We start from the raw sequence: 72089 nt of genomic DNA, 5'->3' as shown, positions 1-72089 counted from the left end.
ACTTTGGGATGAGGAATCCAGAAGGCAACAACAGATGTACCCGTAAGTTTTGCTTCGTGACGTCTCTAGACTCTCGACTGTGGGACGGTGCAGGGTGTGAGGGGTACATCAACAGGATGTGTAAGCGGGCACGTTAGATTTGTATAGAGAATACACATCTGGAATCTTCAAAACAGACGCAGACCGGAGCTAACTGGTTGGCAAGAGCTCTCTCTCACGCCATAAAAACCTACACGGCTGATGTCAAATCAAAACTGCAAGAGTGTAAATGATCTGTTTATCTTTGGCTCATCATCTCCTGTTTATGTGCAATACGAGGAAGAGGGATAGGGGGATACCCTGTTAGTTTTTGTCTTGTGTATTTCCACTTTGTGTTGTTATACTTTGTGTTGAACAAAGATCTGAAATATTAGTGCAGAACGGCTCCTACCTTACGAAGAACTCAGTGTTCATACCCTGCTGTCTTGTCTTTCTTTGAAGCAATCTGTGCTACTATTTTTCAAGTTTGTGAGTGAATAAGTGCACTACTATTACTGAATGCTCACTAACAAGAGGCAACTGGCCACTAATAAGTAAATGAGTGACCGCTTGATGAAACCCGTCTGTTGTTCTGCCGTTCTGTCCCAGTGGAAAAGAAAACACAAATAGCCAGCAAATTCAGCAAAATAACTGCTGAAACAGAAGAAAAGAGTCCGAAAGGATTTTAAAGCGACCTGGTCTTCTTTATGGTTATGGGGCAAGTTTGGCTCATTGTTAAGTTGGGTGAAAGGGTGGCTACACTCATGGCACTTACGAAACTCACTTAGCTGGGTCCTGCACTTTCAGCCGAGCAGTGCCAGCACCTCAGTCTGTTGTCTGTTTCCTCTTATGTGTGGGCAGCAAACAGGATTGCAACAAAATCCCAACAAAAACATTTCTAATGCATTGTTGTTTGTCTGTTTTTTAGAGGATGTCTGTGTTTTTTATTTGGCCCTCATGTGCAGGGTTCATGCCAGGCCACAATCCATGTTTGTTATGCTTTCGCTTTTACACATTTTATTCTGCATCATACACTCTCTGTGTATTTGAATGTGTGTGGTTATAGAATCATGTCTCATCAGATTTTGCACAGAAGAATACTGACTTAATTACTTTGTGGTTAATGATATACTGTTACATTCACTGCTTTAAGATAGCCACACAGTAGATGTAGATGGCAGCTACGGTGCTCACCAGCCTGTAGTGATTTTCTGCTACAGGAAGAAAAATGCAGCCTATATTTATCTGTCAAGTTATTTTGCACGACTCCAGATTCCTACATCTCTTAAAGTCTGTCAGATGTGATAAATTGTGTTTTTCTGTGAAATTTAAACAACCACGAAGCATATACAACTCAGGAGCCGTCATTTTGTGCCTCTATCTGCCACATTATAATGACGGCGCTGTGCTTTCTTGTCTTGCGCTGCCTGTGTTTTACAGCACTTGTGCTCAGATGTCGACAAGAGAATCTGCATTTTATTCTTAAACTGACAGCATGTTTTATTTCCCCTGTAAAGTTTGTTGCATCAGTGCAAATGACACAATTAGAATTATTTATGAGATTTTTGCAATTCTATCAAAATACTGGATCATTTGCAATAAATCAACCACATGTGTTTTTGTTATTTTAATGCTGCATTATTTCACTGTCCTGACTTTTGCAGAGAGGGCTAAATTTCCTCAGAAAATTCCTTTCAGAGGCCCTCAGTGGCTAACCTGGGTTATTATCCAATCATCTGACTTTATACATGTCATCCCAGAATGTCTTGTTAGCAACATTTGTCTTACATTATAGGGCTACAAACGTCAGTACTGTCAAATTTAGCTGTCAGGGGCTTAAAAATAGTAATTGGGAGCAGGAGGCAAGGACTTTAAGATCCCAATGAGGGATTCGGTGTTAGATCATTTCTGACCTTGGCATCAGACCAGCTGCAGAGTAGACATTCTTGACTTCAGCGCTCATGAACATAACGCATCTAGATCTGAATAAGTTTCCCATACAAAAACACTGGCACATGGAAATTTACAGATATCCATCTTTCTCTGCTGTTTTCATCTGAGCAAGGTTAATTCACATGGAATGAATGACGGGGATCAGGAAGTGCCTTTCATGATGAGACCAAAGCTGTTTTGGAGTCTTTTAATGTGTCTGTTTTTTATCCTTCGGTGTCTGTAATTATCCAAATTTCAAGAAGTTCTTTGTTTGACTTGAGAGTCAGAGAGTTTAATGAGTCTGAGGTGTGGAGAAGCCCACTCTTGAGAAAGCCAGTGAAGCATTGCACTCCTGGCTGTACTCATTCACACCCTCCTTCCAAAAAAACAAGGCCTGTGGTGCATGTGTTTTTAAGAGAAGAGTGTTACTCCCCTTAAATAGACCCCGTGTTGTTTAACCACCAATTAATCTCTCAGAGGGAATAAAATTCAAGTTATTCTTGTACTCTCTCTGGAGAACGATTTCCTTTTTTTTGAGCCAAGATGCAATGAATTCCTCATTTAAAGAAAAGAGATTTCTGCGTATCCACAACATTTCCTCAACAAGACAGAGAAATTTGAAAACAATCACAGTTCACCTAACTCTTTTTTTTTGTGTGTTTTTCTGTCTCCCTTGTGTCTTTCAGAATGTAAAATAGACAACTGTGAAGCATGTTTCAATCGCAACTTTTGCACAAAATGTAAGGAGGGCCTGTATTCACACAGCGGGCGATGTTATGTAAGCTGCCCTCCAGGCCAACGCACCTCCAACGAGACCATGGAGTGTGTCGGTGAGTGACCTTCGACCTTCAAAACAAAAACATGGCAAATCTGAAAAGATAGCTGCCATACACTACACTTTATCTAAGAAATTATCGATATTCAGTTGTTTTGGCCAGCAAATTGGAAGTGAACACTTAAGAATAACAGAATCTCCTGGGCTTTTCCTTTCTGTGGTTTTATTTTTGTTGAAAATTATACTGTCAAGTCAGAAACAGCACCATTAACAGTGAAATTCAGAGCTCTCCAGGCATCTTGGCTTGGTGCTGCAAAGACTTGGAGCTCTGGACTGACTTTTGGCATCATGTGCTGTCAAATTGACCTTGCTTGTCCACAGAGAATATAAACGTGACCTTAGAAACACGCTATTGTGTAAAAGTACGGTATATTTAATGGCCGCATGCCTTCATACGTTTTCAGGTTTGTAACAACTTTCTCAATCTGTCCAAAGAATCTGTCAAAAAAAAAAAAAAAAAAAAATTGCTTTCAGAACTGGAAATTACCTAAAGTCATTATCCTGTGCTAAAACTACTGAGCTGTAAAAAGCAGACAGGAAAGCTGCAAAACAAATGTGAACTGTTCACTACCTTAGTCTTTGTGCCATGTTTTTTCCCCCAGGTCAGCGTGCTTCAGAGTGTGAGTGGAGCCAATGGGGTTCCTGTATGAAGAAGAACAAAACATGTGGATTCAAGAAAGGCTCGCAGTCTCGGGTCCGTTCACCGCTGCCGCAGGTCCACAGTCCAGACACCTCCCCGGCCTCTGTGCCCTCACAGGCCTGTGTGCCACAGACTGAGAGAAGGAAGTGTGTTGTGAACAAGACACCCTGTACAAGAGGTAAACATCAGCAGTAAATGAAGTAGAAAGCCAATGCACAGTGGGGAAAAGATGTCAGATAATGGGGACTACTAATTCAAATAGCCATAATCACAAGCAGCAACTCCATGTGCTTCATGAAATGCCTCCACCATTTAATACGATGAATGATGGAACCATTACTCAATAGCTAAAAGCCTGCCTTCCCGCCAGCTTGTTTGTGACCCACAGCGTGTTGATTGGGTTTTGTTTGGCTGAGCTCACAGAAGGATACAGAATCTCTTGACTTCTCAGCATGTAAACAATAAACTCCAATCTACGAGCCAAGCAGATGAAGGGCGGGCATTATGCACTGCGAAGCTGGACGAGGATCAGAGCAGGAAAGAGCTATTTGTTCTGAGGACCGTTGAAGCGTGAGGTTTACATGGCCATGACATGTTTGCTTGGGTTCTTATCACCCACACAGCAGCTTGCTCTCCAGCAGGTTAACAGTTGTTCTCGCCAGTCAATGGCCATTATCGGCTTTCATAACAGCTTATTAGTCGCTCTTGGCCTCATTTGCAGATAGCGCCAATAAATGACGGCTCTGGCCAGGTGCTCCAGACGTTTATTGGATGAAAAGTGCTACAAAAAGCAGCAATGATCCCAGTTATTTGCTTTTAACCATTTTGTCCTTAGTAGTGAGGCAAAGAAATGATGAATTTACTAGCAGGGCTGCTGGGATGGAAACCTTACAAAAACAGAGAAACACAAGTGGAGCTGTTGTTCATTGAAATTATGGGATTCCTTCTCTTGAACTAAAAGGGATTATTGTTAATTAAGAGTGATTAGCAAATCTCTTTTTTCTAAATGTCACCAAATACCAATCTGTTTTGCATAGTGAACCAATTTTAACCAATGTTGTAAACTTACACATATTTGCAAAAACTAAGGGAGCTGCCAACGAGCAGTATTTAAGGCCTTTATTGGACGGTGGCACGCATAGGGGATTTCGGGCACAGCAACAACATTGCGTAACTATATTTGCACAGTCTTGGCAACTCTACAGATGTTGCAACATGTAACAGATGATATGCCTGGATATTTGTGAGTAAACATGGAGGGGGCTTGCATATCCAGCACCAACCTCTCCTTCTTGGAGAATTCCTTCAGGGCTCTAAGACTCATGAAACAGAACATGATCTGACATCGTCCCATATAGATCTGTGGTCATGTCTAGAGGGAGGGAGGCTGGCTTAGCTTGTAAATGCTCAGTGAGGAGTGGCGACTCCTCATTAGACAGGACTATGACAGCATGATTTGAGAAATAAGAAGCAATTTTACTCTGCATGACACCTACTACATCCTGGAAAGACCATCAACTTTTGGTTAGGAAGAACAATTAACAGTGAAATATTATATAAAAAACCGCTGTAGCTACTGACTGCCAAATGTTAAGAGCAAAGGTAGGTCACAGTATGACATGTGAGGTGTCACCTGACGAGCAATGAGTCACAGAAGTTTTGTGGATTGTGAAATGGTCGACTTGGTTGACGTTTAGGAGGTTTTTAGCTCTGTTTTTCCCTCGTTGGGCTGCTAAACACATTTGTATGAAAATAAAATGCATCTTACTGCCAAAATGCATGAGAATGACTTTTCCTCTGTGAGGTAATTCATGGGTGATGGTACCGTGACCTCGGTGAACCAGTTAATGTGGGTAAACACTATGCACACACACACAAAAAAGAGTGCAACTGTGGATTCATCTGTGGGAGTTGGCTGGCAGATTGGCTATATAAAACACAGGGGGCAGACCTTGTATAACATTAGTGATTTAGTGGTCTGCAGATCTCACGCTTTGTGTTGATTTGGCTGCAAATTTTTTCCCTCCTTTCCTGAAGCTCCACAAAAGGGTCTCACGCGAAAACAGAATTTTCTGGATGTGTTATTGCATTTGTCAGGCACAATTGTTTAGCTTGGATGGAGAGGAGGTGCAATCAGAGCTGTCATAAACTGATGGAGTCCCCCCTCTCTTGGCTCCATTAGTAATTTGTTAGAGGAGTAATTAAGTCCTTGCACAGTAAGCACATCAGCTCAGATGCTGCAGAGTGTGTGTGAGGACCCTTCACTTCACTCAGGCTCCACTCTCGCTCATTGTCCCTCATTGATTTAAATTGAAACTATTAAAACCCAGTATTAAGTGCTTGTTTAAATAGCGGTCATAAAAGCTCAGAAATATATTTATTGATTCAAAACAACACATAAATGATGAGGGTGTTGGACATAAAATCTTCTGATTTCAGCCAACTCACCAAATGTCATTTGCATGATTTTACTTTGAAAAGTTTTCCACAGAGGATGAGTTATTCTTGTTTGTTCACTACTGTGCAAGACTGAGCCTTTTCATTTTCAGCTGAAAATAATGCAACTGTGAGTCTGCATGGGCCTGCGGTGAATAAATGTTTTTGTGTTGGGTCTGTCCAAATTCAACGACCTTGAATCCACTTCATCACCAGATAATGATTTTCACTGGCTGCGCAGAAATATTGTTTTGGGTGAAATCTGAGAAACAATGTACCTTTGGGCTTTTACATTTGCATTTAAACCAAAGAATCATAACTGTTTGTTCGACAAGTTTAAAAAATGCTGCAGGGAAATAAACACAGACCTTAAGTTATTACTAGACAAACATGGTGGCGCCATAAGCCCTGCTGTTGTCAACTGCATGGTGAACACTGTCCAGCCCTTGGCTCGTGTTCACTCAGTTTCTAGGATGTGCAGAGATTCTCAACGCGCAAGTTCATAATAAACATCCTCCAGCATAACTACACTCCCACAGATATACAAAACCAAATACTTTTGAGTGCTGCTTAAACAATAGCCATCTGACTCTAGACACAATGTCCATTTCCACTTTATGACAGCTCCTCATGTCCTTGTGGGCCATTACTGGGCCCTTGACAATGTTTAACTCATTATGCCAGAAGTGACTTCAAGGTGATTTATGTGACAGAAATAAATGTCACTTGACTGTCGGAAGTGCTCTCACTGTCTATACATGTGCTGCATTTTTAAATCCTCAGCAGAACAGCAGCTCTTATCTCTCCTGGATGGGTTATGTGCAGCCATTAACCACACCATGATGGATGTCTGTATTTAGAGAGAAATTATACTCTCAAAATGTGTGACAGGTGTGAATCCTAATGCGAGGCAATGGGGGAACGTTCATGATTGTTTAGTGGGACAAGGTAGTGAGTAAGAATCTCAGTTCGGCCTGATAGCACGCTAAGTTAAAGCAGAAGTAAGTGATCCGCAGTGTTGGGTAGTAACGCGTTATTAGTAACGCCGTTACGTAACGCCGTTACTTTTTTCAGTAACTAATAACGTAACGCGTTGTTTTTTTTAAATCAGTAACTCCGTTCCCGTTACCAAACGCTGCGTTACTCCGTTCCTTTCCGTTCCTTTTGGTGAGGTTTTACAGCGGCACACAAAATTCCTATAACATTTCAGCCATCAATAAAGTTTCATTGAATTGAAAGAAAGACAGAGCACAGACACTAAGCACTAGTTGGTGGCCACCCTCTAGCGTCCCACACGTAATCAAACACGCTACATGAAGAGGAGGACTGGTCAGAGCAGGACCAGAGCGATTCTCTGGGCACGGCATGACGGCGAGCTAAGGTAACTTTGCTAACGCAGCATCCGAGACCGAAGTTGTGTGTCGGTTCAGGCTGCAGCCCCTGAACTGGGACACAGCTCCAGAGTCACAGCGAGACAACAAGCACCCACTCCACCCGAGCAGCAGCGGTTGGAGTCCGACAGACGGACTCCAATTATGACACCTGAAAACACAGCTGATCGCTCTGGGTAAACACAGCTGATCGATAAAAAAAATACCGCTGGAGTGAATTTACTTCCGTCACTGAAAACAGTCTTAAACGTAACTCGAGATTTTTTTTTGCACTTAGGTCAAGCTGCTGCTGACATCATGCAGCATGATGATGATGGTAAAAATTTTACAGATAAAAACCATAGACTGTAAAAAGAAAAACACGTGTTTCTTCATACAGAACTGAAATGATGGCTAGAGGGGAATTCAATCAACCTTTATTTAATGGGAGCATTGGAAAAAAAACAACCTTTTAAAGTAACGAAAAAGTTACTTTCTCAGTAACGCATTACTTTTTGGTTTAAGTAACTGAGTTACTAACTGAGTTACTTTTTTATGAAGTAACTAGTAACTGTAACTAGTTACTATTTTTCAGTAACTAGCACAACACTGGTGATCCGGTTGTTTTGGCTAATGCTGCGTTCCAGGCAGGCTTTTGAAACCGTAAGTTACGGCTTCAAGTCACAACTTACGACTTTGTAGCGTTCCAGGCAACCCGTAACTCGTGTTTTTCCCGACCTGTTGCCTGTGAAAGTGCACTATAACGGCCACTCTTGTTTTTCCGACCCGTGAACTGGTACCAGATCGAACTGGTACGACTTCACAGGTCGGAAAAACACGAGTTACAGGTTGCCTTGAACGCATCATAACTTCTTGTCAGCCGATGGAGTTAGCAGACCCCGCCCTCGTCATGGATCTATTGGTCCTCGTCCCTACGTCACCACATTCACGCGCATCCCTTGGCTGCACACACAGCCCTTCATGCCGTTCTCTCTCCTCATTGGATAAAACTTGTAGGATACGAGAAAAGTTTTCTCCTCGGCTCAGTGCAGAGCAGAGTGACTGAGAGACCCGTGTTTCGGTCCAAACACTCTATGTAAGTGATTCCCGTCGGAAGATATAACTATTTAAGACTTATATTAACACAAAAATATCGCTTACTTCTGCTTTAACTTTCTTCCAAGTCCAGCTGAGGCTGATGGGAATTTAAAGTCTGATCTGTTGGTGAGAGCAATTACAATTAATCCTAAGGCGGATGTGAATGTCTGCACAACATTTATTTGGGTATTTGATCCAACAGTTGTTTAGATATTTTAGTCTGGACTAGAGTGGTAGACCAAATGACTGACCCCGTAACGTGGCCAAAAACGATTAGCCTTCAAATGTTTGGATGTGTTATTTTGTCCCATTAACTTTGATTATTATTTGTGGGCCACTTGTGGTACATGCTGACTGTACATATTCTGTCAGCACGCCTAAACATAGCATGATGTGAGCATTTATGAATGATTTGGACTGGATATACATGGTTTACTCATTGCCTGCATTAAAAACCACACAACCACACCCGCAAGTTCTGATCCAGCACACATCCTGTCCATCTTCTATTCTCATCTCTCAGGAATCCATGCTTTAACAAAAAAAAAAAAGTTTAGTCAAGCCGAGGCACTTCCACGTACGGCATCCGATGACGACAGATGCCTGACAATAGTTTATTTGAGAAACGGTATGACCTATTAAACCATGTTTTCTGTGCATTCATATTTCAGAGAGGAAGAATAAGGGAGACCAACAAGATGATACAAACAGCAGAGAGAGGGAGAACACACGTGGGCGAGGACGAGATGGCAAAGATGGCAGTAGAGGAGGAGGTGGTGGTGGTGGTGGAGGAGGAGGGGGAGGAGGAGCAGGAGCAGGAGGTGGCGGAGGTGGTGGAGGTGGAGGAGTAGGAGGAGGAGGAGGAGGAGGAGGAGGGGGCAGCGGAGGTGGTGGGAAGAGGAGAAAAGGCCAGGGCAGGACAACCACTGCTCCCAGCATCACAACCAGCTCCGTCAGCTAAACTTCAGTGCCTGCTGGGTGGGGCCCAGAGGAAAAGCAGAGACAGTGCCTCACCCAGCGGTGCCAGCCATAGACCAAGTGATGAAGGAACGGATTAATGCTGCTATGTGTTGTAAAAGATGCAAAAAGAACTGGAGGATTGCTGCAACACAAAAGGCTTTCCAGAGCTTTTTGAATAGATGAACCTATCTGCATGAGACTGGTGTCTTAGCGGTACTCTGAAAGACTTGTTGATTTTCCTGCCAGCGTGAGGGATCACTGTTGGAGAAGCAAAGCCACAGCGAAGACTGTAGTTCGGAAACCTATGTCACTTCTTGAACTCAGAACAGACCTTGTGTTTAAATGCAGCATTAAAGCTGGAAGACTGATAATGAATGAAGGGCCTCTCCAGTCCCCTCCGGTTTATGATGTATTTTGTTGGAGTCCGATTTTAATCACAATCTGTTCTTCATTTGTTTTCATGTTTGTGAGAGGTGGCAGATGGATTTTCTCAACAGCCGCTGTACGTGATGTAAAGACGGTGAATAGTATTAAGTCTTTGTACGTTTATTTCCTATTGTGAGATGAAACAAAAAGAAAAGGCACTGGAAATCATTTGTGGTTGTTGAGGACAGAAGGTCTTCTATATATTATTTTGATGAAGGAGTATTTTACAAAACAGGCTTGAGAGAGGATGAAGGGGGGGAACAGTGGGAGCTCAGCTCACATCCTCCTCTGGTGTCTTGACACAGACTTTTGCCATTTCATAGCGTAGTTGTTTGTTTCCGAATTAAATGTTGATGTTTGCATCAGAAAATAACTCTGCACAGAAAATGATGAATTAAAAACACGAATATTTGCATGGTACAAGGTTGCATGTGCGTGCCATTGTGCATGCAGGCGTGTGTGTGTGTGTGTGCGTGTGCTTGTCTCTACCTAAAGTCTGGATGTTTGTGTACTTAGTATGCATTTCTGCACGGAATCAAGTTTTGTCGACAGAACTTAGTCGTTCGTACATGTGTGTTTACATTTGCACATATGTGTTAATATTGGTCTCATAGATTGAAGAAATAGGGTCTGGTTATCAAGAGGAAACAAAATGTAAATGCACAGTGATATATCGAATATGCAGTAACTACAAGCCACTGATTATTATATAAGCCATCAAATCATCAGCTGCTCAGTAATCATGTATGTTTGCAACAGGGTCTGAAGATTTTGCACAACTTTAATGTTTCCTACTGCTCAAGTCTCAGAACAATCATAGCATTTTACACATTTATACTCCAAATGCTGGCTTCATAACATTGCAGATACAGAGGGGTTTTTTCTACTCCTAGAATGTTTTCCATGGGTCTGTTTGCTTTCCACAAGATATTAGTTTCAGGAGAAGTTACACGCTACGTTATTCATTCATACTATGGATTGTGATACTGAATATGTCAAACTGTGTTTATCATCAAACATAAGAAGTATTAATATCATCATGTATAGCTTATTCTGTGAAAGCCTAAATAAAGTTCAGATGAAGCTGATCAACATCGGTCATACACTGATTTTGCTATTGGTCTCTTTGATTTCAGTTTGAATGACTTTTATGATTTTCCCTGCAATTGATCCACTTCTTCAATTCTCTTATGATGCTACAGATACCACACACACAAGGATACATTTTATAAAAACTTGGCCTCACTGCAAGTTTAAAATATATTTTATTTTAGTTTTTTTCTTTTCAATTTTCACAGTTTTGGCCATTATTTGTGTTTGTTTTGTTCTAACTGTACTAACTCCGTTACTTGCAGAGTAAGTCCCATGGGGCCAAAAACTGAAGTTGTTTTTTTACAGGTTTTAAATTTATCTGCATGTTACAAATTTACTTAAAGAAAAACAATGGTAATTCTAAAATTAGAGTTTCAATTATACATTTTAAATCTCCATGACAATTTACGGACTGACTGTGGTTCAATTTCGAACATGTGTACTTATTATATTTATGCTCACACACAGTCTCCTGCAAGGGGAGAAATTATCACCCACATTTTGGGTTATTTTAAAAAGGCGGTGGATAGTCTGGCTAAACTGCAGGCATGTTAACAACTGGTCGTTTTGTCTTAGTGTTTGTGCTTGTGTTGCCTTGTTTTCAGATCTCGGCAATTACTTCAGTGAGTACAGTTACATAACATAATGATGGCCAAAACAAGACGAATATGACTGTTATTATTATAACAATAACACTAATCATTTACTCATTTTACAGATGAAGCAAATACATGACAAAGAAGGTCCATCTCTAGAATTTCATCGGGGGAATTTGTACAATACTTTTTCTCCGAATCAAAACTGCAAAGAGAAAACAAAAGAGTGTACGATGCTGTCTAGCTCCAGGTAACTTCAGTGGTAATGGTATGGTCTTCTCCTAGGCAATAGGAGACCATCTTGGGAGGTGGACGAGCTTAGATGGTGTGATGGTCCCGATCACTGGCCAAATGCTGGCGCCTGGGCAGGGGTCGTAAAAGCAGAGACAGAAATAAAAACTAATGGTGTGTCATAGCCAGAAGGGAGGGGGTATACCATGCCTTGGCCCTACAACAAAACAGCTGTTTCTCATTACTAAAGGGGAGGGCAGGGGGAATGGTAGAGTATGCACCGTAAATTACACATTCATCGCTCTTCCTGACCATAAATTCTTACCCTGGCTCCAATGGACGGAGCTCTCCCTCACCTCCCACTCCCTCTTTTTTTCCACTCTCTTGTTCCCCACTCCCGTGTTTTCCTAGAGAAATGAATGGTAAATCCTTAGAGTATATGGGTGCCCATGATTTGCCAAGATGCTTAACACTGAATGATTTCATTACTTTAGTTTGGCCTTTAGGCCAGGCCCCAGGGAGTGCATCACGTCAATAGGAAACACCCATGACCATGCTCAACTTAAACACACAATCTCTGATCCAAATGTAAACAAAAGGGTACCACCACTACACCAAACTCTAACTGTGAACTTGATATCACTCTCAAACTGACGGACAGGTCTCCGAATGCAAAGCTTGTCCCTGGGGTGCAACCTAAACAAGCTTTTTTCATCTGCATCCCACGGTCTCCGGTGAAGAGCTGGATCAGGTGTTTTCATCTGACCCAAGCAAGTTAAGAGTTAAAATGTGTAATGCAATGATGTTGATTGTATTTTACACATTTAAACTAAGAAAACTGGCATCATGGAACAGAAAGATATATTTGGAAGTTCTAAAAAAACAAACATAAATTGACTCATGATTGCAAATCATCAATAATGCTTTAAATGTGTGCTAAACTTTGTTCAGGTCCAGGAATAAAATAATTGCCGCATAGAAAAGAGATGTGCCACAAATCGCAAGTGCACAACTCCCTGGGTCAAGAGTGAACTTCTATGCTCTTGTATCCAGTGAGTTGGTAAAAATGCTGGTTTTTACAGGAAACCCAGGAGAACAATAATAAGTAGCTGTAACATTGTGTCCCAGAGATAATGTAGCTCTTCCTCAGGATAACTCACAAATATCAGTTTCCAAAAGGAACAATTTCTAACGTAGAAAATACCAGAACCCGCTCACAGCAAAGTCTGTGAATTTTCTTAAGAAAGAGAGGCACAGCTCTGGAAAGACATGCTGCTGTTGAGAAGTGCAATTGTTTAGCGTTGTGAGGATCATACAATGTTAGAATACTAGTGAATAAAGTTGTGAATGTGAAATTAGAACAATGTCTCATCTGAAACTGTGTGAAAGGACCGTTAGCCTGCAACAGTATCTCCTTTGCCGTGTTCCTCAGTTCCATTATAATGCACAGCCTCAGTGACATAACTCTTGCAGAAACCTCCCTGTCATCATCTGGGTGAATAGGAGGTCAGGGGTACATGAGGCTACAGGAGTCTCCAACTGAGTCACCAGTGACTGCCAACAGTATCCACTGGACTCTCTCCTCTCACTTTAGTGGCTTCCAGCTCTTTAAAGATCAGCAATCCCACTGATCCATGATAATTTCCATCTCTACAACTCCACAACCGTCCTCTCTTTATGGCTCAAGATCTGAGAGGCTGAATCTGGAAATCTACAAAGAGAAAATGTCCTCTTCGATTTTAAAATATTCCAAAGCATTGTACATCAACACTGACAGCCTGACATGTCTGATCAGCAACAGATATCTATAAAAGCAGGGCTGCTAAATCAAAATAACAAAACTATTTTATGTTATGGGGAAGCCAACACTCTTTGTGAAAAGAGCAAATCAACATCTGATGACAGTGAAAAAAGACAAAATGCTTGAAATGGAAATCAGAACTGAGACGTGATGAGCAGGGGACCTTTGCAGTAAACTGGAGATTTCTCCTGGAGAATCAATGATGTATCAAACTAATGTTTGACAATAAGCAAATGGAAACCCGAGGGAAGTATGGGACAAGCTTAAAGGGATTTTGTTTCTATCAAGGAAGCTCAATTTTGCCCAAATGTGACTTAACTTGACAACAGGGTCAGAAACTCCTGATGCAGGAAAGGAGAAGTTATACAGACAGATGTGATATGATGTGACTTGATATATACTGCCCCCTTTTGGAGATAATCAGTAATACATGGGAGGAGAGCAACATCTACAGCACATTTGATGGTGAGCATTTTTCTATAGAGAGATTGGCATGTTTTACTTTCTTCTATTAAACATACCAAATTTACCATAAGACAATTTTTTTATACATGATTATTTTAAATCACGGCTACCATACAGCAGTCATGGGTGAACCCAGATAAAATGTCAAACTTGTCTCATGAAAAAATGTTGACTTGAATTTTGCATTCAGCTTGGCCTCTAGGGCACTTGATAGCAAATCACGACCAAATGTCCATTTACACTAAGAAAAAGTATGACATTTCAGAATGCACTATAACCTTCACAGGTGAACTTAATTTGACCTTCTCTGAACTTTTAAATGCACATGTCCAACTGTTCAGCACTTCAGTACTTATAACATAACATGCATTTCTCTAACAAGGTGAATAAAATCACAGCAGGTGTCTGATCCATGAATCGAAATGATCTGGTTCAATGACAGTTTGTATTTGACCAGTGCTCCTTATCATGCTGTTCACATTTTGACATCATGAGACCAAGACAGCACCTAACAAGTCATCAACAGTACGTGGCCATGTCGGGGCTTCAGGCGGGATGTTGTCAGAGGGAAGTGTCCACTGAGTCTAGAGTGTCATCAGCAGGTTGAGCAGAGACACAGGGAGACTGGAAGAGTCACAGAGAGACAGAGAAGTGGACATCCTTTGGCCACATGACAACTTATGAAACTTATTTTTTGTTGTGGTATACCCACCACTGTCATTATTAATTTTGTTTCAATAAAATTTGTTTGAGATGAAGAAGTTACCACTCTATACTTCTCCTTAAAAGCCCTACCTTCATGATATATCACTGTAGCATGAACTTTTTGCATTATCCATAAATTTAACCAGAAAGTCGAATATCCCTAACTTTTTGTGAGTAATGTATATTCTATACAAATTTATTCTATACTTATAATGCTTATAGCATTATAAGCATATATAAGCACTGCATATTCAGAAATATAATCAAATAAAAGAGTAGTAACACAGTTGACGTCACTGTCTTGCATGGTCACTGGATCTAACCCAGTGATCGTGACTTTAAATCAGCAGTGTTATGACAGTTCAGTCTGGTGTGTGGACTGAGGAAGGATGTGGCTACACTGCAGACAATGGTGTGGCGAGGGTGAAAACAGAGGTTTGGTAACTTCATTTTTATTGCACAAGATCACATCACAGTCTTGTGGTGCATTTTATGTCAGACAATTGCAATGAAAAAAATAACCACAAGAGGGGGCCATTAACACATAAAACACTGAATGGCAATCCCTTTCCAATATGTGAAAAGAGAGATTATCTTCTGAAATTGTGGCATGATTTGCTGTATTATTCATGAGATCATAGCAAAGATTAAGTGCAATTTGGCAATGCAAATAAGTAATGAATGGATTTGTTGTATTTCCAGAGGCTTGTCAAAAAAGCTTGGAAAGTTTTTGGTCAGGGAAGTGAAGAGAAAAGAGAAAAACAAAAAGAGAAGTGGGGAGTGACGAATTCAAATCTAAACAGTCTTTGTTGTTGCACTCCATCATTATGTTGATGAAGTCTCACAAGTCATTTTCATGATTTGACCCATATGTCACGATTAATCTCTGTTTATATTTTTAAAATAATCTTTTTTTTCCCCATACACCAAAAAAAGTCACAAATCGGTCACGATAAGCTCTACAGTATGTAGTACTACACGGTTTTTTATTTTGTTTTTCCCATCTGTGTAGCCTACTTATACCATTGACTTCTAATTATGTCCTTGCTGATGATAGATGACTTTCATTTTTGTATTTCCATATACAGTACATCCTGCATAGGATTCTTGCAGTTTCTTGATGTGGTTTATTGCACTTAATTTTTGTGAGAAATATAATTTATATATTCATTTCATCAATCAGATGACCTCAGCATCTCATCTCAATCATTTGTTTGTCTCAATAACTGAAAAACAAGCCGTGTTACCATACCTTTATTCTTTTATGATCCAGCAATATGTTCTTTTTTTTACCTGAACTGAAATAGAATCTGATAACTCCTATAGAAAGAGCTCGACACTGCCATTGTTTTATTTTGTTTTTTAAATACTAAATCTTTTAGACATCTTGAATTACAGTCAATCATGGTCAGTCCACTCCTCCAACTATGCATTCCAAACATCTCATCTCCCAACAACTGTTCCAGCAGAGCTGCCCAGCTGCCAACAGTATGACTACATCGTAGGACATGCTGATTACTGGACTGAAAGAAAAGCAAGTTTGTGAATATAATTATCTGACACCTTTGAAATAAAAGAAAATAAAAGTTCAGCAAATTTATATTTTATCCTCATTTCACCTCTGTCTCGTGGAGCCATACAGAGTCAAACACATCCTACAGTAGAAATATTTTCACTGCAAACCGTATGTCTCACTGGAGCAGAAATGCAATCAAAAGGTCTTTCATTTCCTGTCAACAGCTCTCCCTCATTTGATCTGTCTCTCGGCGCTCACTGTTGAGCCTGATTGTGACAGTTGTATTCATTTCTAACAATCACTGGACAATCAGTGAACTGTGATTCATGCTTCAGCACTGGATTCCTGTTACTGGTTGATGCAGTTGTTATTCCCATCATCCTTACTTCATTTCAAAACCGCCCCCCCATGAACTTCTTTTCACCCACTGACAAACTGACTCTTCAGGCACCTGTAGCGCTCAACCTCAAAGTTGCCTTCAGAAAAACATTAAAAGCAGTAGGAAGATATAGCTATAGATTTTTAACAGTGCTTACACCATATGTTCTCCTCTTCAGATGCAAAGAATAGGGTTTTACTTCATTCTGTACAGCATTATAGTTTTTTTATTAGCTTCACCAAACCAAATACCAACAGGGCAAAGCTCAAAACCGCAGTCCCAATACTTGCAGAAAACAGTTGGGAGAAATATTCTTGTGTCCCGAGGATGCTCTTGTCTCTATTGCTCTATAAGAATTTATCACATTCCTATTCTCCCACATTAATAGACGGTTTTCTTTCCAAAACCACATCAAACCCTTAAAAAGTGTAAAAATGTATGGTGAGGCAGTAAATGGCAGCAGAACAAACAAAAAAAGGGTCTTCAAAAACATTTTGCATTGCAGAATGTGAGAAATAGCAGTGTGGGCGTGAAGAACAAGTACTGTTCATACAAACTGACTAAATTCAGAACACTGACTGCTCATTATCAGCATGGGGTGGTTCTGCCCACCAGCTTTATTCTACAAGTTGCATTTACATCGGTGGCGTGTTATCAACACCTCAGCTTCTTGTTTAAACAGCTAACCTGCAGTAATCCTGCCCAGAGTTGGAGTGTCATTCTTTCGAACAGAGGGGTTTTAGCAGAGGTCAGATCAGAGTGGTGGGCGCATCCAGCCCTGAACTCTGGAAAAACAAGGCCTTGTTTTCCTGCTGAGAGCGCTCATTACAAGACAGTATACGCACTTCCCACAAGCAAGCCCAACTCCTTGACCTCAGATTGGAGTGAATGGAGAGGATGAAATCCTGGGCCAAGCCACAGAGGCAGACTCCAAACCTCGCCAACAAGCACCAGCCCCGGGAACGTCAGCTTGGGACACGGATGTATGTTTCTGTTTTTTATTTTTTTATTCTCCATCCACAGCACATACTCCTTCAGAACACTGTCCGTGGCTTTAGCTGCTCCGCTATGGAGTCCTATTTTCTGTTGTGGTTCAGACAAAACAGCAGAACAAATTTAGACAAAACATTAAAACCAGCAGATAAATGAAAAGTCCTCTTTTTTATCCATTACTTCCCCGGGAATTAAGAAATGGGAAAAGGCACAACTTCACTACTGGTTCTACAGCAGGTTCATCTGTCTATCAACAACTATTCGATGGACTGCCATGAAAATTCAGTTAAAAGCACAAATGTAGTTCTAGATTAAGTCAGAGGATAACCAAATTCAAAGGGACTCATCTTCTGGGGACCACACATTTCAGTATTTAAGTGAACAGAATTAGCCTGCTGGAGGGGGTGGCAACTAATCAATTCAGGTACTGTATATGGACATATATTAATGAATTTCAACTGGATCTTGCAAATCACAGTTAGGGAATACATTGAATGTGAAGAAACTCCTTTTAACTCATGTTTCCAACTTATTTTTTGCCGTATCTTATCTTTTCAACTTCAGAACTTCATTTGAAGTGCAAACTGAGGGTTTTTGGGCCTTAATTTTACTCCAACCCTCCATCACTACGTTCACCAGCCTCTGCAGTAGCAAACATGCAGTTCAGACATTTCACTACACATTATATGATTGTGTACGTGACAAATAACATTTGAAATTGAATTGAATTTGAAATAGTCACTGAGCTAAGCTGAATTACCAATGAGAGTATAAGCTCTCATTTTCTCATTTGGGGTTAACCCATGTCTGCTGAGGTTACATACTACAGACTGACTGCGGTGGACCAGTGTACTTTGTCAAGTGGACACCTAACGCTAAACTCAGTAATGACACAGGCCAGGGGAGAGCAGGAAGAAACCATGATGGCTGAAATGTATGGCTGAGGAGTTTCACTCTTTGCGGCAGCTTCCATGTTCCATTGTGGAAAATATCTGAAAAGTAATTTTCTCTGTCAAAACTTGTTGCGTCTCTTGTGTCTCTACGCACAATAAACACAAAGCACAAAGCAGTTGCTTCATCAGATGTTTCTGATGAACTAACTGATGCTGAAAACACTTGGCCTTGTCACTTTGGCTTTCAGGGAGGCTGAGCTGCTCCACTGCTTGTTAGTTAAATGATTATTCTATTCAGTCAAATCCTTGTGAGAATATTTGTTTTATTGTGGTCATGAAGGTAATCCTTTAACAACACCCAGCACACAAGAAGCACTATTTTTTTTGATTCCTACATAAAATAAACTTGTCTACTCTCTACAGTGTTCATGGATTTTTTTTATTACACTCACTAGCCTGGTGACTCACACACAAAACAGAATCCAAGTGTTGTTGAGTCTGGTCTGAAGAAAAGAAAAAAACAACACACCTTGCCCCTCCTCACTGACTGTTTCTGCTCTTGCTGTGTCACTCCTGATAACAAGGTTAAAACACGCTTTCAGTTTCACTCTTTGTGGCTGGATTGATTAAGAGGTTGCGTGAAGATGGGGCTCTCAGTGGACACCTAATTCAGCAGAGTTAGAGAGATAAGCAATCCTGTACTTGGAGTCATGGTCAGTGATTAAACAGTTGTAGGAATGCTTACTCAGCACTTTGTAGGCCTTGCTCACCCTTCTGTAGAAACCCAGGATTTATCAGCATCTATCTAACATAATTTAACTTAAGTTTGGAAAGTCAAACACACAATAAAAAAACTAAAATCAAGGGAAAAAATATGGTTTGTTAAGAAAATAGTGTCTAGACACACTAGTTCTTCTGAAATTGCTTTAAAAGGCTGGATCAGCAAATGACACACCATACTGTACACACACTATATCACTCACCACAGGCGTGTTTCCCAATTAGTAATCAACGAGTGAGACACTCGTGACACAGTCATTGTTTCTACCAGGTGTGTCAGTTGCCACGGATGCAGTCAATGGGACTTAAAGCAGTAGCCAACTGTAAATAAATGACTCTGACTTTCAAAGATTAGCCTACGTGTTTAACATTGCTTTACGTAAGAAATGTGAAAGATCAGAGCAAATAATTATCTATCCCTTAAAACTGACAAATGAAATTGATTGAGTACAGCCTAGAGATTAACAGTGGCAATGTACAAATGACTCATGCTGTGCCGTGCTTGTCTAGACAACACACAGGACTCTGTCTCAAAAAGAGGATGTAATGAAACTTCACTTAGCTGAATAAGAGATGAGAGAAATTTAGATTTTAGTTTTAAAAAGTCTGTTTAGCCCAGCTGTAACAGTTGTGAGTCATCCTCTTGGGCTGAAGTCCACACACCAAAGGAAGTGACAGACAGAATGAGGCTTTTCTGCAAGAGTCAGTTGATACTGTGCACATAACAGACTCATAAGTTAACAGACATCTGTTATGAGAAGGTGAACAGACCCCACCTGGAGGTCTTATCATTAATCATTCCCTGATGATTATCAGTTCTGTTTTACGACAAAATCTGAAATATATTCTCTCCCCTAGTTGCATACAATACATACAATTGTGGAGATACTCTGAGCTTTATCATAAAGAAAGACTTAATCCATCACAAATAAAGCAAAAGGGTAAATTATTAATTTGAATAACTCACCTCTTATCATTTAGGCCCCTGTGCTCTTGGGTGTGGTTGGATCATAAACTTCCTCCAAAGATACCTTCAGCACTAGGCCATCCACTGTCATGATGAGAGCCACCTTTTCAGCATCTGGTTTTGTTTTCTCCTGAGGCTCAGGTTTCTTTCTTTTAAAACATGCTAAAATGAAAGTAAAATCGACACACATCCATTGAGCACAAATGTAGATGTAGCCTAGTCTATCGGTAAATAGGTGTTACGGTAAAAAAAAGAAAAAAGAAAAAAAAAAAGAAAAAAATACTCAAGCCTACTGGCCATTACGGTCACAATCAAATAATTAAATGGGTAGCGATACACGCATATACAAACGCACACATTCCCAAATAAATGCTGAACAAGTAAAAGTCGCGATAAAGCCTATTTTACTATGTTAGTCCGCTATTTCATTTTTGCTCCACTCACTTTTTTTGGCGCCTCCTACTGCCGTATCATCATAGAAACTCCATTCAAACGGGATGGGTCTGGCACTAGTTGGTGGACTGGTTGTGGATTGCCAATCTCCGAAACACAGGTAAGCAGGAAAGAGGACGGTTACTGCAACGAAGAACCAGAACTAACCACAGCTCCTTCAATTTACAGTCTGCCCTCGTGTGGTGAGGAGTTAGGACCTCAAAGTTGGAAACTTCAACCAAGCTGTGATTGCTGATAGAAATCACCTGCCAGGTACAGTTGAGCAACAATTACAATTGAGGTTTTGAATACCAAAGACGGTTAAGAAATCTCTTTCAGAGATCCTATTACCATGGTAAGATGACTCACTGTGGTGATGGTGAGATGACACTTTATGAAGCACTGAACCATGGCAGCAGCAAAGGGATCTATCTATCTATCTATCTATCTATCTATCTATCTATCTATCTATCTATCTATCTATCTATCTATCTATCTATCTATTTCTGTTTTGCTGTTCTTTTGATTCACAGAATTATCTTCTATAAATAGTGGTTATTGCTGAGTAGGCTAGCTGGTGAGCTGCTTCCCTCTGTTTCCTTTCATGACTGAATGGAAATTCACAGTGAAGGCTACATAAAGCAATGCATGAGGCTTTTCTTACAGTAAACTTACTCAGATTTGAACTTTTTCACTATACAGTACAGTAGTTGGCATTCTTCATGCCTCTTCCTTCTCCCATATCCGAATAAAAACTTCATCTGCTCTTCATACAAATACCTTTAGTTTTTAATTATTATTAAGCTCAACAACTTACTTTCTTTCTTTCTACTACTTCATTGCTGTTTTCTTACTGTAAATATAGGCTACTTACTGTATATTCTTCATGTGCATTCATTACTGTAACAATGAACTCTAACAATCTTAGACGGTTTCTCCACCTTTGTGGAAGAGCCTTCAAGAAAACACACCAGCAGCCATCTCCCTTGATGCAGAGAAGGCATTTGATAGGGTTGAGTGGGTTTTTTTTAATACATGTCTTGGAAGCTTTTGGTTTCTGGTCAGGATTTGTCAACTGGGTTAAACTGATCTATACAACAGAGCATCAGTCCTCACCAATGGACAAATGTCCCCCTTCTTTCAGCTCTCAAGGGGAATGAAGCAAGGACATCCGCCTTCATTGTTCATTTTATTCCTTGATCCTTGGCAATCGCAATAAGAGCAGAGGTAGGAATTACAGGAGTGAAGGCAGGAGGTAGGGAACATAAATTGTTGCTGTGTGCGGATGACATCCTTTGGCTTTCTGCGGACCCAAATTCATCAGCCCCTATTCTTCTACACACAATTGAAAAGTTTTCACAAATTTCTGGCTATAAAATCAATCAATCAAAAAAAATCAAGTCAGAGGTTATGCCGGTGTCTATGGGATGCCATCCAGCAGCAGTTAGCCAAACATTGGGCCAGCTATGGCTCACACCTTGGATGGACACAAATAGAAACCATTCAAACCAATTGAAACCCTATCACAAAATGCTGTGGGCAATCTGACTGGTTGTGAGAGTAATCCAATCCTGCACCATTCCAGAATAGTAAGGGCAAAATGCAGGATAGACAAGATTATGCCTCTATCTGTAATAATCCATCTATAAAAATAGACAGGAAACCTTTCCTGTTGAAGTCCTGGCTGGAAGGGGACTGGAGACTTATATAAAGATGGGATGTTTCTCTCATTTCAAGAAATCAGTACAAGAAAGAGAAAGGGGACTTTTGGCGGTACCTCCAGTTAAGTAGTAGTAGTGTTGCATATCTACATATTTTATTTTTATTCTGTGTATTTTTGTTTCATATGGTTGATTTGTACGGAAGCCGAGAACGGCCAGGTCCGTATAAATTTTTTTTATTACCGTTTTCTCGTGATAACGACTTATTATTTCGTTATCTCGAGATAACAAAGTCCGTTTTCTCGTGATAACGACTTATTATTTCGTTATCTCGAGATAACAAAGACCGTTTTCTCGTGATAACGAAATAATCATAGAATGTGTCGTTGACATGGTTGCCTAGCAACAGGAGGCTACTGTTCAGCTCGAGCATGGGGCTGATGGGGCAGTTAACTTTAGTCTAGCCTACTCACTGGTGTGATTATTGTCCACACCAGCTGTCAACAATAACTTACCAGTAAGTTACACTTAACGTTAGTTTGTATAACGTCACTGTGCTGGGTTTATTTAAGGGGCTACCGGCCGGTGGTCCCATCTATCCTGTTTCAGCTAAGCTAACGTTAGCTACTGGCTGCTGCTGTCAGAAATCACAATATCTCCAACCATCAGACACCTGTTGCCTGCGACCACTGACATGTAGGCTAATGTTAATTTGGCAAGACAGCAGTGTTCATATGGTGTTCATGAGCTTTATCTGAGCAGCAACTACCTAACATTACCTTAGCTGAAGCTGCCATAACGTAGTCAACCTCTCATGTGTTTATGCTAACCTGTAGCCCCTTAAATAAACCCAGCTCAGTAAACAAACTAACTTACCGGTACTTCATTGTTGACAGCTCCTCAGAGCAGACTAACGTTAGTGGCAGCTCTTGAAGGCTGAAATCAGGATGATGTGATCACATGAATCAGCTCACTGATTTGAGTTCTACACATGGTTCTGGGCAATTATCCCACGAAAACATCTCTTCTGTTACATTAGATCTGTAGATGTGTAGTGTTTCCAACAGACTCGCTTTAGTAGCCTCCTGCTACAAACATACAGCGGCTAACCAGCTGCTACTTCCCCGTAAGCAGAAGCGATTGCACCGGGGAAACATGTTGCTAGGCAACCATGTCAACGACACATTCTATGATTATTTCGTTATCACGAGAAAACGGTCTTTGTTATCTCGTGATAACGAAATAAATTAATTCGTTATCACGAGAAAACGGACTTTGTTATCTCGAGATAACGAAATAATAAGTCGTTATCACGAGAAAACGATAATAAAAATAATATTATGGACCTGGCCGTTCTCGGCTTCCGTAGATTTGTTTGTGTTGAAGTTTAATGTATTTTGTATGATGTTTGACATAAGAAATTGAATAAAAACTCTAGGGGAGAAGTAGCTGGTCCTTGAGGTCATTTTTACCTTCTGATGATCAAGCTTTAGTCAGGGTTAGCGTAACTGATACTCTTTCATACTCTGACACCAAAAGTTCAGAGTTTGGCAGTTCAGGTTTAAATTAGTTCAGGTTTAAATTTAGTTTACTAAACCTGCTCTCTGTAACAGACCTATTGCAACATGTGCTGCTGTTGGCTCACGTAAACTCCTCTGATTATGTCTGCTTTGATCTTTGGCAAATGAAAAACAGCAGGATGGTCATTCATTCGTTATTTCATTTATCAACTCATCAAGTGTCTTCTCTGCAGAGGTGGGAGAAAGTCCCTATGTTGCAAGTCCAAGTAGAGTCTCAAGTCTTTGCTCTCAAGTCTCGAGTAGAGTCTCAAGTCTTTGCTCTCAAGTCCCAAGTCAAGTCCAAGTCCTAAGATTTTTGTTTCGAGTCCCAACCAAGTCCTAAGATTTTTTTTCGAGTCCCAACCAAGTCCTAAGATTTTTTTTCGAGTCCCAACCAAGTCCTAAGATTTTTGTTTCGAGTCCCAACCAAGTCCAAAGATTTTTGTTTCGAGTCCCAAACAAATCGATTATAATTAATGATACATAAAGATCATGACCACGCTTCAATTGTTAAGTTGTTATTATGCTATTTAAAATTGACGTAGGCCTACACTATGACGCCAGAAATCTTGCGTGATCGAATGTGATCTGACGTAGCTTCTCTGTTGATGCTAGCCATCAAAGATACTCTATTAAAGGGACAACAAGGAGTTTTGGAAAAGCGAAGCGTTTTCACACTACATTTATGAGCCTCTGCGCGCACCTTTTGACCGGCGCAAGACGGACTCATGTTTTCATTCATCAAGAATTAAAGTCAGAGGTTCAAAGACGATCACATACCGTCGTAGTTCCCACCATAAACGGAGATTCAGCTGCGTTATTCTCATGACTCGTTGCGAAACCGAAAGTAAAAAACGCTGGTCGGCTCGACCAGCATCTCTGACACCACTAATAATAACAAAATAACGATAGAGACAGAACGATATATTTATCGAAATGGGCCCATTAACAAGTGTGAGTAGCGTAGATTCATCCACATTAACGTGAGACTTTTTTATAACCGAATAGAAACTCCTCGTTGTCCCTTTAAACCGTCTTTGGTAGCCATGGAGCCGTTAGCCACACTGGTTTGTTATGCTACGTGTGCTGCAGTCAGCTGCTTATTTATTGGTTACATTCAATTTCACATCACGTTCCGCGGAGCCGGTGACTCAGGATTGTCGAGTTCCCCCACACACAAGCCGACTTTTGATCCAAACGGTCACGATTATCGGAGCCGACAATCGTAAATATTGAACATGTTTAATATTTACGATTGTCGGCGCCAACCGTTTTACGAGCCGATTGTCGGGAGAATTTAAATCTTAAAACACCACAATCCAGAACCAGAATCTCATAAAATAATCTTAAAAGCCTAAGATAACTGGGCGATTTTTGTCTTTGGTCGGAAGGGGGAAAATCGGGGCAAAATCAGCCAGATTATCTTTATGTGTGTGGTAGGCTTTGGTATGTTGGCATTAATCATACAGCCAAGACTGATAACAGGAGTGGGTTCCATATAGAACGGCTCTGACTGGCTGCTGCAGTATAACATTGATGTGATTATTTTAATATTTGTGCTTGCTTCATGTGACTTGACTTGAATTCAAGTCAAGAGGGTTAAGTCCAAGTAGAGTCTCAAGTCTTTGCTCTCAAGTCCAAGTAGAGTCTCAAGTCTTTGGCATCAAGTCCCAAGCGAGTCCAAGTCTTTCTTTGATTTGATCAAGCAAGTCTTAAGTCATCAAAATCGGGACTCGAGTCCAAGTCAAGTCTCAAGTCCCGAGTCCAAGTCCACACCTCTGCTTCTCTGTATTTTAAATTAAATTCTGCGTCATAGGGCTGGATAATGCACACGTTGAAACAGACTGAAAAGGTTGCCTGACTATCTAAAAGATGATGATAAAGCAGCGCAAAGACAATGTAAATGCGCTGACAGTATGCCAGTACTTCACCGACATTTTGGGGAACTGAAGTGATAATATACCCAGAATACACAACAAGAGACTTAGCCTACTTTGATAGTCTTGATACTTTTAAAACCATACACACTCACACAGGTATTTTTTACTTATACAGTAGGCCTGCCCACCATTTGCTATATGCTGGGAATTACCTGAGGTCACAGAACATAACAAACAGAAGATTTGAAAAAGGTGTTAAGTAAGGGCACTAACATTGACTGGGAGTGCAGGAAAAACATTGCAAAGAGGGAAAAAAAGTCCAATAAATCTCAATTTCGACAGCACTTCTCTGGTGCTGCTTTGTGTGACTTGTTATGCCTATACACAAACGTACTACTTTTGGCGGTACAATTGTTGGCTATTTTCATAATGAATGCTATCACATGATCAAGAAGATGCGTGACATGGATTTATCTAATTTCTCCTATAACCTCAGGCATCAGTTCAAGTCAACTCTGCATAGTTCGATGCAAACTGGAGAAGAAATCAGATTAGTTTTACAGTTCAGACAGTAGCTTGACAACGATCCTATGAAAGCGTTTTATTCTTTCACAAACAAGTGTTGTATTCTGTCGGCAAAATTTAATTTAATTTTGTAATAAAATTTTCATTTAATCTTGATACATAATCATTAATTAGTTAAGACAGGAGCTCGAAATAAAATGTTGTAATGGCCACATTTGACAGATGGTAACACAGTAATAAAAGTATTTTCGTACTCATGGTTTAAAAAACAAAGAGAAAGGGCTCAGACTGTTTAACTGACTGTTTTTAATACATTAAAGCCATTTTTGTCACATCACATTTACTCAGGATTCTCAAGTTCAGCTTTGCTCTGAAACTGTGATAAGTGCCTCTGATGTTCAGCTGGGCAAGAGCAGACATCTGGGAACGATACAGATGGGGTCGGTGCTAATCATCCCTTACTGCTGTTTTTATGGACCCAACTTTCAGTAAACCGTTGGGATCTGAGCCTGTATTAACATGATCCTATCAGCCTCACTCCTCTTCTGAGACTTTTTATAGACTTTACAAGTAGCCCTGACCTGTGCTGTCTGTGATTCATGCTTTACTGTATGTACATCTGCAATTGTTACCTTTCTTACATGCATGGTGTGGTAAGGATCGCAGAAATGTTTGCATATAATTTAATGGTCAAAGTGAAGGTTATTCATTTTGCATTAGAGGCATGATTGCACTAAAATAAATGTTAAAGAGTAGGGTTTGTTATCAGAAGTTGCACCAAGCAGCACTTTAGACTGAGGACCACAGATGACCACAAAAGCCTGTCACATGTTGTTTGTCTGGACTATCTACAATCACTTGACAGATTACAGATGAAAGGAGGTGATGCTAATGACCATGTGTTGCAAATACCTACTGTTTTTGGTTCAGTTTGGATTTCATAGAAATGTATGGAATTTTTAAATGCCTGTCAAGCAAAAACGAGAGTCAGTTCAGTAAAGTTAAACTCTCACTTACCTGAGCTGTGTTAAGGGTGCAGACTACTGACTTTAGATGTGTGAAGGAGTCTAACTTCATATATTTCTGTTACTAACTTACTATTGTCTTGTTTTGTAGTCTAAATACAAGTCACACTGTTCGTTTTTGCATTGAGGGGTTGAAGTAAAGTGTTAGGTCTAGCACCAAAACTGTGAGGCTAATGTCTTTTGGGCGAAGTGACCGAGTCTGTGGGAACTTGGTTTGATTCTGGAAGCAGTGATAACAACGAGCAACTACAAGGAAAAAGAGAACAATGCTTGACAAAAGGCAGCTATAAAGTTGATATCACCACATCTCTCCCTTCTAACTGGTGATAGCTGATAAAGTTTTACTTGCTCGTAGAGTGCACGCACCATATGATACACTTAACTGTCTCCCTCTGACCCCTCCTGCTAGCTGTCACCTCCCTGCCCGTCTCCTCCTTCCAATAAATCCAGAGGGGGCTGTGTGTCGAGCTGACCCCCCAGTGAAAGTGCCATGGAGCAACTCCAGATGTGAACATCCTCCTTTTCCCTCTCTCTCTCTCTTTCTCCTCTCTCTCTCTCTCTCTCTCTCTCTCTCTCTCTCTCTCTCTCTCTCTCTCTCTCTCTCTCTCTCCCACACTCTTTTCTCTCCCACTTCCACCACCGGTCAACCCCCCCCTCTCCCTCCCTCCCTCCCCCATGCAGCTACGAGTTTTCCATTTCCTTTTTTGGTGAAAAAATCTGAAACAGAGGCAGGGAGGAGGACATTTCACCAATGCAGACAGGAGAGTGTATCTGGCTGACTGTGTGTGTGTGTGTATGTGTGTGCTTCATCAAGCCGATGAAACAGTCGACTCAGCATAAACAACAGTGCATGTATACATATTCAGTTGCGCATACACACACACACACACACACACTCACTCCCTCTTCTCACACATGCACAGAAATATCATAAACCTACTGACTGATATACACACACACACACACACACACACACCCAGCATGCATGCACACACTCTCTCCCCGCATGGTTTCTTTCTCTAACACTTTCTCACACTAGCACACTTCCATGCCCTTCCCCCTCTGGATTTGCGTGTGCACACTGCACGCACTCACACACACACACTAATCTTTCCTAGAAAGACTATTTAAACACACCAGAAGGGTTTTAGGGTTTTCTCTGGCTAAGACAGTAAACACTAGTCTACAGAAAAGGAGCTCATATGAGCTCATAAACCAGCACTGGATATTTCACTACAACCACAGAATACAAAAACTGCTCAGCAAAGATCAGTCTTTGTAAATGTATTTAATAAGAGTTCACAAATAAGACTAGCATTTAATCATTTAATCATCAATTATCATCTTTTCTTTCATGAAGTTCATACTGTTATCACTTTGATGGCCTAGTTACCATCTAACAATGTGTATTTGCCAACTCTGACTCACCAGCATCAAAGCTGAAAAAATGAAATATAGTTTTTTTTGTTTGTTTTAGAATTTTTCACATACAAGTTAAAAACTAACAATGAAAAACAAACACTAACTGTGTTAACATTAACAAAATAATTACTGTGGCAAATCATGGCAGATGAAGACATGCATACTCCTGCAATACACGACAGAAATGCATTTCATTTCAGCTTCTTTTGGGTTATAAATGCTGGCTCTTTGAGCAAAAGTGGAAATTCATTACAACAAAGGAAAAAGACAGAGAAAAAAATATGTAAAATACATGTCATTGCAAAGATCCACAAGCAGATACAAAACATTAATAGGTTTTTTATGTGTGTCTTGTGCCATGTTTTTGAACTGTGTTTTTATGTGCACATAACATGGTAACAAGAAAATATCTTATCCAAAGTGCAAATATCTTTATTGATCATGACTATCATAAACCAACTGCCTCATTTTAAAAGAAAATCCTCTTGATTTTACTTTCTCACACATTTCAGTTTTATTTTTAACTGGTCTAATTTGTTTGCCACTTTATACAACAGTGTCACACCTCCTTCTAATTCATTATATACAGTAACTTGTTCAGGATGCATCAAGCAAGACATCTATTACAGAAATATAACTGACACATGAGGAAAAAGCAACATTCAAAATGCATAAAACTGCAGTTATAAGAGCATTAAAACAGTAACTTTGAAAATACAGACTGTAAGGTTTATATTCTATACTGTATCAGTGTTCTGCGGCTTCTCTTCAGAGCCTGCCCTCTACCTGAAGTGGCAACTTACTTATATAAAATACAAAGGAATTTTTTGCAAAGTGACTAGCATTTTGCGTTTCTTTGGTTTAATAGAGCATAACATATAAGAAATCGTATTCTTAAGGCACTCTGTAAAGTTTGTTTCACATGATAATTAACATTTTGGTTAAAGAGGAAATCTTTGTGGTGGTTCATGCAAACAATGCAGCATCAACAGAGGATTCTGTGATCTAGCTCCCAGATGAAAATCTGATCCAGACAGGGGAAACAAGGAAGGAACTGATGTCTTTTGTATAAAAATGACCTGAGAGGCAGCATTTGTTAGCCTGTGATACCTTCCTCGGTAATGACTTGGGGTTCTTGAAATGCTGTGACAAAGGCTGACAAAAAAAGGGAAGACAAGGGTAGGGGCGAGAATATTGTGAGTGCTCTATAGGTTGGTGTGGCAGTCGCGGCACAGGATCCTTTCACCGTCAGGGAAGAAGCCTGCGCCCACCAGTGACACGGAGCACTGGGAGCAGGTGAAGCATGGCTGATGCCACTGACGATCCTCAAATGAGATGTACTTTCCTCCTCCAAAACCTAGGACAGAAAAAGAATGGGGCAAAGATTAGACCACTTTTGTTTCATCTGTACAAAAAAAACAAAATATTGAGTAATAAAAAATCCAATGTGTGGCAGTCTTTTACAGTATTTTATAGTACTTCAGTAGTTTATCCGAGTAGAGCACAATGATGTGGTCTTGCCTGTGATGGGTTTGCTGCAGGCCTCGCACTTCTTGGAGTACAGACTGCCAAAGCACTTGAGGCAGTAAGGGCTGTCATCTCGGGAGGTGAAGTGTTGACCTGCCAGCTGCGTCTTACAGCTGGTGCACACGAAACACTCCTTATGCCACGGCTCATCGCGATAGGTCACACCACCTTTAGCCAGGGTCTGAAAACGAGACAGGTTGGAGATCCTGTTCATTTCTAAAATCTTGTCCCCATGCACATACACACACACCCAGGATTAATCCTCCATGTGCTTGCCTGCCTCCTTTAACCATGTTTCATGTGAGTGTCCGGGGGAATTCAACTAACAGTTATTGCATTATTTGGAAACTTAACTGACCTTTTTACAGCGTGTGCAGCGTGGAGCGAACTTGTCCTCGTAGCAGGACACACAATAGTGCTCGTCCTTGTCAGGGATGAAGGACTTGGAACCAATGGGCTGTTCACAGCTGTGACAGATGAAACAGCCCTCGTGCCATGTAGAGCCTGCGTACTCCAACTTCCTCGTACCTATCAGAGAAAAGGAGGGATGACAGGAGGCAGAGACAGAAACAGAAAAAAGAAGGATGGAAAGAATGAGAGCAGAGGGATTTAATGTTTGGTGTAGAATGCATCTTTTACTGAGTTTCATAGGACCATTTTGGTATTTTTTGGTGGTAATTTTATTGAACTATGAAACAGTAGACTTGAACTGCATGAAGGCACATAAATCTCATTTTGTTACACTAAGATTTATTTTATTTTAAATCATAACACCACAGGCCCCATACTTCTTTCCTACTGCTGGAAACTGGCGGCAGGCCTTACAAGAAAAGGAGTAATGTCATTTTTCCCTTCCATGTCCCCAACTAATCCATCGTCTGCCCCTTGGCTGTTGAGTTTTTTATGTGACTAGTTGGTTTATTCTACGGTGACGCAGTGGTTTATGTGGGGCTGACATTTTGTACTTCTGCTGTCTGCAGGTTGCTAATGTTTCACTGCTTTAGGCTGTGTGCTGCGGTGTTCTCTAATCAAAAACACAAAAATCCCCTTCAAAAACATTCCAGGTCATAAGCTCAGGGTAAATACGCCGGCTCATAGAGGACAATTTTAGCATTTAGGTATGAGTATTTAGCAAATACATAAAATGTGAATAAGCTTCCATAAATCCATTACAAACTACTTCTAATTATTGGTGACAATTTTGCAAGCATGAGAAAACAAAATCTCCTCACAGAAAATAGGCTTTGCACACAATGGAAGTTGTACAGTGCTCACAAAGTATTTAATTGATTTTGTCTAGTTGATTTAAGTCTCAGTCTGCACTTTTAAATATTTCTAAGCCACTTTTCCAGATACAGTGTACTCCTTTAAACTGTATCTCCTCACTTGCTCTTTTCTTTCTTCACTCTCTTGTTCTCTCTTGGCAAAAATGAAACTGAGATGAAACTCAAATGAGCGTCAGAGTCAGTGCGCTGTTGCAAGAACTAAACGGCTGTCTGTGTCCAAAGGATTTTGCAACAGGGTAAAGTGGGGGACAAAAGAACAGGACCATTGTCTGGGAGAGCGCAACAATACAGCATGTGCATGACTACCTCCAGCAACAGGAGCAGCCTCATCTGACCAAGCTTTTTAACCAAACAGCTTACCAAGAACCCGCTTACATACTGTAGCTTTGGTATAAACTTTATTCTCTCCTTTTGTTCCCAACATAAACCACTTCAGCTAATCATCCAGTTATTAAACAAACATAAGTTCCTGTTTGCTTTTCATGGTGTACATGTTTTTCTTTGATGGCAAATGATATAACTGTAATTTTCTATTGTTATAGGAAGCTTTTTACTCTTCAGACATGCAACACAGCAGTGTCCTGGTCTTCCTAAGTTTATCTCACACTACTTAAATTCCAATCTGGCTTCATGGCAAGATGTCTTTTTGATCGAATCACTGTAATTTAATCATCGTAACCACACAAGGTGACTCATTTGGGTTCAACTTGCTTTAAATGCTATATATGGAGACAAATGTGTGAATCAACAAGAAGACACAGGGTTACCTGCAGCAGAAATAGAGGGGGAAATTACACCTTTCTTGGAAACATTTGCTGCTTTGTGAGGGCTGTGTGTGCTGCTACAACGACCGACTAGCTTATCGCTTGTTATCATCAGTCTGCTGGCAGCCTGCCAGCCCTGGGGATCTGGCTTGCAGACAGCAAATGAAGCAGATTGGCAATTACTCTGTCATATCCAGCCCTGACTGATGCTCGACCATGGGCCCTCGTTTTTTTTACTAGTCTTCCTTTTTTCTAAAACTCCTTTCTTTGCTCTATCTCCTCGATCTGTTAGTTTATACTTCTCATTTGTCTCAGTTTCCTGGAGTTTGCCATGTCATCATTTTCCAGCCATTTGCGTTTATATCTTGACATGTGAATTTGTATACTACATGGAAAATGAAATGAGGGACAATGAGACTAATGCTTTGCGGGTGAGTGAAGTCAAAATGTCAATGCACTCTGTGCAAGATACTTAAGAAATCACTAAGTCTTCCACTAGGTTTTTTTTATATAGTGATGGTCTAGCCAGCACCACACTTCGCAAGCCTTTACTGAAAGAATATTCCACACAATTTTACAAAATAGTAATTCACAGACCACAGATTAAACAAATCCTGAAAATGTGAAAAAATGTAAAGAAAAAGAAATACTCAAGTCATGTGCATGAGTATCTCCTAATACCTGCGTTCCCACCTTTACCTGGCATCACAATCTTGTCGCAGGCGACACACTTGGAGGAGAACTCATTGCAGTAGCAGTCATTGCAGAGCAACGCGTCATCCTGGCTGGTGAAGGGTTCATCTGCCAGCGAGCGATCGCAGCGGAAACAGCGGAAGCAGTGCTCGTGATAATGTCGGTCTTCATAAAAAAGCTCCTGCCGGCAAAAGAAAAAACAGAAAACAAGGATGCTGAAGGTTATTTCATACACTTACAAATACATCACTGAAAAGTAATCCAGTTAATTATCATGCATTTCCTCCAAAGCATCTACTGTATCCTCTTCTGTCTTTCGTTTAAGGTTTTAGAATGGCAGTAACCTGGAGGAAGAAGGGAAGAAAATAAAGAGCAGCAAAGGTTTCTGGTTTTAACAGGATCACAGAGGAGTGTGGGATTGTTCTGGGTTCAAACTGACACGTACAGTATAATATCTGCATACCTACGCAGTGACAAGTACTGTATGTGGTTACATGAACATATTGTACTTGTTTGCTTGCTCCTGTTTAAAAGGGTTTTGCAAGAATGGGAGTGAGATGATTGTCTACAAGGCACTGAGCCAAGCAAACGCTGGGCTTTATTTATTATTCACTGCCCGTGAGGGTGTTGACAACTCATAGGCCTCCTCAGCTAAGCAAACTGGTGAGCACCGTAGCATGGCCCATTCTGTAAACTCCACTGAGGAGTGAATTTCGGTCTTAAACGATCCACTTCAAGTTAGTGTTTTCCATTTAAGGAAGATTAAATTTTAATTTGATTGTGGGGAAGGAGGAGACGTTCCCTCCATGTTGCACTTTTACAGTCTTTGCCAGAATTAGCCTGTTAGCTTTTGTAGACTTGGTGGAAATCGCCTGTATAATTGTACATTAAATTAGCCTTTACTGTGTCTTGCCACACAAAATATATATAGAACACGCCTCATTTACCATGAATTATGCCTCATTAACGTGACATAACTTCTGTTTAAGTGATCCAAGGCCACATCAAAACATGATAAAAAATGGCTTACAGCTTATAAGTGTAGATCTTTTGATGTGTTTTGGATTTGTTTAAACTGCTAATATGTTGCTCACACTGTGGAAAGGCTGAGGTCATACATGGGATTTATTCCAGCCAATAGAGAATGAATGTTACCAGATCTTCCATTTTTTTCTTCTTTTAAAGGTTCCATATAGTATAGTGACATTCCCATGTATTTTTTAATTATAAAGCAGGTTTTAGGTTCTACATTAATACGGTGAAAGTACAAACAAGCTCAAAGTACAGATAAATACACACAGCCTGTATTCAGAAACTGAGCATTAAAACAAGCTGTAAGGACATCTTAACTTTGTGATGTCACAATAATACAGTCACCACTCTGAGCTATGCCCAAAGCCCCATGCACCTGGACCCACTGTCCCACCTTGGGAGCAAGATTTGCTCAGAAAACACACTGAGCTTCTCTTTTGATTGATTCACTGACCTGGTGTTGCTTGAGGAGATGTAAAACTACACTGAAATGTTTTCTGGTAAACCACACATATATCTTTTATCGATATCAAAGCTTTTTTTTTTTAAACTCTGCATGTACTTGCATGTGTAATCATCATTTCAAAAGGAATGCCTTACCCTTGCATCATGGCCAATCAGTTCTTTGCACTCGTCACATGTGTTTGAGAACAGGCTGTCGTAACAGGGGATGCAGTAGGGACTGTCATCTGACTGAATGTACTTGCGGCCGTACAGGGATTCTTTGCAGTTATCACAGTCAAAACGGTCAGCCATTGTAGTTTTCTGCAAATCTGCAACACAGAAAGAAGACAACACCATTTTAAAACACAAATGCCAACACATGGGAAGGAAAGGACAAGAGGAGAGAGACAACAAGAGGGAAGAGGTGTGCATTAAAAAAAAAGAGGACACCTTTTCTGGTAAGGCAGTTGGGCATCAGTATAGACTTTCACTGCCAATATTTATGTTGTAAATACTTTGGCTTGTACCAGCAATGAGCCTGAACTCAAACAAAGCATGCAGTGCAAGTGAGAGCAAGTGGAAAAAGAAAGAAGAGAGAGACAGAGGAAAAGAGAGAGAGAGAGAGCCATGAGAGGCAGTGCAAAAATGCCTATTAACTTTTATTGGTGTGTGATGAAAGTGCAGTGGATGCAGAGGGAGGGGACAAGAGAGGGAGCTGTCACTTTTTCTCTCTTTCAGTAACTCCTTCCTGTCGCTGTCAACTCCTTGACTCTGCAACCTCCAGATTAAAAGCACCAACGCAAACCGAGCACCCTCCCTTACGACTGAAGTGGAAGCAAAAGCCCGGGCATCATACACACCTGTAAATATTTATGAGGCAGCAATACATTATGTCTGAGTTACGACCACCAACAGTTACAGAAACCCCATAAAGTCCCATTGTGGGTGTTTGTGTGTGTCAAAAGCACAGACACTAGAAGCTGTTTGAACACGACTCCCTCGCTAGTGGATTCCTTTCAGCCTGAAGATGCAACTGCAGCAACATGCTTATACAGATACAGGAGTCTCACTACATGGTTTTCACTGTGCGACAGGCCCCTTGATCATGACTGAGCACACAACAAAGTGACAGAATAATATTGTGAGGGCATTATGGCAACAATATCAGGTTGCCAAAACATTACAGCATGGCTGGAGGAAAGCCCAGTGATAAGTGATACAGCCCTCTGGCAGGGAGCGCTGCTGGCTGTTGGTTCCCACCGATATATAATAATAGTCACCTCTGATATGATAATCAATCACATTTCAAATGTGTCCCATGCTGCCTGTGTTACACCCTTAGTACACTCACATGTACTATATGCAGTAAAATCCACCTATCATATCCAAAAAGAATACAACGCATATAGAAAGCAGGAAAACACACACACACACACACACACACATTCATACAAAATCTCAGGGTGACACAAAAAGGAACATAGAAGAAGCCAAATTACACAGGATCTATCATGAAAAAAAACATTAGTCCCAATGGACTCTCATGTTTCATCTGTCTCAGCCCTTTGCAAGACAAAAGCTCTTAATGAGCCGGGGTGAGAAAGTTCACCACCACACCAGCTGTTCAACACCAGCCTCCCTTCAATGACCTAAAGACATAAATTAGAAAGTGTAAATGCTTGACAGTCCTGCAGCCATGTGTATACACTGGCTTGCATCACCAGACTGCCATATCTCTCTATCTAATGACTGAATGGATACATCTTAAGTATCTGATGTCTCACATTATAGTATCCATCTGGAGGTTATGGCAAAATATCAGAATAAGCAGCTGCGGTTGGCCTGTTTAATGTACGGTACAGTAAGGTGCTGATCTTGCAAGACTCCATTTCTGTACATTTGACACACCATCCGTCAGAAAGATTCCAGCACTGTAGCCATCAGCCCACAGAACCGCAACGTCAAAGATTAGATCAACAAAAGTATAGAGCTGAGAATGAGCACGATGACCTTAATGTTATCTGCAGTGCCAGGCAGGTATGTGCTGCCTTTGCTTGCCAGGTAAAAGGGAACGAGACGAGGCATGACTCATAAAGCTGGGAAGGCAGCGCTATGACGTCTGATGTCAGCTTTAATTTCCAAAGCAAATCAGGCAGCTGTTTATTGCCCTCCCACAATTCATATGTATTATCCACATATCCACCGACTTACAGGCTGCAGAAAGTAGGTCACTCAACTTATACAGTATGTCCTTTGACAAGATGATGAATATCTAAACACAGATGTCTTAACCAGCCAACATCCCTGTACCTGGTATCGATCACACACCCACTACTTCCACACTGCTACAGCCCAACGCAGCCTTGGATGACTCCCCTCTCCAGTGAGGTGTGGCAGTGTGTGAAACAATAATTAGTTTGCTAGCTGTCAGATAAGATTACTGTAAAGAAGGGAACGCTCACTAAAGCCCAGGTGATAACATGAGACTGAATCCAGACACATACATTTGTCTTCATTTACCAATCAGAAGAGGAGCTTGTTTTGACTTCCAGGTCTTGTAGTGTTTCCATTTCAGGGAGCTTCACTTCATGTTACAACCGTCACAGAGCCTGGAATGAACTCCTGATGGCACGGGCTCTCGCAGAGAGGGGCATGACGTCAGTGCACTGACCCCTGGAGTGATGAACTAAGACGTGACTGCATGTAAAAACTGCTGACCCAAAACTGACTATCCCAGATTGAAGAGGAGAGGAGAAGAAAAGAGCAGATGGGAGGGGCGGGGAGAGAAGAGAAGAGAAGAGAAGAGAAGAGAAGAGAAGAGAAGAGAAGAGAAGAGAAGAGAAGAGAAGAGAAGAGAAGAGAAGAGAAGAGAAGAGAAGAGAAGAGAAGAGAAGAGAAGACTTGGATCTGGGTCACTGTGAACTCTAGTCCAGAGGCCAGTTCTCACAGGGCTTTGTATCTACTACTGTATATACTAGCTTCCCGGCAAAGTTCCATCTCCTTCTTGCCCAGGACCCAGTGACTAAAAGCCCCACTCTGGGTTAATAACGTTCCCAAATACCAAAGCTGTGACTGAATTCTAACCCCTGGGAAAAGTGTGGGCTTCAAGGAAATCACCACTGTCTCCACACAGGACAATGGTCCAGAAATATTGCACTGAGTTAGTGATACTATTGCAGCAGAGAGTAGGGATCATTGTTTAATACTGGCCACAGTGCATTCCATTCTCCTTAATGATCCAGAGGGAGCTCATCTGAGAGATGAAAATATATATGAAATGCAGCTATATGGGTCAGGCCCTGCAGAAACTCATCAGTCTGTTCAAAGTAAGGTATCTCCAAAACAGATGGTCACTTTGCTATGAAATAAGCAGTGTGTGCTCAGGGATTTCAGAGCATGAATTGAATCCTACTGTTTGTGACACGCCTGTATTTTGGCCTTGTAGTTAAGTGGCATCAACATGATGAAATATCTACTTTCACAAAAGAAATATCCAATTCCAATGTGCAGATTGCCATAAAAGGCACAGTATCCTCTCTTTAAGGATGAAAGAAAACCAAAATCCTCACTATGTTATTCATTCCATTCGCATCCTCAACACTGTGGGATGTGATGAACCTTGGATCTTCCTTAGACTTTTGGTTTTGTTGTCACACATCCGGTTATAAGATAGTAGAGGAATGCCAAGGCTGCATTCTGCTATTCATCACAACCCGTCCTGATTGACAAAAGGGGAGGGGGGTTGAAGTTCAGGGTCAGTTGTGAGACAACACAGAGCAGCAGACCAATGCAAACAAGCAGACTGTATGCTGTTGCTGGGCAACATAGTCATGGTTGGTTACTGGAGGGCTAGCAGATACCCTGTCCAGTCCACTCCCACAGGCAGGCCCGTTAATCCCCAGCCCAAACTTTGCTTACGCTCTGGTTGACTCCAAATGAACAGTCGGCACAACCTGCAAGCTCTCCAGTCCCCCCCACAGTGACACACAGACACTAAGGTTTTTCAGTGCACCTTTTAGTTTTGTAAATGAATAGTGCCATAATGACATGAAACCCTATTTCAATTGAAATGTTAAAAGCCCTGAATGTTGAGTGGAATGGAGCAGCTGTTGTTTTTATCACGGTTTCACAGTGTGGGACAATAAGGGACAATAAATAAGTCTATTTTTTTACTCTTTACAATACAAAAAATATTTTGTGGTTAGACAATTGCAGGGTCAGTGTCGAAATGTCATATCTCCATCCTAAAAAAAAAGTCAAGAGCGGAAGTGGTGCAACTGTATCCATCCTGATAACACAACGGGACTGGTGGTGGAAATAGCATCAGAGTCTGCCAATGATGTCTTGGCAGACGATTCTAAAATGGTTTAGGTTGTTGCCAAGTGGGGAACTGTACAAAAGTAGTGATATGCTTTACTATGAGGTCTACAAGCAACACAGTCAGACGGAAAAAAGAGAACATTTCATTACCAGAGCAACTGCTCTATTTATTAGGCCAGTGTTTATACGGCCATTGTGACTTGTGTGCTTTTATGTCCAAGTGGATACTTTAACAAGTGTGGATTTTACTGTGAATAGTAAGGTCTTATCTACTTAAAAAAAAAGTAGAGGCTACAAAAGCCACTCAATCACCTTTAACTGTCTGGATCTTTTGGCAGCAAATAGACTCACACACCAGAGGAAGGAGTGTGCTGTTAAGCAGGTCGCCTACATGACTGTTTCCTTTCATACAGGTCCCAGAGAGAGTGATGGAGGAACAGAGGAGAAATCAAACACAAGAACGGAACGAGAAAAAGAGAAAGAGGGGAAAAAAAACCTGAGGAAGGTGACATTTAGAGGCAAACGAATGCTGGAGCAGGATCTTAAACCAATGACAAGTCTTAAATCAAATCAGAGGAAAAGTGAAATGGCTGCTTTTGGATAAACACATACCATCCCATTGCTCTCTGTCTGGTGCCTGGACATCTTCCAGACACAGTAAAGCTCCTTGGCTGGGTTTGAGATGGGGAAAAAATACAGCACTGGACACTTAAGTATATCATTTGAGGGCCTGGTTGAGCGTATCAAAAATAAAGTACAATGTCAAAAACACACTTCAGAAAAAAAAAATCATTTGTCTCAGTCCAGTGGCCACTTGAAAAGATCCTGATTGAAATGTCATCTGATCATATTCAGCCCAGCGCCCCATGAAGACTTTCCATTTGGTGACTAATGCAACAAGGCACAGGCATGAATTGCAACATACTTTTTTTATGGTTCACAACTCGTGTTTATGACACAATGTCAGAGGGATTACAGTCATGTTTTTCTTGAAGGGACTGGCAACTGAGGTCTGGTCCTTTGGGAGAAGCTTCCAGATCCACATACTCTGTCCACATACATCAACATGACTAATTGTTTTCATGAGCGTTGACTAAAGTGGACAAAATCATTCAGGCTGCAATAAAACAACATGGGAGTTGGACCCTGAAATATATTTGTTACATATTAGTCAAATCCTCGGTGCGTAGTTCTTGCTGGCTTTCTCTGGATCAGATAAATGAAGTCCAGTGATCGAAAGGACACACTGAGGCAATGAATCTTATCACAGGAAGAGGAGGAAATTGCTCATGAAGGAGAGATAATGCTGAAGCCCATTCATAAACAGATGTGCTTATTTAAACGAGCTTACGAGCACTGGCTATGGAAATGCAGAAAACATTTTAATTCTAATGTTAAGAAAGAATTCAAACAAACAATTCAGTACAATGCAATTCCATTGTAGTTAAAGACTATGTTATTTATGTAGCTCTGACACTGATTCTTAACCAGAAAAACCAGGGCTGCAATCACAACCATGATATTTAAGGCTTTGGGCAATCTGCGGTCATCAGAGTTTATACTATGGGGTCTGCATTCAGCCACTGCTAAGATGCTATTGGTAAACAACCAGTGGCTCCAGTATGAGTCTTCCATTAGAGCAGAATCTGGGCCACCCACATTCTCACGAGCCTTTACACAGGAAGCTGCAGAGGACAGCCTCATCCACTGAGCTTCTTTGAAGAACATCGGTGAGTGAGTTGTGGTAGGAGGGGCGGGAGGAGGGGTGGGGGCACCTGAGACTGCTCCTCCTGTGGGAGCCTGGGTCAGACTTGAGGATAGAGTAGAGGCTGTAGGACCAGACACTGGAACACTAACCTGTTATTGTCCCTGAGCATTTAAACACCGGCTGGTGTGCAGTGGGAGGTGACAGAGGGCTCAAATGAAAGCCGACATCATAAACATGAAGGAGGAAAATGACTACCTGCAGCAGCAAATGTCACCATGGCCTTTGTAATTTGTCCCTTCTTGGCAACTTTTAATGACCATGCAAGTGTGGGGGATATGACTTGATGTCTCTTAATATTAGCCTTGAATCTGTTGCGTGGTGCACACTGCAGCATTAGGGGAAAAGCTGCAGCAGCTGGCCCTGAAAGGACCGTAAGTCAAACCTTGTGGACTCAATTATTAAAAGGATTCAACATAGTGATGTTGTGTACAAAAGATAAACAAAAGTACAGCACATCGTCCGCTGATGTTATGTTTAGTTACACTTAAAACATAAATTTGTCATGATCTGACACTTACTTGGCACAGTGAGACCTGAGGACGTGCTAGCAAAGGGAAAGACTCCACAGGCGATGGAACCTCCTTAAGCTCGGCTCAAAATGCTGCATGTCGCATCTCATCTATCCGCTTCCTGTCTCAATCCCAATATTCCACAATACTCCACTGACACCAAACAATAACATCGCAATTACGCCAAATCACACAGTACTGTCCCAACCACCGTGAGGGAAAGTTTGGAACTCAGGAATGAATCTGAATTTATTTTTATATCACTCTATGCGGATGGCCAAAAGACTACATTTTTGGCCTACATTTGTCTTCCTTTGAAAAAAAAAAAAAAAAAAGCTGCCATACATTAGTGCTTCACATCTGGTTTGCATTGGGGAAACTATGCAGTCAACTCCTGTGTGCCAGTGGAGGTTTGAGAGAGTCATTGCCTGGAGAATGCAAGAAAGGGTGTCTTTCTCTCTCTCTCTCTCTCTCTCTCTGTGCTGGTATTTGCCAGTAAATGTTTAGATGGCAGAGAGAAAACTGGAGCTAGAGTGAGAAATGAGAAAGCAAATCTTGAAAGCAAACTAAAAAAAAAAAAAAAGGAATTCTTGACAGTGTGCTAGCTGATCTTTGGATACACTTTGAGGTGGTAAACAGTGTGGTGAAAGGATCGGAAGGTAGAAACAATGGGAGTTACAAATAATGTGCGATATATAGCCAGTACTCAAAAAGACTGAAAGTCGACGCCTGCTGAACAAAAGTGTGCTGTCACGAAGATAAGCATACAGTATATAGTAAAAAGAAACACAAGGAAGGCGCTGAAATATCACAGGGTAACAGTTACATTTTCTGGGGGTCTCGCTGGGCGCTTTGGTGTGGCCACTTTAAGAATAAATAAGTCAAGAAGGGTTGTTCTCTCTGAGCGGCCATATGAGAGACACTGTATATTATTTCTCTTAGAACAAACACAGCCATTAATCCCAGGAACCCCTTTAACTGCAGAGTTTCCCAGGGGCAGATTTGTGCCCAAAAATGGCTATCTTAGTCACCATCCTGATATCTTCACATCTTCCCTCTCATCCTCAGCCCTGGGATCCAGGGGACAGGACATCCCTTTGAAATTTAAAGCCCTGACCTATTTAGCTGACATACACCTCAATTTCGTCACCTGCTTTGTTTTGTTGAGGACTATGGACTTGGGGATTGTTTGAATGAATGAATTTTATGTGAAAAACACCATACCTTTCACATCCTACCCAGGTGTGGTGCACCACAGCCTAAATCTCACCATACTGAGAAGTGTGCCTCATGATGTCTGAGTACTTTTATCTTGCAAGCTGGGTAGTCCAGGTTTTTGCAAGCCCCAGGAGAGGATGTTGTGTGCACATGAGAAACTGAAAAAGAGAGGGAGAAGTGAAAAAGTGACTTTCTGATGCAATATCTTAAGTGGAATAACCAAAATATAATCTGATGTCTGTGTCTCTGCGTCTGTGCAGACACAGCAAAGGCCTTGCAAGTCATCACAATGGAAAATTACCACTGGACCACGTCTTATAAACAAAACAAAATGCTCTCAACTGTTGCGGCCAGAAGATTTAGGAGCCAGTTTGTCCTCCATTGATTTACACAGGTCCTGATATGGATTTCAGGCATGAGCCTTTGAGCTGTTGTTGTGAGGTTGGAGTGCATGAAAACTGATGACAGAGGATTTTGAGGATGCTTTGACTCTTTGACCCTATTCGATATGATATAAAAATTTGTCATGTGTTTCCCCTTTTTCTCTTCCTGCTATGACTATGTGCTCATTGTTAAACTTTGTACTAGAAATGTGTGTTGAATGGCTTTGTGGCCTTGGTATAAACCCAAATACTGTCAGTTGTCTTTATCAGTTGCCCTTGTGCTCCTACTTTGGAACAGGAAAATAAGGAATGCCAGTCTCATTTCCTGCTAAGATGAATCTCAAAAACAAAAAAAAATATGCAGCCAAATGTATTAGAAGGTCTTAGCACAGCTGATGACCTTTGGACGTTAAATGCAAATTCAATTCATCCTGCTTACACTATGATCCTGCACTGTTTCAAATTACTATCTAAAGTATGACAGCAGCTGTTAAAGCAACCATGGTGAAAGCTGCATCATCATTTTGACGTAAAAATGCCCTGATTTACGTCCTGTAGCTTCATGGCTGTTACTAACCAACCCACTGGTATTGAGCACCAAGGTTATGTGTGAACCAAAAAAACCCCAAAAGTGGCTCCTGCAGGCCGCTGGTCAGTCCCAGGTGGTCTCCTCATGTTGCTGAGTCAGCACAACTAGCCAGGACATCAAGGAGCTGGGCTTAGGTTTCACAGACTGCACACGCAGCAATCTCAGCCACACACAACTGTGCAGTACACACCCACAACTGCAAGCAATTATTTATAACTCATTCAGACTTGTGGCCCGTGGCTGCAGTGATGGCACCTGACCCTGAGGTTAATGCCCAGACAAGAAGGCGTTTTCTTCTTTTTAAAAATTAAAAAGAAAAACATACAACCCTGACATTAATATTAAACTGCATGTTTTTATAAGCAGGTGGGTGTTTCCAATCACTGTGCGTATATGGCCTTAATGGCTGTTATACATTGTAAGCAGTAAGAGCAATCCACATTCTTAACGACAGCTGCACAAATTATCTCCCACAACCGCAACACACCAAAAAACTCACCTCACCTCTCCCTCTTTGACTCTGTAACCCCGAGAAGACGGGTTCATATGAAGGAAGAAAAAAAAAGCAAAAAAAAAAGCATTGGCTCAGAAAACAGAGCGGTTCCTGCCAAATGTGAAACGACTGGGATGGATAACTTAGAAGTCATTTCCAGTATATCCAGCCATTTTTTCCCTTCCCTTCTCCATGGCAACATGTAAACAGTGCCCTCATTCCACTAGACCATAAACCTCTTGGTGGTGACGTTGTGCTCTTGTTTCATCCTGTGCGGCGCTGACTGAGGGCACAACCCCGGTGTTTTATTTAGGGTGCTCTGGCAAAATGAAAACTGATGTGTTGTGCCACAAAAACATACCGAACCCATCAGGAAAATGAAAAGTAATCACACTCGTACATCCTAAACTTAGATCATGTCGATGACTTTAGACTTCCTGACTATTTCTAGAACAGAGCCTGCGTTGCACATGGATGAAATCAGGTCAGAAACTTGCTTCGAGTAAATTTGCAATTTTAAACGCATATTATTTTTTGTGCATTCTCAACTGCGCTGTTGTAAAACATTGTAAAATTCCACGGCATATAACCAAAGATCTAAAAATAGAAGTGACAGTAATGGTTGAACTCTGAAACATCCCTGTGCATCACTTTCCTGTAATAAAAGCATAATGTCTTCTTCCTTTACTCTGATATTTACTGTGAGAACCAAACATGGGTTCATTTCCTACTGGGCAATGATCCCTTTCACCAATATGGGATTAACAACAATTCCAAGTCAGTGTGCACACACGCTGTGCTTCTTCCTGTTACCCCAAACAGAGAGATCTCTGGGACTTCTCAGAGAGACGGTCGCACACATTTGCAAACACACAGTCACAATGAAAAACAGGCGTATTATGTCTAAACATACCGATGCAGTCTTGCAGACGGACAAAGTCCCAGAGAGCCAAACACACCTGCAGCCACGTGCATTAACAGGCACACTCCCACAGTATTATGCATGCACACACAAACACACACACACACACACACACACACACACACACACACACACACACACACACACACACACACACACCCATGAACACACAAAGCTGAGGGTAGATAGAGAAATCAAACAAAAAAATAAACACAGCAGCCCAACTGGGGGACAATGGGTGACTTGTGCAGGAAGGGCAGACACGGCGAGCAGCTGCATACACACTCCAGCAGTTTGTTTAAGTCTCTTTGTGGGGACTTCCCGTCGAGTGCAATTACTGCTCATATTCACAACCCCCTGCTTTCTTGCTCACATAAATGAAGCTGATAAGATCAAACAATTTGACGTATTTAGGAAATGAGTTTCAAACAGAGTGGTAAGATCCGGGTAATAACAATCCAAACACATCGAGTGGATGATGAATTCAAACTAGAATGACAAACTGGGACTTACTCCTGCCAAGCCACCCTCTTTAGTCCTCACTCCTCACCGAAGATGGAAGCTTTACGTAGTCAGACAGTGACGTTATCATTACTAGAGACTACTGCGGAGAGAGCTTTAAACTGAAAATAATGATTAAAAATCAGTTTCCATCCAGACTCAACTGCAGATACTATAAATTTCCCTGATAATTCTGCACAATGAGGCGAAATTGAAAACTAGCTCTGTATAGGAACATATCTCTCTTGACCCAATTTCTATGATCCCAGAGAGGGACCACCTCCTTCTCCGCTTTGTCATTCTCCCTGTTGCTTTGACCTACAAATAGATGACTGTGGGGTGAGTCTCGTGTTCATCAGATGCCCTGGTTGGAGGCTTCTTTTTTTTTCTTTTGCTGGAAACCAAACACATACACACACTGACGAATTGGTGCAAAACCAGGAAGTGAGTATGTGAGTGGTACACTAGTGGAGGTTGGTGACCTAAGGGTAATTTATCCCCCCTCGCCGTACCGCCAGGAGAATGTCCCAGCTCTGTAATGCAGCAGGCAGGCCGTGTGGATGGAATGAGCTCACTTCAAAGGTGTCCATAAATCATGCTGCCATGTATCCAGGACTGCCTCCACCCTCACCTCTGCACGTCCCCCAGCCGCACACCCACCTACCCTTATCTCCTCCTCTTTGCTGTCCTTCAGTCCAGGTTCAAACCTTGTGCCTTTGTGCGTTACTAGTCCTTCGTGTTTTCCAGCTTTTGCAACCACGCACGCTGCCACCATAATTGAATTTGGCTGTAGCGACCTAGGATTGGTAGATGTAAAACTCCCCAAAAACTGATTAGCCCTGGTATCAAACAGCAGAACTCCTGTTGGTAGACAATGGATCTCTGTGTATTTATCTACGGTTCATTAAAGTCCTGGGAAAAGCTGTGAGTTCAGAAATCCTATAACTAGTTTCTCGACTTTGCCAGAAGAGAGCTGCAATCCGTCAGGTCCTTATCTCACAGCGTCACATACTGGGATCTCTTTATCATGCAGCCATGCAAAACTCTATTCATCTTCTCCACCTAACTCATTATCGGTGATAAAATGCAAAGTCCCAGCTGCAGCTGTTAAATGCAGAGAAGACGTGAAAACAGGTGCTTTGGTAAACACTGATAGCGAGGTTGAATTATGTTGCTTCCCCAAGCAGACCTGCCTATCGCTTTCAATCTATTAACCACTACTCTCGTCCGACTCTTGTTCGACCTCATTCTGCTTTTACCCTGCTATTCTTTTTTTTTTTTTTTTTTACATACAGCGGTATTCTTGGCTTCGAGGGGTGTGAGAACGGCGGTGAACACAAAACAGACACACATACATACTGAGATGATAGCTGACACACAGGCACCAGGTTCTCGCCGTGGCTCCACGGCCCCTTCATCCATCAAACGAAGTGTAAATGTATGTCACCCATCGTGTAAATTAAAGGGATATACAGCTCTGCCTTTATTATTAGACTCACAGAATCCACTGGCGCAAGTAGATGAAGGTTAAAAGCTGCATGGCACAAATTCACACAGGGTGCTGTGCAGAGGCACAATAATGCTCCCCTGACCGACTACCACAAGCATGACGTGGTATGACTAATGATCGTCTTTATGCATGACTTCTCATACTATGGGACACTTTTTCTTCCCCTCTTTCTCCAGCAATCATTAAACCTTAAACAGTTTCCACTCACCAGTGTTGAGAAAGCGTGCAACGGGATGAGGGATGGGGGTTTTTAAGGGCGGGGGGGTGAATACTTCCACAGTGAAGTCATGGTGCTTGTGTCATTGGCCCTCTGCTGTGCTTTGCTCACCGTCTGGCCCCCATTTTACCCATTGATCTAATTTCCATTGCCAACACTGGATGTGGTTCTGTTTGAAGCTGAATGTTTAGGCCCATTAAAGCATGGACGGAATTGCAAACGTATGGTGGACCTCAGGAAAAGTAAAGGAGAAAACAACTTAGTGATGTTTGCCAGACTTTTGAGAGGAATGAAGTAAACACAATGTACAACTTCTTTAGCAGTGTTTGGGTGAGGTGGGAAAAACTCTGTCTGGTCTTAATGAGTTTCTTGCATCTGAGCTGGTTTTAATTAATGTTGGGCATTAGAATTTCACAAAATTGGAATTCTCTTTTCCTTATGAGATCACAATATCTCTTATGAGTGCATCTGGTCAGTCTGAAAATCTTTTTAATGGTATGGTGAGCGGGAGGCCGCCTGTTTAAACTGATTATGCTTTCTGTTGTGTCAGCGCATAGTAGTTCAAGTCCATGTGTATTGCAGCCTATATGTAGACTGGTGGCAGGGATGTGTTGCATTTGCACTTTGCTGCTGCAAATGTGGTCAAGCTCCATCAGTGTAGGTGGTTTGGCTGAATGCCCGAGACCTATGCGCTACATCAAGCTGCTGGTTGTAATGGGGGTCTGTATCTGTCACATCATTTCTCCCAGCATCACAGAGATGGCTTCATTTCCAGGCAAATTTACTACAGATAACTACACAGTGCCTCTTAATGCTCAGATAAGACGCAGGACACCACTGTTACGGTTCCCTGCAAGAAGTGAAGTCAGCACCTGACCGTGGACTTATGACTGCCATAGTCATATTACTATGGTTTCTTCAGTGATGTTCCACACGATAAAAGAGTTTCGAATGGCAGAATAAAAAGACTTTTCCACACACACACAAAAATATATACTTCTTCATACAGCTAGAGCTACCATTGATGACAATGAGGTCCAGACATCTGTAATTTTTTCCCCATCAAATGAAATGAAATTGTTACAAAAGAACACCAAGTCACTGTTCTTCCACTTCACTGTACCATCTGTACATGTAGCCTATTGCTATACCACATGCACGGCAGTAAGCGCTCTTGCGTGTGCCCATCTTTGCTTTTTCAGCTGTGGTGGAGAGACAGAAGCTCTATATGGCTACGATTTGCGTAGGGTTTGTGTCTAAATATAGCTGTGATTATTATGCATGTGTTTTTGTAATCTCTGTGAACTGTGATGACAGCTCATTCAGACAGCAGCAATATTACAGGACTGATAATAATAAAAGAACATATGATAATAATAAAAGAACATACTGTATATTTAAAAAAAGAAATCCAAAGCTATTAAAATGTAATGCTTGCTGGATTTGTGACTGTTTAGAGCTTCAATAAGTTAAATAGAGCAGAGTTTCTGTGTGGAGTAAGACCATGTTTTGCTGCTCAGATAGTAGAAATATGCAAACGGAGCCAAGAAGTACATATTGTAGTGAAGTGAAAAGACACAAGTAATAATTTATTATACTAAACAGGAGTCAAGTAGGCAAAGCAATAGTATTTTTTTCTGGTACTGGAGGTCTGTGAATCATTTGGTAATTGTGTTGAATTTAAACACTCTGCACTCTGAGTTACGTCGGATTACTACAAACATCCTGCGCTCAATACGACCTGCCAGTTGTGAACGCGCTGTCAAACAAAGCAGTGTTTCACTACAATGGTATCAGTGCAACAGTTTCAAGAACTTTAATTACACAAAGTGAGTGAGCGCTGACGCCGGATGCTTCAGGGGAGTCACAACATGTTCTTTCTCTTGTGTACATTTGTTGTGATAAGGGCAAATAGTCGCTGGAATTTCTGCGCTCTGATAGAAACTCTTCCGAGATGTAGAGGTGGTGCATGCTGAGAAAACTATACACAGTGAGGATTTGCATTTATCCGCGATTACGCCTTTCTGTGACAGCCCGTTGACAGACGCGCCCGCGGGCAATAATGTTGCGCTCAGACCACTCCTCTCGCCTCCATCACATCCTTTCGTTCTGTTTCTCAGCCAAGAAATCCCGCCTTAGCTCACTCTGTTACTTTTCCCTGTTGTAAATTACCATCATCCCCTCATCGAGGAGTTGACGTCCTTTTATAGCCACACCAAGGACACTTTCTGCCATTTATGGCTCCTCCAAGGCACCGTACGAGGGCTGGCGGTCAGTATCCCATGAAGGTGAGACAAGACAGGGAAGCAAAGGAGGCCAAGAAACATCCTGCTCAACTCCTGCTCCTATTCAGTGTGACTTTGACAGCTTTACAAATTAAAGCCAAAGTGTACCCGAGCAGTGCCAAGCGCACACTTCTGTGCATTTTGAAATGGGCACAATTGGTGTACACAGTTTAATGTACAAACCAGTGACTGACATAAACCCACACCTCAGTGTATGTAGAGAGTCTGGCTTGCCTCAGCCTGTCTCCTCTGTGGAGACTATTGTCTCTGCAACAGAGCCATAGACACAAAAGTAAGAGGGTACGACAAAGTGTGTATGTGTGTGTGTGCTTGTAAATACTAGTGGGCAGAAAAAAAAAAGATGATGAGACAGAGATGGTGTAAGAGATTCTGGGTTAGGAGTCACATTCTTGATCGCTTGCTAGTTTCATCATGCCGAGCAGGCATTTTAACAGTGTTTACTTTCAGCAAGGGGAATGCTCTCACTCACAGCTGCACTCCAAATAAACACTCTTGTATTTATCAGAGACAAGATAATACACATCTAATCTGAACAAGTAACAGCTTTCCATGCTGTCCAACAAGCCGGTCCTTCTGCTTCATCCCTGGAAGACAGCGATTGTGCAACACAGGGAACATTTGTGCACATCTGAATAGAAATGTGCGTGCACACAACACCAACACCTTACCATACACCCACACTCTCATGACTGCACTTCCTCTGCCATGATGTCACAGTCTGGATTCATTCTTTACAGATGTGGGAGCCTACCCTATTAAGTGTTTGGGAAGCAATCAACACTAATGCACTTGGCATTGTGGCAAACTGAAGTTACTAGCCATATAAAGACACAACTACCACAACAGTAGGGGGGCGGAGGTTGGGATACAGTAGTGGTGGAACAAACAACACACGTTCACAGAGCCAAGGCTTCATTAGCTCTTCAAGACATCTGCTGTGAGGGGCAGAATCCTGCTCGCATGTTGTTGTGGGGAAATACTTGGTTAACGACCAGCTCTCTCCGGGGTCTTCACTGTTTTGAAAGGTGACATTTTGAGCCTCGGGCATTGCTGCCTTGTTTGAGGCCTGCTGTGTATCACTGTGTGGTTAAAGACTGTGTGCCACATGGGCTCAAATTATTGCCAAATTAAGCCAGTGTGCAAGAACATCCAATGGGAAGGGTGACGACATTGTTGCTCCCACTGAAATAAAACCACTCTGTCAGTTCTGTGTAGGCAGACCATTGCTGTTAGATTACTGCGGTCTAACGCACACCATGGCTGATTTTCTCAAGTTCTCCAGTCTTGATTCAAAGATACCAAGATAGGTTGGGGTGTCAGTCAGTATCAAAGATTTAGAATTAAATTCTACAATAAGTAACACATACAGAAATTTAATAAGAATCCACTTCTGATGGAAAGCCATGATAATTGCAGGTCAGTTGCCCAGTGATTCATTCAATAACAGCCGAAGATCACTGTCTGATCCCAGATATGAAGATGCGGTGTCACAGTACGAAGTGTAAGCCTTAGCTGGCCTCGTTACTTTCTCATTTCTCTCAGCAGAGATCTATAAGAATGAAATAACATCTTATTACCTCATGTGCTGCAGAAATTCTCTTCACCCAACATTCTTCTCCCCAAGTGGCTCCATTAAACATTGGTTATCCTATGATTTAGCCATTAGCCACAGCCCAACATAACCATTAGTTATATGAATTTATAATACACATCGCATTACCGGTTGTATAAAAACCACTGCAATTTGTCCACAGACTTTAAATGCGTGCTTCCCTCTCAGTCCTCACCCTGCTGCTTGATGTGAGTTGCTTAGTTGGTTTCCGAGGCCAGTTTGCTGACAAAATATACCCAGCTGTCCCGCTTATTTATTAACTTTTATGACATTTATTCCCTTTGCATAACTGTACTGTCTATTCCCATGATATTATCTTTTATGGGTGCCACTGTATTGAGCAAAAGATTAATGTTGAGCAATTCTGGAGAAGGGTTTGCACGCACTTTGGCAAGATTGGCAACGAACTGTAGAGGTGAGGGAGTTTTAAGGAAACACAGACAGGTTTATCTGGGATCCCAGAGACAAACCGAGGCAGGCTCGGTACATGATGGAGGAGTTGGTAACCGCTTTGCGTTTTTCATCATAGCATTCCTTTCATCACGTCCTGTGAGCAGTACATGCCATACACGTCTGTCGAAGCATGACGCTCAGCCTCCTCCCTTAAGGCGAGGGTGCAGGGAAACAGTCATGGTGTGACTCACACATTTCTTCAGCGCAGGTTCATAACATGATGATGCAGCAGTGAATCGACAGGATTCGTGCACCCAAACAACATCTGGTTCATGTAGGGAAGTGTAAAGGAAATACTGATAAGGTACAAGGGGCATCATTAGTAGAGTGTATAATTAATATAACAGATGCACGATGGAGCAGAGCAGGTGAAAGGTAAACTGAGGCAAACATATTCTTTCAGAATCTATAATTAGTTTGTATTAAAGTAGTGAGTGTCAGAGGGGATCTGCAATCCTGTGCTAACAATTTGGTATTTCCTTTGAAAACAGCATTTGCTTTGAAAGTAGCAGGTAAGTAGTGGGTATAGGCCTGTAATTGCACCCCTAAAGGAATGTAATTACCCCATTAGCACAGAGTCAGTTACCTTTAACACCCCTCTGTTGCCTATATAATGCCTATATTCTCTTTAAATAAAAACTCAAATGGAGTGAACTTAAGGCTGTAGCAATGAGAGAAAGAGAGAGGAGAGGGAAGGAGCGCGAATCAGGATGACTGCATTGTGTGTGTGTGTTTGGGGGGGGGGGGGGGGGGGGGGCATATTACCTCCCACAGGGGCCCTAGCTCTAAGGATCAAGTTTCAGACGTTTACCAACAAAGCATCCATGGAGGAAGTCTTGCACCCCTCACAATAACACCACAGCACCTGGCCATCCCCTCGCAGGAAACCTGAGGTCACTTCCCCCCACTCAGGGAATGCAGACGCACTCCTGCTGCCAGCCACGCGCCCCCACAGCCTATTGAAGAGGGAGCTGACTACGGAGGCGAAGGATGTGGAGCCGCACGTACAAGAAACGAAAGAGAACATCGGAATTGTGAGGAAAATATACAGACAAACCTTCAAGATGTCCGATGTTGTTTCACCGAGACGGGCAGGAGGGTTGTGCGCCAGACAGGTTTTCTTAGTACCAAAGCAGAAAGGGTTCCAATTTCCCTTTTTTGGTCTCACATGTAACACAGATGTGATGTTATTTTAATCAGTCTGAACAGCTAAAAGCTGGATTGGGTTGCATTTTTTTTAATCCTGCTTGGAACCACATGAATAAGAAAACAAGGTATGCAGCCTAATAGCTGCACTGGAATGTTCAGACTGTAAAAACTTTTCACAAAAATCTAGACACCGAAATACAAAAAGGAAATGAACAAGCAGTCGATGATTAGGTACACAACCTGAATCCTTCAGATGTGCTTTGACCAAATGTGTTTGAAAGGAGCAGGTGAGAGAAAGCCCATCAGGTTCGAAAAATCATCAGTGGAAGTCAGCATGAAAACCTGCTGCTCAAATGCAGCCTCATAGAGAGAAATGCAAACAATATCAACACAACTAGTGTCCCTCCACAGTGTCCAGTGTCAACTGAGACATGGAAGGACAGACAGCTGTAGAATGTGAACCACTCACTACACAACACAAATCTAAATTCTGCTCCCTAACCACCTGCAACCACTTGACCGCCGATTCTCCATCATTATCGTTGGCATGGTTTCAAACGATGCCAACCCATAAAACCAGCCGCAACCAGTCCAAGTCATTTAGTTTGCAGTCAGACTGTAGTTTAGAACTGGCCTGGGTCCAACCACCACGCGGGGCTAACCTTTGGAAAACACTGAGACCTCTGAAGAATGTGACCATGGTCAATGAAACAGAGAGGGAGACAGGAAGAGGAAGAAAGCAAACAAATACATTACACAGCCCGTGGGCTCTGACAAGGCAAACTTCACAGATGCTAATTGGGCCAAAATGACTGGCTTTTGGCTGCTAGGGGGATTATTTTTTGCACTGTGGCAAACAGTTGGTGCAAAAAAAAAAAAAAAAAAACCTGTCAGTAGAGGGAGCCCAGCAGGACGCCTCAGACACCAAATTCCTCCAAGGTGTAATTTCTGCAGCAACAGAGAGAAGAGAGAGTTGCTGGAATGAACTGCGCTGTTGCCTGACATCAGATCTGTACTACTCAAGCCAAAGTTTTAGTCACAGCTATGACATCCAAAGGAACCAAGCTGTTTTACCATATAAAAGACATTTTCAGATTCTCATCCTTGTTGTAAATCTGCCTATGTATTTAGCTACTTACTATTTGGGAGAGTAAATGGAGTTAGAGATGTGGTTTATGATTACGTAAGTTCCACTAGTCAATATTTCAACAGATCAAGTGATTCTGTGTAATGTGAAAGTTATCACACAACTGCAGCTTCCCCTTCCAGCCCTCATCTTCAATTTTTTTTCTCTTTCTTTTAATTCCCTGTGATCACATTCATCACTGTCGTTTCCAGCAGCAGCGGTAGGAAGTCGTTTTCGGAAACAAATTTCAGATAAGCCTGCTCGCTGCGGACGACCTGCCCAGCATCAAACAGCAGACAGAAGAAGTTGGCAACTAGCTGAGGAACACAGTGGAGAATTTAGCAGCTACAGAGCCAGATTAGTTTCCTCTGGAGTTAATGGAGATAATAAAAATAGCAACAAGGGGAGTGAGTTTTACACTGACTCTTGTGGGTTACCAGAGACACAACTTTATTCCAGTGTTACTCCATTATCGGATGTATTAGCAACTGTTTGCTGAGTTGTGTTGTTTACAGCTTGTTTCCACTGTGCTCAAATGGCCGAAAGATAGCTTAATCTAAATCAAACCATCTTACACTTTCCTTAAAGTACACGATAATGGTGTCATTACAAAAAAGGTTCTTTCATTTAGAACCAAGAAAAAACATGTGAACAGTCCACTAGGCCGAAAAGCAGCTCTGCACTAGTATCAAAACCAACAGGTGAAACATTCACAAAGGAACAGGTGTGATCTTGAGCAATTCTTCCCCGTTGGCAAGATCCAACATTTTACTTTCCCACCGCTCCCAACTGTGCCCAGATGACACAACAGGTGAAACACCAAACCCGTGCCATGAGGATGACACTACTACTACGCAATGTCAAGCCATGATGTACACCCAAAACAACCCCAGAGGCTGCAGCAGAGACACACCCTTCCCAGACGCACACTGCCATGTCCCACTTCCTGCCGCCGAAGAAAAGACAAGTTTAGCCTGCGGGACTTTTGCTCTCTGAGGCCTTCACACACTGCTCAGCTGGGAGCTTCTGTCACACAACTGTAGCTCTTTAATCCTCCCTCCACACAGTTCAGTGGGTCACACGCTCCAATAGGGTCTGCTCTTTCGCTGAAGGGATGTTTATTTAGTTGTTTTTTTTCTGCCTTACTGTATGTGTGTGGGTGCACATTGTAATAACAGAGGGACATGGGTGCAGGTGTGAGACTGTGATTTGAGTGACAGTGAAAAGGCATGATCAAAGGAAAGCAGAAAAACACACAGGTTGACAGAAAATATCCAGACTCCCTGCCCCCCACCCCCTCCTCACTTGTCACAGGAAGTGGTTCCTCTTTTGTCAGGATTTTACTTTGCAGGCTTCTCTCCAGGCAGCGTGTTTGACTAAGGTGTGAAGTATTAAGGCTTGTCATGCTGTCAAGCCCACGCCTGCTTTCATCTTTACCCTCAAAGGTTTTTTACTAGAGAGCAACATTTTTGCACAATACAATCATAATTTCTGTGTAAACTACAGCCTAATACGACTAATTGGGCTGTATTGAAGAAATAATTATTATAACAATCATATAGGCTAAATAATGATCAAGCCTCAATATGATTTGTTTCTGATTCTGGCCAACTCTGGTCTGAGACAGCTTTCCCCCCACACACTGTCATTTCCATTAATCATGGATTCACACTGTTTTACTAGACTACTACTGACTAGAGTCAGTTCAAAGTTAACAGATTTCTTTCTGACATCTCTTCTCATTGAAGTCTCTTTGCTTTATGCCATGGTATGCTTTAATGACATAGGGATGTAAAATCTTAACTTTTAACAAACTCTGGAAACAGTTTTTTCTTTTTTTCATTCATTGTTCTGTGGAGCTCCACTAGAGCTTAACACGAACAAAAGTCAAGGTAGCCTATGTAGCTATTTAAAAAAGAAAAGAAAAAAAGTCCTACCAGGAGTATTGTCTGAAGCCTGGAGACACCTTTAGCAACTTGACAGCGGCAGCCCGCCTCCCTCTCTCCGTCAGCAGTCTCTCTCTCGCTCAGATCAGGACTGGGATCAGTTTGCAGGTCGCTACTCCGGCGGCTCAGGAGCGTCGCCCGCCAGCTGTAAAACTTTTTGTTACTTCTGACTGTAGGCAAACCTCTGCGGGCGAAGAGTGATGCAGCTTGCCGGCTACTTTTGTCCTACTACTGAGGAAGTTGCTGGTGAGTCACAAGATCCCGCCCCCCGCCTCCCCGCCTCCCCAAAAAACACACATTCCTCCCTCCCTCCTCTCACCCCGCGACTTCAAACGGGGGCAGAGAGAAGCCCGTGCAGCGGAGGGCAGGGCCCCGAGTCTCTGTGCTCTGCTGCCGTCTGTTTCCAAGGTATTTGAAAAGGATTGAGGGTTATTGGTGCTTATTGGTGGATGGACCGATCCTGTCACTTATAAGGTTTCTGAGTGGGGATGTGTAATCCGCCAAACGGCCTCCGTTTCTCTGCTTCTTTTAGGATTCTTTATCATTTTCCATTGATAAATGAATCATCTCATAATCACAATCTCATAATCAAAGTCAATCGACCAATCAATCAACATTCAGCTCTTAAATACAAACATTAAGTGGAAAGTGGAGTGAAAAAATCAAGATTTACTATTGCAAAAACCGCAACAAACTGATTTTAGAAGATCTATTCCTCCCTAGGAAACATTGAAACTTAAGTAATAATTTTGCTTTTACAGTGGAGCAAAATTGGAGTTTATTATCCAGACAAAGTGAAGATTCACCTTTGAATAAGTCATAGCGGGTCAACTAAGCACTGTGGGGTTTGAACACTCTAGTTAGGTTTTGAAGGCCGTAGAGTCTGGATTTGTTCAGGATTGAGTAAGATGGATCTGAAACAGGAAAAGGTCAGGGTCACATATTTCATAGAGAACACACTGGTCAATTTTAGGTCCCTTAGTTGTTGTCTTTCCTTAATTGGAGAGACTGAAGAAGAGACAGAGCTTCACTCTAACACCCACATGAGTTGTATCTGTATTGCTCCTAAGTGACCCTTATTGACCGACCTATGTCCTCCCTGACATTACCTAACAGGGTTAAATTTCACTTCCCAATTTTACAGCGTTGTCTTCGGTCCTGAAGCTTCATTTTCAACGTGACTCAATGGGAGTGACGTTTATCTGGATGCAGCTGCCTGCTGTTTTGTCACACATGGAAGGAACCTGTACATCTGATCATTTGAGTCACTGCTGTTATCAGCGTGTTTCCAGAGTAGTACTTAAAACAGTACTGTTGACATAAGTAGCCACCCTGTATGACAGATGGCATTGTTGTCCTGCCTCTCATGCTTGTCCTACCAGAATCCAGCCAACCAGTCACCAAGGACTATACTTGTGGTTTGTGTTTCAGTCTTATCTGCCATATGACACTAGAATACGACTGGTAAGACATTTTTTAGAGGCTGATACCGAGACTGTGGTCACGCAAAGGCTATTACATGAATTCAGTGTTTCCCAAAAAGCTACTGATCATGGAGACCAACTAATAAACCTCAAAGAAATAATGTGAACGTTTTGGAAGCATCCTGCATGAAGACTGGAAACAGGGGGACACAGCTAGTTTGGCTTTGTCAAAGACAATTCATGTATAAGCCCTTTATTTTTTGTATGTCATCCATTTAAAATAGTGCACAAAAAATCAGGTCAGAGAAAGAGCTAAATCCAGATGTACCTCCAGTAACTATGTGTGGCTACCTCACACAACCCCTGAGAACACAATAGTGGGGTAAAGCACATCGAAACGTGTTTCAGGTGCAGGACTAAAAAACAAAATTGACTTCCTGACGAAGATTCACTGTGATCGAAACGTTGATCTATAATAAACGCTCGAGGAGCTTTATACAGTGTGCAGACTTCACTCTTTTTTTCTACCTCACACAACCCCACATCAAATAAGCATCAAATATCCCTTTAACACTCTGAGACACACACACCCAGCTACGTACAATTAGAGTTAAAGTGTTGTCACTATTTTTTTTAAATCTCTGGATTATTAAGATTGTTTTGTTTGGAAAGAAAAGTCAACGCACTCAAAAGTGTGTTGTGTGTGTGAGTTGCTTTGCCATTTGCAATCGCAATCATACGTGTAAGATTAGACAAAATTTTGCACACAACATCAATCATCAACGTCAATATGGGAACTGAAGCAAGACTTTTTGAGGGAAGTAAGAAAGGACAAAAAAATCAGTATGTAATCATTCCATGGAAAATGACACTGGTTTTCCAGCCTCTCTAGTAACAGGCTGGAAAATCTGTGGTACTACATCACCATTGTTGGGTTAAATCTTTTAAATCATACTTTTAGGTTTTAAAAGTAACATTACTCATTATCTGTAAATTCCCACAAACACACTACTCTGGAAATTAAAAGCAATAAACCAGATTATGTACATTTTGCATTTTTGTTGGATTTGACAACAATGCTATATATTTTTTCTTTTTTTAATCTTTTTTTTTTTAATAAGTTTTTAAAGGGAAAAGCAGCTGCAAAATGTTACACATGAAATAGCCCATTCAACCCACTCTTTTTTTTATATAACAACCATGTGACTCTTGTCTCTCATGGTCCTGTGATGACTGAACGAGTATGATCTGTTCTGGTCTGACCCGTCTATTCCCCCAAAACCCCCTAATTATAAACTCTAATTTTACACTCTGAGGCGTGGTCCTGTCAGTCTTTGCAACAAATTAGAGGATAGATGCTTGTCAATATATCATGGGAGAAATAGTTTGATGACTCCCTCACTGTTTCCTTGGTTAACGGTTATTCTCTTTTACCTTTCACATGAAACGTCTCTCTGTTTTACTTTTGAAAAACAAGTTAAAGGGTAATGGGGGTTAACTGTGTAATCACTTCAAAATATGATCACTTTTGATGGTTGAAATGAAATGAAAAAAAGATGACAGGCAGAATAGAAACAGTATGGGTCTAAATATGGAACCACCTAACTAAAAACTTAACTTTATTTAAGATATTTTCCATCCCAGGTGAGGAATACAGTATTATACAGTTGAAAACATACTTTACTTTTTGATGCGGTGTGAGAATGGTGATGATGGTGTGTCAAGTGACTGTCATGCTCCGCTAAATGAAATTTGAATTAGTGTTACACTGTAAATCACGCACTCTTTTCTTGGATGTGCAATTTTGGAACACCTGAGTGGAATTACCTCTAATAGGCATCATGGCCCTGAACAGGAAACTAATGAAGCAATTATATAGTTTAAAGTCCCACTTAAGTGATGCAGACCGGTAACAAATTAAAGGAAAAACCAACATAAAGTAAGTAGCAAGGTGTTGGGTCACCACATGCTGCCAGAACAGCTTCAATAGTCCGAGGCATTGATTTTACAAGTCTCTGGACTCAACACCATTCTTCCATAAGACATTCCCTCATTTGCTGCTTTGATGATGGCGGCGGAGAGCGTTGTCTTAACACGTTAGTCCAAAAAAGGTCTTACCTTGTGATTCACATCATTTCAAATATCGTGAAAACATTCAGTGACCCTTTCCACCCTATAGACCAGGGCATTGTCTTCCCATCTCTCCACCCGCTTCTCATTTCATTTGTCACCTGTCTGTATTTTGCCTCCTCCTAAAATCAGCCTGTGTGTCTATTTTCTCCACACACGTGATGGTGACTAGCGTCATGCTGTCGTTATGTAACAAAGCCATCATTTCATTAAGAGGTACAATGTTGAAAAAAAAGGAGTGTGATGACTGAAGATTTTAGCAATGTAGTTGTAGCTTTCTATTTCAGTATGGACATGTGAAATCATGCACTAGCTGCTAGCTGTTAAAGAGAAGCTCAAAACAATCTGTCAAAAGAGCATCAGGCGGAAGAGCCTTTTGATGATATTGGTGACTGATAACAGCTTCTTTAGAGCATTTGTGGTTTATGGTGCCTCATCTGAAACCCATCCACTTCTCACCACTTCACTTCTGCGATTGTCTATTCAATGGGTCATACTACAATATACACTCTAAAAGCTCAAGCAGGGAAAATTAGTTAATGTACTAGCATTTATTGTAACTGAAGACATTTTTTACAAGCATACTATGGAGCACACCTATTGTCACAGCTACAAACTGGGTATCAAGAGGGTGATATTTAGAGGTGAGGCTGTGAATGTCCAGAGTGCAAATAGTATTCAGATAATTGACTTCAGTAGTAACACCACAACCTAAAAATACTCCACTACAAGCAAACAATCTTAGTTCAAAACTTAAAAAATCAACTCATTTTTAGACATTTCACTATTCTTTTTGTGAAATATTGGGCCAGTTATTTCAATGAAATCATCAAAAGATTTAGAGGGGAAAACACTTGGTGGAAGACCAAACAACAGGCACGCATGACATGTGCCAAGATGGACAAGACACTGCTTGCAAGCCAGAAAGCTGGGAAAGGTTCCTGGTAATCTTTGAAAATGCATTGTTTTTTTTATAATCCTATAATATATGTATTTCTGTATGTTAATTCTTTATCTGAAATGTTATGAGCACTTGTAGTAGTCATATAAATGTAAACTTGTGTTTTCCACTGTAACACAGAGCAAGTATAAATCAGCAGATAATAAGAATGAATGAGTAAAGGACAAGTACCTCAAAATTGTACTGCAGTACAACCTGCAGCACCACTTCTAATAAGGATTAATTTAACAGGCAAACATCTGACGCTATGTGATGTTGTCTGTATCCCTTTTATAAAGTGTAGGGGATGCAGCTAAAGAATCACACAGGAGTAACTACTGGCTCAGGCATTTTTTTGACTGGGCTGGCCTGGCGGCTCGCTGCAGATGAGGACCAACCATGGTCAGGGGAGACATACCAAAGCCCTGAGCTAAGCCCAAGTGCAGCAGTCTTACAATATGTCAGCAGTGTTATTTTTACAGGGTCATATTAGAAAACCAAACGGCTCTGCATCTGTCCCACAAGGGCATTCCTCCATTGCTGACCCTGAACAAACCCACTACCTCTTGTCCTTCGGCTCTTGCATCAGCTTGTTACAAGGCCCCTGATTTCCAAAGTAGTATTTACCCCTGCCTTGGCTCACCAGGCTTTTCACTTGTAATGATAAATACTCACATGAATTAAACAGCACGGAGCCCAATAATTCAGAACGCAGACATTTAACCCGTAAATTCTGGCTCAAGCTTCTGTCTGTGTTTGCCTAGTTAAACAGTTAGTGTTAGTGTGTTGGGTGGGTGGGTGGACCGTTCGGGCCTTGGGCTGAAACCTTCACAGGAATCGGGGTCATTAGCCATCAGACTGATAAACAAGCCTGTGACATAATGTGGAAACACTGATCCCATTCATAGGTCTCATCACCCGCAAAACATTCTGCATGCCAGGCAAATCTCACACATATAAAACAAATTCCTTGCGGTTGGAGTGGGGATAGTGAGCTGCCATGAGGGAAAAATGGCTGTTTAGTGGAATATAACTCTCTGTCGTGCTGGCTTCTTCTCACATCCACAAAGAGTTGGGAGTCTGGGTGAGATTAGGGGACTGGTGCCATTGCAGCTTTGCCTTTTGTCTCCTCTCTGCTCAGGAAACAGATAGCCTTTTTCCCCTTGCAATATTATTTTCTCTCAATATGAAGAGAAAAAACTGCACAGAAGCCTGCCATGTGTATATATATGTGTGTTTTACATTATCCTAAAAGCATATCGTATTATTTGTACCTGCAGGATACAAACGGCAAAATATAAGGGCTGTAAATATCAGTTTTTGTGTCATCTCTTTTAGGTCTATTGGTCTGGATATAAATCAAAACAGGGGTCTGGAACCCAAGAGGAAACAAGCTGTAAATGTCCATGTTGGAAAAACATAAACTTGTTACCAATTAGTGTTAACTGTGCACGCTGGCAAATGCAGGCCTTCATTATAATGACCAACATCATTTAGTGTAAACACTGCAGCCAAAACATATTAAGTCAGCAGCACTGTGATGAACCTCATTTGCTTTAGGTCTTTCTGGTGCCAAATCTGGCTTGTATACTACAGCTTCAGAATGGCCAATATCAACTGTATTGGTATTTTAGTTGATTATTGACCATAAGCTGACTATGATTAATCTAATTTCCCATTGCCAGTAAACCCTGTCATGCAACTTTGAAAGTTTTGAACATTTAAGCCCAAATGAAATACTGCAGGGCTTTGAACATCAATGGTGTCGCGGAAATCATGAGGTTATTGGATGAAAAAATATTTTTAGGGCATCTATTCAAATGTTTTTGGATTTCCGTCCATGCACACATTTCAAAATGATTTATTAACATAAAAAACTGTGATTGGAGAAGTAAGATCTTTGTTGTAGCATTACAGTAGGAATATCCCATTGCACGGAATGTTACTGCATACATAGACTCAGAACAATGGTTATTAAACAAGATGGCTCTTGAGTGTCTTATACTATTATGTGTGGCATTGTTGAATTAAAATTATTGATACATAAACAGAGTAAGTGCCATTTAACTGTTCATTTTTCTACTTTATTGATAACTTTATTGGATAACAGTGCACCAGAGGCTACTTATAAACTGACCGAATCAAATCTGAACCTGTCAAGTAGGAACCATAGCTGTTAAATAAATTTGAAGAACTAAAGGGAAATTTTCCCTCTCAAATGTCATGTAAAGTGTTAGTAATACAGAACTGTACTAAGTTAGGGCACTAGTGGTAGCCTATAGCTGCTATCCAGTAGGCCTACTGCACCTATACTGTGATAGCTAGATATTTGACTGTGGTCAACTACTGTGATACCACAGTCAGTTTAATCTGACGGCATGAAAAACTGTTTTTATTTTATTATTTTTTTAATCTGTACAACGGCGCCCCCTAGTGTTGTTATTGCGTTTTTACAACATGTGGCATTAAATTCAGAGCTATTAAATTTGATCGGAAAGATAACTCTGAAGCTTTTGTGTCCTTTTAAATTACAATAATGAATATTTTATATAAGTAAAAAAAATAATAATTCAGGCTCATTATACAGCTCTGTATTGTTTCAGTTGTGAGTCGCGAATCTGCGGAAGGGAAATGAAAAACACCACGGACTGAAGCAGGCAGGAAACCACGTGGGTTTAGCCGAGCAGGGAAGCAGGCAGGAGGGTTCATTGTCTCTGTGTTTAGCTTTCACAAACTCCTGTTTATATCTACTTCGACTGAACGATTTTACCTAGTTACCGCCCGGGGACATTTCTCAGACATGTCTTCGTTCAGGAAAGCGCTGAAATCCCGACAGAAAAACCACCATGAGAGATCCCAGGTGAGGTGTTGTCAGCTATTATGTTGTGACTCTACAGATGACTACAGATTCAAACCAAACCAAATAATTGCGTGTTTTCGTACCAATGCAGCAACCAAATATATTGTTACTGACTGTACTGAATGTGTAGCTTATTAACTGCCTCGTTTGCTTTGATCAGCCCGGTTTCAGGAAACATCTGGGATTGCTGGAGAAGAAGAAAGACTACAAACTCCGTGCAGAGTGAGTTCATCCAGGACTGTATAACATATTTCAAGGCTCTGGATTCAAAATGATTAAAGTCTGACTGTCTAACATGGTTGATGGATCAATGAGTCTCCTCCATATTATCTTATAACTATGTTATATTTGTGTCATAACAGTGACTACCACAAGAAACAAAACACTCTCTCTGCTCTGCGGAAGAAAGCTCTGGAGAAGAACCCAGATGAGTTTTACTTCAACATGATCAACTCTCAGCTTCAGGTGAGCTCAGCATCACTATCATCACACCTTCGTTCAAACATCACAGCAGAGAAAAACACACACGTCATGCACTTTCACAAAATTGCGAGGTGAATGACTTTAATTTGAGGGATTTCATGTGTTAATGGTGTTTTTCTGGCAGGATGGAGTTCACGCTGCAAAGAAACCCAAGGAGGAGGTGGAGGTGACAGAGGAGCAGAAAAAGGTTATGAGGACGCAGGACATCAAGTATGTGGAGATGAAGAGAGTGGCAGAGGCAAAGGTACGTTTAATTTACCTGTAATTACTAATTAAAGTCACATCACTGATTATAGGGAGTAACAGCTTGTGTAAGATAGTTCCTGAACTCTTAATTTCCTATCAGTCTGCTTGGATATGATGCAGGGACTTGTGCTGAGTTGTGCTAAGGTGTCCAAATTGCTCCAGGCATGTTCAACCATTAACACAAGAACAAATCTGACAAAGTTTTTAGTTCTGAAATGAATCTGAAATTGCAGCACTAAAAGGCTGCATTAAGTTTGATGTAATTTAGAAACAGAGTCTCCATTGTTTTACTTTTTTAGTTTGTCCACCAGAGAGCACTGGCAGGTACATTTTTCAACTGATGGTGCTGTTAAGCATGTAGCTTGAATTAAGTCAGACGAAGCAAACTCTTCATGGGATGTGTTGCTATTAATATCCCATTTTCAAATTCTCCTGTTAAAGTCAGGATCAGTATCAAACTCCAGTTAGTTCAGCTGTCAGTCAAATAGGACTAGTTTTACTTATTACTGTTTGGGGCCTTTCATAAGTTATGGAAATGGGAGGAACTGATGAGTCTATAGTGAAAAAATAGAAATTACAGAGGTGTTTTACTTCTCATTGTAAGCTGTGTGTGTTGTTTACCTCTGAAATCTCTTTCTGTTCATCTTTTGCTTTCAGAAAATCGAGAGGCTGAAAGGAGAGCTCCACCTTCTGGATGCAGACAGCAAACAAAAAAATAAGCACACATTTTTTGTGAATTCCAAGAAGGAAGGTAAATAGAAATGTTTGTTACATGATGAATAGAGCTGGAGTGCTCAGAACGAAGATGTTGGTGGAAATAATAATGTTATGTTTTCTTTGATTTATGTCCTCGTGTACTCCAGTTAAAGTTTACATTGCTTTCTTTGCACATCATTAGTGGAGTCATTTGACCTGGCAACGCACCTGAACACGGCCCCTGAGCTGGTGGACAGAGTGTACAACAGGCCGACGATGGAAACCCTGGAGACGAAGACCATCCAGGGAGCTGTGAAGCCTGCCACTGTGAAGGTGCGTGTTTGAGAGCACAATTACAAAATATTGTGAAATTTACTGTAACATTGTGGTGACTTCTGCAGATCAATCCTACAATGGTTCACGTTTCCTCCTTTTTATTGTAGAAGCTGGCCAAGCAGAGGAAGCACCAGTATACGATCCTTTCTCAAAGGATCGACAGAGAAAAGAAAATGTTTGTCATCAGTCAGAAGATCCAGACACGCAAGGATCTCCAGGTGAGGAGGAGTAGAAGATTTTGTTTTCGGTTTCAAATGACCATCTCCATTGCCGATTCATTCATTTTCATTTTAGCAAGAAGTGTCACATTAAGTTTCATGTTATTTTTCTTTCCTCTGTGCAGCAGGATAAGACTAAGAAGGTGAGGGTAAAAAAGGAGACACCCAAGGCTGCAGCCATTTACAAGTTCGAGGCCAAGAGGAAACGCTAGGAGTGGAGTTCTCATCATGTTGGGAACACTAAATCACCAGCTTTGCCTATCAGATACTGGAGACATGATGGACTTCTGGACCACAGTACACATTACAGATCATTTTCTTTTCTTCAAATATTGTTGCAGTGATGCAGTTTTGTACATATTTATCGAAGACTTTTAGTTTCTTTCAAATAAATCTGAGAAGAACGTGCACATCCATGTGATTTCTTTACTTAAGAGTAAACTTGTGTTTGACCTCTTTTTGGGACAGGAGTTTCTGAATTTTACATTTGATGTTTTTTTTCTGCCAGCGGAGAAGCTGGGGAGACTTAAAAACAGGAGAAAGAGAAAAGGGAATAATTTGTCAATGAGGCCTCAGGCTGAATCTGAACTTAGGCTGTGATACGTGCTCCGGCCAGCTGAGTTGTATTTTATTCTTAAACCAGTAGGTGGCATTAATGTTCTTTAAGACATGAGCTGGAGGAACATATTAGTGGCTGGAGACACTGTAACCTGCAGTGCAGAGGCTAAGCTGGATGTTCATAGAGTTACTGGTTAGATCCACCATTTAGATTTTAGAGTTTAAGTGTGGTAGTTACATGTTGTATGAGCTGTTACTGATGAGTTCAGGTGCCTGGTTGATGTCAAACCTGTCATAAAGGCCAGTGATGGTTCATTTCAAAGTTACCCAGCAGACCATTCTTCTGATCTGATCTGATTTTACAGGACCTAACCTCATATTCGACAGACAACTGCATATGAGTAAGTTGTTAAATGTTGCAGGTTTTCTCTTTTGATATAACTGATCATTTCCACATGTATCAGATGGTGGTGCCTTGGTGACCCAACAAAAGGGAAGTGACGCAATTAACTTCAACCTTATTGTTATGTTGTCTATAACAGAGACAATATATAGATAGCCTACATATTGCACTAACTTAGTATATCGTTAGTTGTTGCTTTTCATCACTGCCAGTCATTTCAGAGAACCTTAATGTTGATGCACTTCACTTTTTTGTTTTACTTGTACGTTGAAAACAACCCCACTGATCCACTGCTGGGACAGAGACACATTCAACGATAGCGGCAGAGCCTCTGAAGGACGCCACCTTTGTAGCTGCCCTTTACTTAGGATGCAGCACACACCTCAGCAGACCCTGCTCAACGTGCCACAGCGGGTTCACACACAGCTGCAGCTAATAACATTAAACGTGATTTGGGTGTCGGTTAGCAAACACTGATAATAATATCGTCGATGCTCCCTCATTAGCTCGGTTTAATCAAAATTACAGATTATTAATGTTATTAGCTGCACCTGTGCTTAGCTACACAATGACACCTCTGCTAAAAAGGCTCCCCTGAGAGACACGGGTAGGGGATCTATTGTTTCAGCTATATCGCTCTCTACTGTTGATTCAGATTTGGGTTTTGATGCGATACTGGACTTTTAGTGCAGCAGCCATGATGACCAGTCACAGAAGAAGCACAGGTGTCATTAATGACAGCAGCTGGCTGATGGCTCTGTTCCAGTCAGGTGTCCTAGTAGGCTACTACGCTATGGAAGTGTCAAGACAGATAAGATCCTGAACCTGAAGCCAACAATAATTTTATATAATTACACTACATTTTTTCTATGACACATTGAATGTCTTCCATTTAAAAACAAAAAAAAAAACATGAGAGCTGCCATGTTCTGTGTCATCCTCACGTCTTCCTGCTTTCCCAGGAATATCCCTCTCACACAGGTGTGTGATTTTGGTGAATTAGGGGAGAGTGTGTGCGTTTGTACTGATCAGTTTGACGGAGTGGCATGGTGGAGCAGGGATTAGCTCTGGTGCAACACTGGAAGAAGATCCCTGGTTTGTCTGTCACTAAGTCCAACTCTTGTGTTGATCCTCCCGTCATCACCCCTCGACACTGTCCTGACAGTCACCGTCTGCTGACTCAAGATTTGAAGCACCACAGTTCATGTACAGAAAACAAATATTCAGAGAAATATGAGGCCTTTTACTTGTTTATTGTGCTACCTCTGTGGTTATGTATGAGCATGCAGTGAGTGCTAACAAACTGTATGTGTGGTTACTTCCTTGAGCTTATAGTGTGAAATAGACTGAAGGCCTGGTGCCCAGCAGCAGATCACAGTGACCCAGCCTTGATTGATCACTGTGGTGGCAGCAGCTTCATAAACAGGCCCCATCCATCAGCCTCTCCTGGGAGCCACTGGAGGGAAGGAGGGGAGAGGGAGAGAGAGCCAGGCGGAAATGTCACCAGGCGTAGTGAGAGGTGGAGGAGCTGCAGGAGAGGGACCAGAGGCCCTGGCCCAAACACTGCTGACCAGAGCAAAGGTGAGCCAACAGCTCATGATGGGCCAGAACGAGGGAAAGGATGATGGCGGCTGCCTGTTTGGTTTGGTTAGTCTCATTGGTTACTCTCATTTAAAACCCAGAGCTAAAAGCAGTAAAAGCCTCCTAATATTGATATTAATTATTCCATCAGTGTTGTAATCACAGTAGAAATGTTGTTGAGGATGTTTCTAAATGTAGCGAACACATGTGCAGAGTGTGTGCACGCATGCAGGGATTTCACTGTAAGTCGTACAAGCACATCGCTGGCATTTCGGCGTTGACCATTCATGTCAAAATCGTGATGGAAGCAGTAAAAGAGTGACTAATGTCCTCTGCCAACTCTCCCTCCCTACTTCCTCACGCCTTCCTCCTACCCTTCTTGCCCTCCGCTACTGCGTCACACCACTGAGAGAGCGTGTCTGTACCGGGACCCTCAGGCCCAGCATCCATAAGCGGAGGGGGTGGAGGTCATTGAGGAGAGCCCAGGGGTCAAAACACTGTGTGCGCAGTTCCGGGACCCCTATCTGACTGTGCGACCCGAACATAGACGAGCCACTGTTCCTCCTCAAGCTCGCCTTTCATTCGCCCCCGGCAACGGGACTCTTGTGTCGGGGTGCAGGGCCAGGGCTCAGGGGTGGGCAGTGGGCGACCTTCTGATTTTAAAGATATAGACAGGCATTCCTCTATTGTCAAAAGCCTCGTAATTCATTTGACGACTCTCACAGGCTATCCTGCCCCCCCTCCCCTTCCTTCAATGCCATCTCTAAAGTTAATGACCCTGGAGGTTTGCTAACGAATAGCCTTTTTTGGATTGGGCGAGGGGGGGTGAGGGGGTTAGAAGTGGAGGGGCAGTCACACAGCTGCAGGGTGTGACATTAACCTCGATATCGTAACTGCTTAAGAGTGAAAGTGCAGCCTGGTTAAGAGAGGGAACGGAAAACACATCTTTGTTCTCTGAAGTTTAGTTATTAGATGCATTGTGGGGAAAAAATGGGAAATTTCAGTCTCTGGTGCCAATTTAAGACAATCCAATATGGTGCATGCATGTTGAATGCATCAAGTGTGCACTCGTCTTCATACAAACAGCATGAGGTGACAATTACAGCAAAGATAAACCTGTGGGAGTTTATTCAAAACTGATATTTTCTTTGATTTATATAGTTATGATTTCCAGGATCTAATTGGTTTTATTAGAAAGCTTAGTTCATCCCAATTAATATATATAAAAATATATATATATAATCTTCTGACTTACCATGACTGTTGCTGTCTTAAACTTGAATTTGGTTTTATCTGCCCAGGTTTTGAAACGTTCATCCTAGTATTTTCAGCTGCCATCCCTGTACAAAGAAAGAGAGGAAAATGAATTTTGCTGCTTCATTCAAACAATAAAACTTCTCTCTCTCTGCAATCTGCATCTGTTCTCCAGGAGATACCGACCAACCTGTGAACCCTTTTATTGGCACTACTTTCAACTGAGGTAATATTCCCTTGCAAACTGTTGACAGTGTTCTGTGCATTATCCAGAGTGACAGAGACACTGTTCGTGGGAAGTGATATAGCAGTTAAATTTTTAAAATGCAATACTCAGTGCTTGCCTCCGTTGTACCGAGGAGCTGCGGGAGAAATCTCAAAGGCAGATATTGAAAAAATCTAAACAAATAAAAATAAGACTAGTAAATGTTTTAGAGTAATTTTAGTTTTTAATTCATCTTCAGGAGCTTGCAGATTGTTTGCTGGATATTTTTCTATATTATTAGATGGGGCACACACCACTGTTGGATTTAACCTGGCACTTGATCCTTGCAACACGTGAGTGCCGGCCCTCCACCCACTTTATTCCTGAACACAGCTCTGCCCTGCTCCAAAGCCAAACATACAGAGCCGGGGTTAAGGATGGCTGAGGACATTGCTAATCGATCCTCCAATTACGGAGAGCTGGAGAGTGAGAGGTGGGGAGAAAAGAGAGGTAGCCTGGGGTTTGGAGTGTTGGGGTGGGGGAGTGGGGGTTGTCTCAGAATGCGAGGGGTAGGGGATGAGAGGTAGTCTTTATCTTCGGATCCCTCTCGCCTTTAACTTGAAGCTGGGTGTCATAGGGCTTTTGAAGTAGTGGATAGAGAGGAGGGACAGAAAAGGGGGAGGAAGGGGGGAGGAGGGGAGGGGAGGGGGGTGGATGGTGCACAGGCAGAGTCTCTCTCCATGCCAGGGGGAAGACGTCTGAAGGAAAATCTTTACAGCCTTGACAGTGCCCCTGACGTGCGTGCGTTTTTGTGCATTTGTGTCAGTATTTGGATGAGTGTGTATCTTTGCACGTTTGTGTGTGTGTGTGTGTGTGTGTGTGTGTGTGTGTGGTTGTGTGTGTGTGTTGTGTGTGTGTGCGCTTGAGTTGAACGTCTGGCTCATGCTACGAGGTGGGGATCACAGAGCCCTCTTTTTAAATTGCCGCTAATGAGCCCTGGCTGGCGAGAGGTACTCGAATTGATTAAATTTGCATGGGAGCCTAAATCATGACGGGGGCCTCATACTTGTGCCCCCCGCCTCTAGGTACACACACAGACACACACACACGCATATACACAGCACCCTTGGTACCCCCAACCCCCCCCCCCCCCCCCCCCACCCACCCCTCTCTCCCTTGCCTCTACATCAGACCTGCGGGGGGTATCTCTGCAGGAGAGAGGGACAGGATAGACCAGGGGGAGGGTGGTGTGTGTACGTGTGTGCATGTGTGTGCGGTGTTGAACGGGGCGTGGAGCGCACCCATCTGCCCCGGTATTACTGTCAGTCCATCATTCAGGGGAATGCCAGGCGCGCGCCCCGGGGACGTGTTCATTACGCTTTAACTACCGGATCTGTCCTTGTCTCGCAGCCTCCCCGTGTCATTGTCTGCCCGAGATTGCGTGTGTGTGTGTGTGTATATTTATGCATCTGTCTGCTTGCATCACAATTGAACGCACCCAGTTCATGTGTATGGGAAGGTGTTTGTGTGTGTGTGTGTGTGTTTTGAAAGTGAGCAGTAGCTATTATAGCGACTCATACACTGCAGGCCACCTGCATTTGATAGGCTACTATAGGTGTGAGTTTATGAAAACGACTCATTGCATTAGTTTCCTCGTCCCTCTCACCTCAGTGTAATGTTATCAGTATCTTAAAGTCAGTTTGTATCTTTCATTCCAAGGCGCTCTCCTCTTGCCGTCTCCAATTTGTTAGTGTGTTACCTCTGACTACGTGACGATGCGTGATGAGAGCTACTTTGTGTGTGTACACGTGTTCACTCGTATCTGCTCAGCAGTGAGGTGTTTGAGTGAGTGCGTGCGCGCTGGTGGGGGGACAGTGCTTGTGCGTGGTTATAGCCTGGGTGATTGCAGTAATCAGATGGGGGTGTTAATCAGAGTTTGTTCGTCAGTGGCCTGATGAGGGGCGATGAGGGCCTCTGATTGTAATGTGATGCTTCGATCGGTCCCTCTGAAGACTACAGAGAGACAAACCGCCAAGAGAATCATTATCATACCGTTGACTTGTTTTTTTTCTCTCTCTCTCTCCCTCCCACTTTTAGAACACCAGGACAAGCTGCCGAAGTGTAAACAAACAAGCCTAACACCACACTGTTATATGCATGGAAGTGAGTGTGACACAGGGAAGATGCAGACTCAATTATTATTATACTGGATGTTTTCATTCCAGTGGACACGATGAAGCACTGTGACGTAGTGGGGCATATATCACTATTTAGGTGTCACTCCTATTGAATAACAAGAGCAGGGGGAAGGGATGTGTTGGGGTTAGAGGGGAGAAAAGACATAGTTGACAGAGAGGTTGGGGGTGGGGAGGTAAATGTGACCCCATGGTTTATAGTCCTGTCTTGTCACAGACGGGTTTGCATCAGATCTTTATTCACCCTTTTTTCTTTTTCTTTTTTTTGAATGGGGGGGTCAGGGAGGGGGGCTATTATGGCTGCCTCATCAGCCAAGTCCCTACAAGGGCTGATACAAATTAATTAACCTAATTAGGGGCTGTGATTGCGGGTGTGATTATAGGGGCTGGAAGGGGAGGGAGGGAGGGAGGGAGGGATGAGGCAAAGAGGGATGGCTGGTGGAGGTGTGGGTGCGCTGGCAGCCAGGGCCCAGGCGATGATGAGCCGGGAGGTGTGGGAGAAGAGCCAAGATGCTCTGCATGGCTAATGAGGAAAGCTAGCTAGCTTCAGCCTTCCCTCCCCTTTCTCTTTCCAGTTCTCCACCTTCTATTTACTTCCCTTATCTTTTTTCTTCTTCTTGTTGTTTTCCATTTCACCTTCCTACGCTTGAATTTCGTCCTCTGTTTAAGAGTAATTTCTTGTTACTTCCCACTTCTTGCCTTTGGCCCTTTTGCTATTGTTTTGATCACTCTGACTTAGGCTGCAAAAACCAACCAATGCACCTGTTGCAGGGCAAAAATAAAACTCAATGTATTTGATTACTTTTTCCAAACAGAAGATCACACCCACCAGCCAGTCCAGCTACTGGGCCTTCATGTAGGATATCATTGATATTCAAGATCTGCATGGCAAAAAGCTCACTGCATGTTTGACCATTTCCTAAAATAAAGCAGAACCCCAGCTCCCAGTACAAAGCTTTCATCTGCCTTTTGTTGATATTTTGTACTATCAGGCTGCATAGTGTGCAGTGCAGCACAGCCTATTGTTCACTTTAACTGTACTCCCCACAAGAAACAGAAATACCCTCTGGGAACACACATCCAGTCACACGCACACACAGAATTTTTCATCCTTTCGTATGCACAACCAATCGAGGATCAACACACAGATGCACA

General features: G+C 41.8%; 3 protein-coding genes across 5 annotated transcripts in view; 2 read left to right on the top strand and 1 right to left on the bottom strand.

The window, feature by feature from the left end:
* Positions 1 to 11453, top strand: part of rspo1 (R-spondin 1) — a gene marked incomplete at its 3' end in the record, with an annotated part of 13974 nt that extends 2521 nt beyond the window's left edge. Inside the window, exons 2-6 of the mRNA XM_083989536.1 lie at positions 1 to 42; positions 2637 to 2780; positions 3388 to 3603; positions 9001 to 9168; positions 11413 to 11453. The exon at positions 1 to 42 is cut by the window's left edge and continues 153 nt beyond it. Coding sequence (XP_083845662.1) covers positions 1 to 42; positions 2637 to 2780; positions 3388 to 3603; positions 9001 to 9168; positions 11413 to 11453 — 611 coding nt within the window. The remainder of the gene's footprint in view (positions 43 to 2636; positions 2781 to 3387; positions 3604 to 9000; positions 9169 to 11412) is intronic.
* Positions 11454 to 28515: 17062 nt separating this feature from the next.
* fhl3a (four and a half LIM domains 3a) lies at positions 28516 to 55613 on the bottom strand. 3 transcript variants are annotated; one of them, XM_083989858.1, is made up of 6 exons: positions 55397 to 55613; positions 34540 to 34712; positions 32896 to 33088; positions 30523 to 30692; positions 30159 to 30345; positions 28516 to 29994 (listed from the first exon to the last, which is right to left on the bottom strand). In XM_083989858.1, exons 2-6 carry the CDS (start codon positions 34693 to 34695, stop codon positions 29843 to 29845), a joined length of 858 nt encoding a protein of 285 aa, XP_083845984.1. In that variant the 5' UTR covers positions 34696 to 34712; positions 55397 to 55613; the 3' UTR covers positions 28516 to 29842. The 3 variants fall into 3 exon arrangements, with proteins under 3 accessions (XP_083845984.1, XP_083845985.1, XP_083845986.1); XM_083989859.1 differs by having other exon boundaries at positions 32908 to 33088; XM_083989860.1 differs by having other exon boundaries at positions 32914 to 33088.
* A 6965-nt stretch (positions 55614 to 62578) lies between these two features.
* Positions 62579 to 65136, top strand: utp11 (UTP11 small subunit processome component). The gene is made up of 8 exons (XM_083989640.1): positions 62579 to 62759; positions 62920 to 62981; positions 63122 to 63224; positions 63367 to 63486; positions 64146 to 64239; positions 64387 to 64517; positions 64628 to 64738; positions 64864 to 65136. Exons 1-8 carry the CDS (start codon positions 62700 to 62702, stop codon positions 64948 to 64950), a joined length of 768 nt encoding a protein of 255 aa, XP_083845766.1. The 5' UTR covers positions 62579 to 62699; the 3' UTR covers positions 64951 to 65136.
* The last annotated feature ends 6953 nt before the right edge of the window (positions 65137 to 72089 follow it).

This window comes from Trachurus trachurus, assembly GCF_905171665.1.
Source record: "Trachurus trachurus genome assembly, chromosome: 16".
In the NCBI taxonomy this organism is placed as follows: Eukaryota; Metazoa; Chordata; class Actinopteri; order Carangiformes; family Carangidae; genus Trachurus; species Trachurus trachurus.
This window is presented reverse-complemented; position numbering and strand designations above follow the sequence as displayed.

What these genes read in the sequence shown, in the direction of transcription:
- fhl3a (XM_083989858.1), bottom strand. Translation starts at nt 34,695, where the DNA reads ATGGCTGACCGTTTTGACTGTGATAACTGCAAAGAATCCCTGTACGGC. An exon ending in GCTGCACACGCTGTAAAAAG is followed by an intron (nt 30,346 to 30,522) that starts GTCAGTTAAGTT and finishes TCTCGTTTTCAG; the next exon opens with ACCCTGGCTAAAGGTGGTGT. An exon ending in CTGCAGCAAACCCATCACAG is followed by an intron (nt 29,995 to 30,158) that starts GCAAGACCACAT and finishes TTTCTGTCCTAG; the next exon opens with GTTTTGGAGGAGGAAAGTAC.
- utp11 (XM_083989640.1), top strand. Translation starts at nt 62,700, where the DNA reads ATGTCTTCGTTCAGGAAAGCGCTGAAATCCCGACAGAAAAACCACCAT. An exon ending in GACTACAAACTCCGTGCAGA is followed by an intron (nt 62,982 to 63,121) that starts GTGAGTTCATCC and finishes GTGTCATAACAG; the next exon opens with TGACTACCACAAGAAACAAA. An exon ending in AGAGAGTGGCAGAGGCAAAG is followed by an intron (nt 63,487 to 64,145) that starts GTACGTTTAATT and finishes TTTTGCTTTCAG; the next exon opens with AAAATCGAGAGGCTGAAAGG.